This window comes from Simochromis diagramma, unplaced genomic scaffold, assembly GCF_900408965.1.
Source record: "Simochromis diagramma unplaced genomic scaffold, fSimDia1.1 OVJJ01000483.1, whole genome shotgun sequence".
NCBI classification, from domain to species: domain Eukaryota; kingdom Metazoa; phylum Chordata; class Actinopteri; order Cichliformes; family Cichlidae; genus Simochromis; species Simochromis diagramma.
In genome coordinates this window covers 1899674-1961074 of record NW_024386835.1, presented here as the reverse complement: position 1 = coordinate 1961074, position 61401 = coordinate 1899674, and the positions used below count along the sequence as shown (strand labels likewise).

Here is a 61401-nt window from a genome sequence, read left to right as displayed (position 1 = left end):
ATAGCCATATGCATCATCTGCATGCATAAGGAGTTTCTATGTAGATGATCATTCTCTCTTCCATCTCTGCAGGCTCAATTTAACATCCGCCTGTTCTCCAGCCTATGAATCCCACTGGTGGATCATCACAGTGTGTGTATGTGTGCATGCGTGTGCTGGAAAAAGAACAGAATAACAGGGTTTCTTGAGCTTTGAGGGTGCCTCAGTGAGAGTCAGAAGAGTCGGTGAGCATTGAAGTCTTTAGTGCACACACCTAGTCTGCAGACTTCCTGTGTCTACCATGAGTCAGAATCTGCTTGTTATGTAAATCCACAGAGAAGTGAGGGGGACACCGGTACACCTGTGCCCTGCCAGCCTGCTCCTGTCCAGGTTTTTTTTCCTTCCCTTTTGACACAGAGCAGCAATTACTTATTGCTCCCAGTCACTGAACTATGACTCATCCTGGAGGAATTAGGCCCTCAATCAGCCAGTATGTTCTATAGCTGCCTCTAATCAGATGACGATGAATACCAAGTTGGGCTTAACCCCCCCTTACTTGTGCTGACATACAATTATTTAGATCTATGTGTGCATGTGTGGGGGTGAACACAGGCATGAAACAAATAAAGAGTGTGGATAATCTGGAGTGCCTGTTTAGAACAAGAAAAGATCCTTCTTGGTACCGGAGCCAAATCTGCCACCTCCTCACCAGCAAAACCTAGCGCAAACCTCAAAACTACCCCCGCAGCCTACAGTCCCAGCCACGTGACCCCACCCCCTGCCACACAAACACTTCACGTGGAAAAAAAAAGACTCTTCCCCCACATACTGTAATCTAGGGCATACTCACCAGCAATGCGGATCTTTATGCACAGTTATAATGTGTTGGGTCGCTTTTTCATATTTATAACTCATATAGCCTCATATATGATCAACAGGTCTGCTGTGACGAACACGCCCGTTAACTTCAAACAGGCTTACATGTCAAGTGACACGCGTGACTGAAAAGTGATAGACTGTGTGTGTATTTGCCTGCATCTGTGCTGTGTTTGTGTGTGTTAAGGGAATACTCCCACCCCTGAGGGGGGAGAAAAAAAGAAAAAAAGTATTATGGTAAGTGGCACGGCCCTAAATTCAATGAGGGCAGCTAAGTGTACAGTGCCCCGCCACCGCTTCACAGACTACCCCGTGTGAGTCTGTGTGTCTGAAAGAGAGAGAGAGGGGGGGAGTGAGTGTGTGTGTCTGTGTGTGTGTTTGTGTGCATACCAGGTAAACGTCACAGCTTGCAAAGAAAGCCCCTGCGCTGCGAGCGCGCGCCACACTTCCTCAATCGACGGAATCACAGAGAGAAAAAAAACACTAGAGGAAGAAAAAGAGCAACTTTCGTCGAGAACAACCGCCTGGTTTGCAGGACAAGGTGAGTCTGCCATTACAATCCTTTTCAGGCTTCAGTCGAGTGGGTTTTTAGTAGCAAAGTACGGGTTTTACGTCTAAACTTTACAGAAAGTTACAGAAAACAGTACCGCTTCGTCTGCTTCTTTCATCCTTTGGAAAACCTCACTGTGAGGGTGAGGCGAGTAACGCTAAACCCTGGCTAACTGGTTACAGTTTTTCTTCCTCGCTGAAAGCGTTAGCTGTTGTAGCGTAGTGAAAGTTTAGCCAGACACGTTTCATTTCTATGAAAAGTCAACAAGGCAGCTGGCACTACACAGCTGTTTTGGTTAAAATAATAACCCCTGACAACTTTTCCGAGTAGCGACTGGAGCTGCTTCAGTGAAACAGTGCACAGGAATCCGTGACCCCGTCACACTTGCTGACGCTACGGGGTCACAAAAGGTACTGACAGGTGAATTATCGCGACCTACTGATCTATACCCACCACCCCTTTGGACTGGAACATCTGCAAGCATCTGCGGCCCTGTCTTAACACAGTCGGGTTGCCAGTAACTGCATGCAGTATGTCGGTAATTCTGCTTATGTGGAATCCGTTAAGTGACAGAATATCACCGGGGATGAGGAGGAATGTGAGCAGGTCTGGACATCAAGGATGGAGGAGTAAAGATAAAAAGAAGAAAAGGGAGAAAAGGGAGAAGGAACAGTTATTTACTTGTCATTAAGACAATCTGGCTGCAAGCTGCTGTCTGAGTCAGACGTGAGGTGACATCTGCGTTCAGCCAACTGACAATCGACCACATCCTTTAGAGAATAAAGAGAGAATCAGATGCACTGACTGATTCTCGGTGAATGTGACCGTCAGAGTTTAGTTTTTCATTATGCGTAAGACTCAAATCTAGATAGGACCTGTGTCAACCTCAGCAATGGTTTAGGTGTTCTGCGCGATCACATGAGGCGTTCAAAAGTGTTTATGAGGGGGTAATTACATCGAGGAAGACAGGCTCTTTTTCATACCACGATGAAACACAGTCAGGCTCTCAGAATCAGGTATTATGTTACCATTTCAGTCAGTAAAAGCGATGTTAGTATTCTTCTGTGTGGAAGAAAATTAAAATTTTAATTGAACTTTAAATTAAGCAAAGGTTCAGAGGAGAGTACAGCCATCAAATTATGTTTCAGTGCTCAGGGGTTTATTTTTTGTAATGATTTTAACACATTGCCTTTGTGAATGAACAGCGTGTAATGGTTTTTGATACAATTATTAAGCAATAATAACAGAAATCAGTAATTGTGTGGTTTGTTAGGTCAGACATTAGGAAGTAGACAACATAAAGTTGAATAACAAGCTTCTAGGGGATGTTTACCAGTTACAGTATGCTGGGGAGGTAACTAGACAGGATAATTTGAAACTGCTCACAGCTGGTTGGGAAATCAATCACTATTGGCCTGAAACACACAGCATGCCTGCTGTTGATTAACTCCCAAAAGCCCTGGCATCACAGCTCCCAGCAGCAGTACGTGAGTGAAAATGGTTGCATGCTTTTTTACTTGCCTGCATCTTTTATTCCGTCTTACTTTTCTGAGTCTGAGTGTAGGCGGTTACAGTTTCAGGCTTGTGATAGCAGCTAGGCTTTCTTTGGAGCACAGCATGCATTTGGATCAGTGACATGTTGAGACTAGCTCTGACTTTGTAGTGCTAGGAAACACCTCTGGTGTTGCAGCTGCAACCTGTCAGAAACTGCACGCATAGTGATAAGGAACCAAACAAATGTGACTTTGTGCTCACATTTTAAATGTGTATCAGTGGCAATAAGAAAATAATAATTAAAGACTCCATGGGTGTAACAGTTAACAGGGGTTACCTAATGTATTGCACATACTGAAACTATTGGTGTTTGGGTTGTTATAGAGAAAAGTTGTGGCACTGTCTGCAACACTTGTGAAGTTATGCAAGCAGCAAATCATGCGTGAGGTAACAAGCACCCAGCACAAAGGGGGACATTGATCGCTCATTATGTGTCACCACTGGAATTTCACTTCTAATGCAAAAGAAATCCAGTTATTCAGGTATTTCCTCTGTAGGTAAAAAAGTGAATGATTTTTTTCTCTTCAGTTAGGAAAAATATGGAAAATATATACATGACATAAAATTCAGGTCATGTACTAAATGTGTGCGTAACTTGCTTCCAACAAGCAGTCATTTGGAGTAATAGCCAGTCCACCATAAAAAATTGAGTCAGAGTAAATCTTGCAGTGAGAGAAAGCAAAATACAAATTTGTGCTGCAGCCAGAGGCAAATTTTGCTCATTGCAGGTGTCTCGCTTAGTGACAGGAAATTCTCAAATACCAGTAAAAAGACCGCTTATCTTATCTTCTGTCTTTTTTTTTTGTTTGGGGTCAAAATGCTCAGATAGAACTTAGCACTATTGCTTGACATTTTGCAATATTTTGAGACAATGCAATGATGCACTTTAACAGTAATAAAAATGTGGTTGTTCTTGTCTGAGAACAGGCGATCCTGGTACTTGTCACCATGGCTCCTTTCTTGAGGATTGCCTTTAACTCGTACGACCTGGGTATCCTGCCTCCTCTGACTGACCCACCCTTCTGTGCTATCAAGATGAAGGAAGCCTTGACAACTGGTGAGATCATTTTTTTGTCTTTTGCAGAAGTCTCTACTTCTGCTTAAACAACAAACACAAATTATGTTATCTTATTTTGTTTAAATTGAAAACATGCCAAAAATATTTTTTCTACTTCCTCTATCTGCCCATCTGCTTCTCAGAAAGAGGGAAGACCCTGGTTCAGCGTAAACCCACCATGTACCCAGCCTGGAAGTCCACTTTTGATGCACACATCTATGAAGGTCGTGTGCTCGAGGTACTGCTGATGAAGACAGCGGAGGAGCCGCTGGCTGAAGTGTCTGTCGGTGTGTCTGTCCTTGCTGAGCGCTGCAAGAAAGCCAACGGGCGTGCTGAATTCTGGGTAAGTCATTGCACACTGTCCTTTGTCTTTAAGAGCAAAATGTCAGGATCCTGTTTAACTGTACTTATATTTTGTGTTCAGGTGGATCTCCATCCTTCAGGAAAAGTAATGATGGCAGTGCAGTATTTTCTGGAGGATGCAGATGCAGGTGAGATTAAATTACTTTATATTTTTATATTATTTATTTTTATTTTCTCTTCTATGCATTTCCTTTTATTTAAGTATGTTTTGCAGCCCCTTCAAAGACAGTTAGAAGGGTATCCCCCTCACCCACACCAGTCATCTAACTTGGTTTTCAGCTGCTAATTTAATGTAGTCCTTACACACACTTTAACGTGTGATTCCCTACTACAATCATAAGGCTATCAGTCTGTAACAAATCTGTAATATGACCTCTCTTTTTCTGTCACAGTGTTGTATATGACTGACTTGTTTTTCTCTCTTTATTTGGAAGAGAGCAAGCAGCCTGTGAAGGAGGAAGCTCCTACTCTGAACCGTAGACGCGGGGCCATAAAGCAGGCCAAAATACACTTCATCAAGAACCATGAGTTCATTGCAACTTTCTTCAGACAGCCCACTTTCTGCTCTGTGTGCAGAGAATTTGTCTGGTCAGTGCCCGTCTAAAACTTTCATCAAATTAGGAAACAGGATATTGAGAATCTAGTGTTCAGGAACTTGTGGATATTTAGTATTAGCAGACTTATTTCTGATTAAGACTGTAATTCTTTTTCTAGATCACTGTTTTGTATGTGACACTTTTAATGTGAACAGTTCCTGGAAATATGAGCTCTCTAATTAAAAAAGAAGTGAGGACAATCCCCTGACATAGTTTGGCAGAAACTCTCAATAACTATTTTTGTTTGCCAGACCATGACCCAAGACTTTGATGACCCATTTTCTTGATGTTATATATAGAATGCTCATGTTTTCCTTTGAAGACTTTAGTTGTCCAGTTATCTGATATGAAGCACATTTTGATGAAATTGGAAATTTTGTGCAAAAAGATACACAAAACTACATACTTTATTTGGAGCCACATTACAGAAATGTACTATTTTAGGCCTAATATTAGATAAGCCTAACATTATTTTCCCAAATTGATTCTACAGAAGTAAAGTCTAAATATAGGAGGCATCCTATCTTATCTGACTTCACTTTATTTTATTTCAGATTAGGAAATGATAAATATACACCCCAACATCTCGTTTAAGCCCATTATTGACCACCCGCTGGTACTTTTCCATCTTACTGAGCTCCACACATCCTTGTTACCATTAGCTTTCTCAATGATTGCTGTTGCCACGTTAGTTAAATGAAGTTCAGAAATAAAGTACTACCACTAACCCCTTCCTCACACATCTGTACTTACTCACTCTACTTGATGGAAGAGGGATTGTTAGTGTAGCTCTAAGATTACCCTAAAGGTAGGAGACTTATGCTTTTGGGAGGTTATGTTACTTGTATTATGCACTTTAATATTCTTAGGTAGAGTAGCAAATCAGGGCCTGTTCCTATGAAGTGTTTTAACCTTAATGAGACTTAATCACCATCGTTACCACACAGTTAAGATAGAATTTACAAGTTAGAAAGTGTATGCAATGCAGTACCTGTTCCTTATTGCTTTTGAGTGATAAACTGGGAAATCATTCACAAAACCTGTCTTTGTCTCACACAGGGGACTCAACAAGCAAGGCTATAAATGCAGACGTAAGTGTACTTCATTAAAAAAGTCTCAATACATTGTGTTATAGCTAAAACAGCAACATAGATGTTCAACACGTTCTCACTCCCAAAGCGTTACATTTTACGCTAGGTGACAAATCGTCTGTATATTACGCTTCCGGCACCCAACACGTCCCTATTCATTTCATTTCATTTATTTGTTCATTTTCAGGCACAACAAATACCTATATATGAACATAAAATGCACAAAACAAAAAACAAAAATTGCCTGAAAAAGGAGTGGGACGAAGAAAACTTATTAAATCCCACCCCTATACTCACTCATCAACAAAAAAAACAATAAACTTCCCGCAGCTACGCCCATCATTGCATACAGACCCATCAACAGCCCCGGGCACATACAAGCATCTAAACGGCAGCTCGCAAACAACAATTAGAGCCTTCATAACTGAATACAGAATATATAAATTATAAATTGTGAGATCGGAAAAATGAGGAAACATGAGAAAACATGAGAACCGTTTGAAATGAATCTACACATGTACGTTCATTTTACTTAAATTGCTTTAGAAAACACTATCTAATGTCATCAAAGTGCTGATTAAGGTTCGGGATAAGTTTATGGTTAGGGCTAGAATACATGGCTGGAATGTGTATTACCGGCATTCTACTGGAATTCATCTATAACCAGGCGCGCAGCAAAATACACGTTCTTATGCTTTCGCGTTCCTCAGGAATGCCTCGGGACTTAACATATCGTGAGTATATCACATCTCGGGAGTGAGAATGGCTGAGATGTTAAACATAAAAAATGTCTACTTAACCATAAAAGCAAACTGTGAAATGTGCATATTCATTTCTTTTACCGTTATGCACTCAAAAAATTGCTGATTGCTGAAATATTTCCATGTAATTTTTTTTACAAGGTAAAATGATAGATTTAAAGGAGTCTGGTCAAAAGAAATGTAGTGGACTACCATTTTCCTGCAAGATTAATTATATAAATTTTGATTTGACATATTTTCGCTGAATTTTATTCAAAATCACTGCTTTGTGTTTATGAAAGCATGTGTGTGTACAGCTTAAAAACTAGAGTATTAATCTGCTATATCGTTTCTTTTTCTCAGAATGTAATGCAGCCATCCACAAGAAATGTATAGACAAAATCATCGGCAGATGTACTGGTACTGCTGCCAACAGTCGGGATACTGTGGTGTGTAACACACATTGCTTCTGTACACCATGTACTGTTAGTGTTCGCCATATGTGTCCCAATTAGTGCGCAATAGTCAGTTTAGTGTGGGCTTTTTTTCCTCTGTGATTTACGATTTTGATGTATTCCTCCTTAGCAAATCAACAATGATTCGTTTATCAAATTAAAGTGTATAGTTCGGTCAGGGTTTAACACAAAGGCACATACCTGTTAGTTTCCACTTCCAGTGAAGCATTTTTCAGTGTCCATCAATATTAGGGGATAATCAAAGTCCAGCTAACCTAGATAGCAGTGACAGGAATGAGCACTGCACCCCCACGCATTGTGGGAATAACAGATGGGGTGTGGTCTTAGGGAAATACTTTAAATTCAACTAACAGGAACAGATCTGGCCCACAAGTTGTAATCTCTGAGAATTTTTTTTACACAGTGCTGTAGTGACTTTTGACACATTGAAGTTAGAGAGGGAAGAAGAAGACAAGGGGGAAAAAAAGGATGAGGAAGGTGCGCAGGAAAGCTAGATGTTACAGGCCTGTGAGCGTGAGTCCTTTGGTCATACATAGCAATGATGAATCTTCTCCGTGCCCAAAGTTCCAGAAGGAGCGATTTAAAATCGACATGCCGCATCGTTTCAAGATCAACAACTACATGAGTCCCACCTTCTGTGACCACTGTGGAAGCCTTCTGTGGGGTCTGGTCAAGCAAGGCCTGAAGTGTGAAGGTACAGCAGAGACATGATTGACTGGATGGTTACAGGAGCGTGTGCTTCTGTACTCTACAGACTAAAAAAATATTTACGCCTAAAATGTTGACTTTAAGCAACTTAATTATAAGTAAATTTTCTGTGTATTTTTTTACATGTAAAACATGTAAAACATTAAATTTAATGGATTTGGTCAAATTAAATTTACCGTTTTGAAATACATTTAGTTTATTCTAAGCATATTTTCCTTAATGATTATTTTAAAAAAATAACTCTTCAGTTTTATATATTTCATTTTTATTTTACTCAAAATTATTGCTTCATATTTATGGGGCCCAAGAATATTTTTTTTCAGTGTAGACTTGTTTTTTCTCTTTGCAGACTGCGCCATGAATGTCCATCACAAGTGTCAGGACAAAGTAGCCAACCTTTGTGGTATCAATCAGAAACTACTAGCCGAAGCCCTCACACAAGTCAGTCAGGTGAGTTCAGTGAGTCATTCAGTGGATTGTATCTTTTGGTATTCAAGTCCACATCAAGATGGATGACATTACAATGAGAAAGAAGTGTGACTCAGGTGTCATTCTGCTAACGCAACTTTGCTCTTGGAGATTTTGTGACTCAGAATGATAACGAATAACAAATGTAGATAAGCACTTTATTAAATTTTATATAAAAAAGATTATTTAAAAACTGGTTGTTGCTGTTCTGTTTTCTGTGTAGTGGCACTTATTTGGATGTTTTCCAGAAATATTAGTAAACATATTAGCAGCAAATTTCTTTATAACTTTATCAACTTTCTGAATAAAATGAATACTTAAGCCTTATAACTACATCTCTATATTTTATCATCATTTAAGAAATGAAATAGCATTTAAATTCTTGAAGTATTTACATTATTTATCATAATGTGTAAATGTTCGTTTTGAAAGGATAGAGAAGATTCAGATAGATCTGAAATCAAATCTAGGCACTTAGCTTGCAATGTTGCCAGTACACAGAGATGCTTGTGTTTGTTGGCTCAAACTGGTTTTAGAGATAATGGGTGTCATGATAACAGTTATCAACTTTCTTTGTTCACCCAAACTTTCCACTTCAGGCTTCTTACCTGAAGTGGAAAGATAACAAGCTGATTAATAATAACTAACTAGCAAAAAAGTATCTTATTTGTTTCACTGGAATGTGAAACTCAAAGTTACTGGTGTGTGTTGACCTAATTTTCCTGCCCTTCTGTGCTAAACGCCTGACTCATTCTGTTCTGTCTTTACAGGCCTGTCGTTCAACCCAAAATCTATTTAGTTTTGAAGACAGTTAAAGAGAGAAGAATCAAACAAGTTTTTGACTCAAATGTACCACGGCTGTTAGTTGACCATTGTTAGGAAACAGTTGTTTGAGTTCTTCATGTTTATTTTTTGTTTATGTGTTTATTTTTCTTCCTTTTTTCCATCAGAAACCATCCACTCGCCGTTCAGATCCAAATCTGCCTAATCTCCCGGATATTGGAATCTATGATGAAGTGAATAAACTTGCTGGACTTGAGATCAATGGTGAGTGAGCCTTTATTTGTTGGTGCTTTTTCCTCCAAACATTCAAGCAGAAAGTTAAAGTTCTGTACTGATAGCAAATGCTATGCAAATAAAAACTGCAGAAAATATGCAAAGGTTTGAGATAATTGTGTAAATATGTCATTTCTGTGTGTGGTAATGTATTTGTCCATTAGATGGGTCGACATACGGCAAACTTTGGGAAGGTTCCATCCCACGGGTACCGTCTCGTCTTACCCACTTAACCAAGATCAACATGGACAACTTCATCTTCCACAAAGTCTTAGGAAAAGGCAGTTTTGGAAAGGTACGGAGCAATGACGTCAGTGTGAAACGAACTGTGAGACTGCTGTCTTAAAAACTAGAGAGAAAAAGAGAGAATATAAATAAGTGAACCAACAACACTCAAGTCAACCCATATCAGCTGTCATCATTACAATGGAGGCTGTAGTTCTCTTATAGAAATTATTACATGGACCGTGGGTGTTTCATCAACCAGCGAATTAAAATACTAATACTTCTCTTCTCTTCTCTTCTCTTCTCTTCTCTTCTCTTCTCTTCTCTTCTCTTCTCTTCTCGTCTCTTCTCTTCTCTTCTCGTCTCTTTGTAGGTCCTGCTGGCAGAGCTGAAAGGGCGTGGAGAGTATTTTGCTGTGAAGGCTCTGAAGAAAGATGTAGTGCTTATGGATGATGATGTGGAGTGCACGATGGTAGAGAAAAGAGTCTTGGCTTTAGCCTGGGAAAACCCCTTCCTCACACACCTTTACTCCACCTTTCAGACCAAGGTACTTCCCCTCCATGTCATTAATGACTGTATTTTATTCTGCATCAGTAGTTACATTACATTACATCGTTGTGCCTTTAATAGTAAAAAATGAAATGTTTCTCTAGGAGCATCTGTTCTTTGTGATGGAGTATCTGAATGGAGGTGACTTGATGTTTCACATTCAGGAAAAAGGGCGCTTTGAGCTCTACAGAGCCACGTGAGTTCCACCTGTCACACAGCCATCGTGACATACTGTACGTTACTCAGTGGAAACACAATCCCTGCCATCCTTACTCAGTGCTCACATGCTTGTCTAGCTGCCCAGAGACTCACACTTACAGAAGATACTTGTAAAGATGAGCATATGTTTATTGTCTCTTTGTCACTTTTTTAGCCTGCATCTTGTTTTCTTTTATATGATGTATAAAGTCTGAAGGACTGGGGCAATGCTGGCATCTATTAGCTCCTGTTCTTTAGAAGACAGGCCTTGTAAGGAGTGAACAGCTCTTAATGTTTGTGTATGGGGAGATATCAGTTACTACACCCACTTCTCAGCACACTATGGGAATCTCTCCAGAGAAAAACAATCGCAAGCTGGTGAAATAAAGCGTCATGAATCCAAAATCTGGTGGCACCTTGACTGCCAACTAAACTTTTACTTTTTTAAATTAAATTACACTTTTACAAACCTGCTGACATTTCTTAGCAAGTGCTAAGGATTCAGAGAGATTAATATGAGAGTAATAATCATGTTATGTGGTGTTTAGAACCGATGGAATTCTTGCTTTTTAGTCAGTTATAAATTTAATTCACTGAGTGCAGAAATCTTTTGAAAAGTAATGTTTTGGCTGAAGATTTTTGACAGAATTTGGCTGTATGTAGCAGAAAAATACAAAGAGTGTACAGTCGGGCTTTAAGACTGAATGCATTCGCTGGATTTTTTTCTTATAAACCACTGAAATGCTTCATGTTCTGCTTTGTAACTGTTGTGCTTAGTCACTGATCTTACATCTCCTGTAGTTAAATCAGCGGCTGTGTCCAGTACCTTTGAGATGACAGGAGTAATTTTGTACTTTGCAAACACTGACACCTGATCCTTTGTTGGCATCCTCTAGAATTCTCCTCACTCAGTGACTGTATTCACTCTGGGTAATTTATCCTCAGTGAGTGAGAGAGAGAGTGGGCTATTTTATTTCCCTACTATTCATTCCTTTACGTGTTTGCATCTTTTTTTTATGTTAATGCTTAAAACAAACATGCCTCAACAAGACAGCAGAAATTCTGTGGTTCATAAGACCGAATTTAAGTCAATTCCAGCAAAGCAGTAAATTAATTAAACAAATTTTCTTTAATTTAAATGTATGCTTACAGTCTGTGGTGTTAACCATGCATTGTTTTTGAAGACTGAATGGTAATATCAGTAAGAGCAGCAAGCTCATGCTATGAGCTGTTGCTTCTTTATGCAGTGCACTTTATGTAAGTTAACTTTGGTAGTTTTGCCTATCTTGCTGACAAACAGCATAGCTCCACCATGACTATAACATTGCCTGTTATAGCCATGCTGGAGCAGGTTGGTTGTTTAAACTAAAAAAAAAAAATAGGATGCTTGTAGATGATGCATTTATACACATTTAAAGTGTTAAACAAATGAGGATGGATGGATTAAAATAAGGACTTTAATATTCTCTGCAGGGAAATTATTTTGTAACAGCTCTAATACTGGCGAGTTGTAAAATCCCAAAAGCCTAACACAACACAGGACTACAAGAAATCACTGGGATGCATAGTCCGTAGTCTCAATGCAAGTGTGGATGATGTCACACGGAGTTGCCAGTTTGCTGGAGAGCGCGATGTAAACAACAGCCAATCTGGCATGTGAAAAGTCTGTGGGTATATAGTGTGGAAGTAGCCCCATGTTAAATATGTGGGCTGCAGAAGCGTTCCTTCACAGTAATGTGACAAGGGTGGCACCATCTGTTGTTAATAAAAGTGGCAAATCATCCACATCTTTATTTATTACACTTGGATTTATTCCTGTTCACCCGAACTGTCTGAAAGCGGTTGATGGTAATCAAGGGATCTGAAATATACCCTGTTGCTATGTCTCTGTAAAACGTAACTGCACACTCATTAGGCTCATTTCCTTGTCAATCTCATGCCATTAACATAATTTCCTGCACTGTTAGAGGTGAGATATGGCTTTGATCCCCTCCTTTCATTTTCTTATCTATCTGTTCCTCCAGTGGCATTTCCTCTTATTTCTGTAGGAATGCTCATTATTGTTGTGAAAAAGACAAAGCAATATTCTTCCATCAACCTGCACTTCCACCGCCATGCCAGTCAGGAAGTTGTCTAGTACCTGCAATATACATAATCTTCTGGTGACTTATTTACAATAGAATAGTTTCTGTAAACTTGATGACACACAAGATTAATGTGTCTAAACTGTCGTGTTGTATATTGCTGCACAGGCTGTCACAGAATATAAGGCATGTGCTGGATCTGGTTATGCAACATTTTTCCTTTGGCAGTGACTGAACTGCAGAGTCTCAGTTAAGCTCGTTGCCACCACAAAGGCTGCTGCTAACCTGACAAAGACTAGTTTCATGCACCATTTCAACTTTCCTTCAGCTTGCATGCATATCGAGGTGTCCTCTTACAACTGTGTGTTTTTGTTTTGTTCTTCGTGATCCAGGTTGAGACGTTCTTGTACATATGCCTGCACTGTCTGACTCCTATTCTATGAGGACTGCATTTCTAATGATGTTAAGTGAGAGATATCGACAGTCTATTCAGTCCTGTTCAGCAGGTCATTTAGTGTCACTGTGCAGGAACTGGGCTGGAGAGATGGCTTTGTGTGCTCTCCGGACCTGGTTGTTTCACTCGACACAGATGACAAGAGAAGCAGGTCAGCGATAGGCTAATCATTCGGCTCGCAGCAGCTCTTGGGTTTCACATTATGAGAGTGTTATTCACCTGTCTCCTACTCCATACAAATGTCCTCTTCAATAATTCAGGTGTACACTGAAATGAGTCTGCAGTTACACCAGTGTTAAGCTGCCAGCTATGTACTGAGATAGCTCCGCACAGGCCTGTAGCTTTCCATCAGAGATGAGTGTCTGATATTTCTGTCTCTGACTCCTTTGTCTTGCCAGGTTCTACTCTGCCGAGATCATTTGTGGTCTTCAGTTTTTACATTCCAAAGGCATCATCTACAGGTCAGAGCACAGAATAGGAATTTCACATGAATATAAAATACACTTAAAAATCTGTTTTCTTTACATTATTTTGTTGTTGTTTTTTAATGCGCCAATGATTTCAGTTGCAAATGTAATGAGAAAATGAATTTGCAAAGTCTCCAATCTTGTTTAGTTAGGTAATCCCACGCATTTTTGACACTTTTTTCCCCTGAAAGTTTAATTATTATTGTGTGGCATGCATTGAGCAAGGGCTGTTATGAAAACTGTGGACTTGGATGTAGTACAAAAATGTGATTTAAAATTTTTTAAAAAGATTTTGGGAAGAGGAAAATGTAAATGTGTTTATTTGTTACACTGAGAAAACCAGACTCCTGACATTTCAGTACAAAACAAAACTAAGATAACTGTTACAAAATGTCTAGTAAATGAACATAGAAACAGTAGACCACTCAATTGGACTGCATATCTCAAAGACCTTTCATATCTCTGCATAATTTTGTTTTTTTTAATTATAGTGAAATCACCTAAAAGCATAGTAAAAATTCAATATCCTCAAAGAAACTCATATAATTACTGCATTTTACAAAACTGCTGCTTTGTGTAGCGAATAGTAGTGTGTAAAAAATCTCACAGTTCAAAGTGCAAATGCATCTGTAATCAAACATTAATCCCTTTAAAAGTTTATTTAACCTTTTATTGTAAGTTGTTATTTGTGTGGTAAATTCTGTTCTAACAAACACAAAATAGTTTTCTAAAACGTTATCATCACAATAGCTCATGTTTATATCCTAACTTGGTTCTACTTTTTATTCATTTTCAGGGATCTTAAGTTAGACAATGTGATGCTGGACTGCGATGGGCATATAAAGATTGCTGACTTTGGCATGTGCAAGGAGAATGTATTTGGCGACAATCGCGCCACAACTTTCTGCGGCACTCCTGATTACATCGCTCCAGAGGTGCAGTTTTCTTCCAAAATTCTCTCTTGTGCTGAAATAATCAAATCTGCAGTTAAAAACAAAACTTTTAAACGTCTGTCTGGTTTAATTGTTATTTATAATTTTTTGTTTAACTTTAGATTCTGCTGGGACAGAAATACTCATTCTCAGTTGACTGGTGGTCATTTGGGGTGTTGCTGTATGAGATGCTGATTGGTCAGTCACCTTTTCATGGAGATGATGAGGATGAGCTGTTTGAGTCCATTCGCATGGATACTCCCCATTATCCCCGATGGATCAGCAAGGAGTCAAAAGATCTGCTTGAGCGGGTTTGTATCATATCTTTAATACTAAATATAATAACCCCAAAAAGCGTTCAGACACGAAATGTCCATGAGTCCCAAAAAGTTGACTCTGTTCATCTGGACGTAGCGTTTTCAGTGGGAGCAATATTTTATCACTCATCCAAGTGAGTTTCATGTGTTTATTTCACAAAGTATTAGGTAAACTAGTATTTGTGTCACTGGCAACAGACTGGACATTGAACAAGTCAGAAACATGAAAAGAAGCAGCTTGCAAATGCACAGAAACAGTGGGCAAGAAACAGCAGCTTACATTTCATACCCTATATGAAATAACCATTTGAAAGGGTTTTAGGGTAACTGAGCTTAGTCCTCTGCTGGTGTGGGCTAATACTGGGATCAGCTAGTCTGCTGGTATTGTTCCAAGACTTGCCTTTGTGGCCTGCCTGAGCTAAAGCTTTGCTTGAGGTTTAGTGAAATGAAATCAGCCTCTCTTTTGAGGGAGCATCCAAAAGCCCTCCAAATATTAACAAAAAGTATTTGGACAAGTTCGAATTGTCACACTTAGTGCAACATATCCATTGTTAATATGGTCTACTCCACCTGCAGTTACTCTGCCAGTTGTAAGACCTCGCAGAGTCCTGACCTGAATAACTTAGATTGTCTGTGGAGTAGGAAATGACGGTAAAAAAGTTAGCTTGTTGATGCACTTGAGTGGAGGGAACATTAAGCACCAAGTTCAGTCCCTGGCTGGTACGGTCTGAGAACATAAGCAGTCCATTTAACTGAAAATCCTTTGTGTTTGACACATGATCACATATATTCCTTATGCAACCTTTCTGACCTTCCTTCCCTGCAGTTGTTTGAGAGAGACCCAACTCGCAGGATAGGAATTGTGGGTAATATCCGGTTACACAACTTTTTCAAGAGCATTAACTGGCAGGCGTTGGAAATGAGAGAGGTTGAGCCCCCCTTCAAACCCAAAGTGGTACGTCACACACACGTCACTGAGGATTTAAAAATTGTAGCTCTTGTGCTATGACTACATTTTGCTGAGATTTGTTTGTGGAAACTTCCAGAAAGCGCCGAATGACTGCAGCAACTTTGACCGGGAGTTCCTCAGCGAGAAGGCTCGTCTTTCCTACAGTGATAAGAACTTCATAGATTCCATGGACCAGTCGGCATTTGCTGGGTTTTCATTCATGAACCCCAAGATGGAGCATCTTTTAGAAAAATGATGTCATCCATGTCAGACTCATGTTACTCTCCTCATGTTTATGGAACAGTTTGCCTGCTTGCAGATGAGCAAGCTGTTTCACAATCAGTATTTGTTTCACCTTATTTTAAGCACAAACTATTCTTGGGTACGATCAAACAACAAACGGCCCGTGTACTGTATATATATATATGTGGATGTTTCATTTATGTGCATGCTTATTATTTGTGTAGGTTATGAAGACCTGTGTGAGTAATAATATACTGTGGGAGTGGGAGTCTGAAAAATCCTTACATTCCACTTGACGTCATTGCTACCATCTGCTGCCATCATGTTTCCCGTTCATGTTGAAAATCATCTCCACTGGGGATAGAAAATATGAAATGGAGGAAAAAGGCTACAGTAACTAATTTTACTTCATGCTTCAGATATAGGTCGTATTTGTGAATGAGGTGACTGCATGTTTAGAGATTTGAGACCAAGAAAAATCCATCAATCTTAGCATTGTGGCTTAAATATGAATGTTATAATTTCAAACATCCAACTTCTTGCCTTTGACTAAGAAGAACTTGTGGTTGTAAAGTTGACTGAACAGTGCCATGTAATGATCAAACTTTAATGCTCCAGCTGTTTTCAGCTGTACAGAAAAGTTCTGTTTTGTGGATGGAGGTGCAATGAGTGCAGCCATGGGTACAAAAAGAGTAGTGAAATGACTAATTGGTGAGCCACTTAAACGCTGTATATAATATTTATGTATATTGTTGTTAACATGTATATTGGTTTGCAAAGGATGTATTTTTTTTTACTGTCTCCATATTTCCCATATGATTAATAAAACATAAACTCCCAAGTCTGTGCTCCTTTTGTGTGATTTTGAAGTGCACGTAATAGAAAAGGTTTTAAACAAATTGACTTTCAGGAGCTGGACTGGAGGCGATCTAAAGCAATATAATCTTTATATAAATTAAATTAAAATTTTGAAGGCTTTTCACTTAAAAGCGTTTTGGATCTGATCAACAACCCATTATCCTTTGATTAAATTTGATTCATAAACAAACCAAAACAAGAATCAGTATCAGTCGACAAAATATTTTTTTTTCTATTTGTTAATAAATCTTTTTATTTGGACAGGAAATATTAGACACGTTTTCCCGTAACTTATTATTATTATTATTATTTTTTATCAGAAATGCATATATGTGTTTATATAGCGAATATATTGAGACCCTATGGATGCTTGTTTCTGCCACTAAAACATCAACAACCAAGGTTTGAGTCAGAAAGTCGAATTTGGAGATATTAACCAGTAATGCATTTTTCAGAAACACGTGGTCCACGTGGACCTGTAGTACATAATAAATTCCCGAGCATTAATTTTTGATTTCATCTATAGATTTTTCCTAAGCATTATGACGCTATCTAGTGGCACTAGGGTGAAAGCAACGTTGCGTGACGTCACTACGTAATGCGCTTGCGTAAAATGTCTACGGAAGTATTGGTGTACGATCCACAGCTTTAACTGCCGGGCACAACTGACAGCTCATAGTTGCTCTACTGGAATAATGTCTGGTGCCGCCGGTTTGTAATGCGGTCGAGATAAGAGTTCCCACACTATGGCAGCATTATGATTCTTCTTCGTAGAAAGCAGCGGACACCTGGTATACTCCACACATGACTACAGTTTTCACAGAGCCAAAGGAAGATCAAAATGAGCTCTCAGGACATACTGCAGAGTGTGTCCACTCTAGCGTCCTATAATGTGTTGCTACAGGTAAACAAACACGGTAGTTGATGTGTGTTGAGCATTTGCAGTATTTTTTTTATTTATTTATTTATTTATTCATTTATTTGTCCGGTTTTATGTCCTCAGGTAATGTTCCGTGTGCTCACCTTTCTTCTGAATGCCTTTACGCTGCGGTTTGTGTCCAAAGAGCTGATTGGGGTGGTCAATGTCAGGTAAAGTTTGCAGGAAAACAACACAATGGTTTTCGGGCTCCAGCCGCTGTAACATGTGTCCTTACGTGTGTCTTTATTATGCAGGCTTACACTGCTGTATTCCACATTAGTGTTTCTGTCCAGAGAGGCTTTCCGGAGGGCCTGTCTGAGCGGGCAATCGGGCAAAAACCACAGCTGGAGACCAGTTATCAATCTCCTATGGATGACGTGAGTTGATTAGATGATAAAATAGGCATTCTGATTTTCAGTTTTTGATGCTCACATGTTATTTTTAATTTTTCAGGGTACCCCTTGGTGTGTTATGGGCAGTACTTCTGTCATATGTGTGGCTTTGGCTCCTAGAGGTCCCAGATGCTCACACTGTCCCTTACTACAGTCCTGCTGTGGTGCTGTTTGCCTTATCTGGGGTGCAGGAGCTCCTGGCGGAACCCTTGTGGGTCTTGGCTCAAGCTCACATGTTTGTCCGATTGAAAGTGGTGGCTGAAAGCTTGGCAATGATCGCAAAGTGCAGCATAACTGTGGTGCTGGTGGTGTTTTCCCGTGAATGGGGCCTTTACATCTTTTCTGCTGCTCATGTAAGAAATCAACTGAAGTATCAGCTGCTTTATTTCTGCAGATATTTGTTTGAACTTTTCACGACTTTGTGCTGTGTTCACTTTTTCTAGTTGGTGTACACAGGGATCCTGGTGCTATGCTATGCTGTTTACTTCATTCGTTTCCTGGGTTCCAAAGAGGCAGCGAGGAATAGTTTCCCACTGCGCCGTGTTAGAGATTTGCTGCCCTGCAGACAGTATGGAGAGGTACCTGACCTTGCACGTCATTATGCATTACTCATCACTGATCCCATCAAAGTCACACTGAGTCATTGCATCTGAAATCACTGTGTGCCTTCTGCTCGACCATCTCCAAATTTGCATGCTAAATTTATGGTACAAAGTTTGGATGTATGTGATGATTGCTGTGAAATATTCGCACTGAAGATCAAATCATTCTCTCTCTCTCTCTCTCTTTCTCGATCTATCTATTGATCTATCTATCGATCTATCTTTCTGATTTATGAAATTCCTAGTCGCAAAAATTAAGAAAATGGCATTACCATTCAACTTTCATGCTGGTAGAGCAAATATGACAATTTGTACCACAAAAACAATAGCAGACAGTCTAACCTGAATAGAAGAAAACTCTATTTTGTGCAAAGTTTTCATTTTTGAGACCCACTTTTAAGGCATGCACACTGCCCTGAAGGAATCAAATCATTCAGATTAGGTTTAAAATAAATGCAACAATGTATCATTTTCATGTATATTACAATATCATAGACAGCAGCCTTCGTTGCAGCAGTCAGCATGATGATTATCTGATCCCTGCTTGCCTGTGGAAGTTCTGGCGTTAAGGTTAGGTTTGGGTTACACTGCCTCAGATGCCTCAGGGAAACAAAGGCCTGAAAGTGGGTGGATAGGCCATTAAAAAATCTAGAAAAGTATTTAGCATATAAAGCTAAACATTTATATCCAAGCTTTGTGCTATAATGTTTTAGGTAAATTAGAGACAGTCAAGCAGAAAATGTTGTAAAAATCTGATTATTTGTGATTATTAATTATATTTTGGTTACTATTCACGGCGGACATTCTTAACCTTTTTCTGTGTTTAAAGCCGTTAGTCGACAGGAATCTAGCGCGGCTCACTTGGAGCTTCTTCAAGCAATCCTTCCTGAAGCAGATCCTGACCGAGGGTGAGCGATACGTCATGACCTTTTTGAACGTCCTCAGCTTTGGAGATCAGGGTGTTTATGATATCGTCAATAATCTGGGCTCCATGGTGGCGCGCTTCATCTTCTTGCCAATTGAAGAAAGCTTCTACATATTCTTTGCCAAAGTGCTGGAGAGAGGGCGCAATGTCAAAAGTCAGAAACAGGTCTGAACTGTGGACGTTATCTCAAACAAATGTTTGTGAGCGGCTATGCTGGAATTGTTGATTTGACCTCTTTTTGCTGGTTTTTGTTATAGGAAGAAGTTGCCATTGTTGCAGAGGTCCTGGAGTGCCTGCTGAAACTGGTGCTGGTGATTGGTCTGATTATCACAGTGTTTGGTTATGCATACTCTCACCTGGCTCTGGATATTTATGGTGGCTCTCTCCTTAGTAGTGGGTCAGGTATGTGAGCTAGAATCCGGGGACAGGAGACACCAGTATATGACATTTTGCTTTGCTGGGAATTTGTAAAATGTGTTACTTTATTTTTTAGGGCCCAGTTTGCTGCAATGCTACAGCTGCTATGTCCTCCTGCTTGCTGTGAATGGTGTAACAGAGTGTTTTGTTTTTGCTGTCATGAGCCAAGAAGAGGTTGACAAGTGAGAATGCAGAAACACACACACATATATATGTACATAGACACACAGTTATTTTATAGCGTGTAAACTGTCATTTAACACGGAGTTTATGTCCTCAGGTACAACTTCATCATGCTAGCCCTGTCTGTCTCCTTCCTCGTCCTGTCATACGTACTGACAGGTTGGGCTGGCAGTGTTGGCTTCATACTGGCAAACTGCCTCAATATGGGCCTCCGTATCTTACACAGCCTGCTTTACATACACCGGTACTTCCAGTTGAGTCGGTGGAAACCTCTGCGAGGCCTGTTGCCCTCCCCTCTCATACTGCTGGCCTTGGGCGTCAGTGGAGTTGTCACAGCAGTTTCTGAGGTTTGTTTTTTCTCAAAACAGGAACTTTTAAGCTGTGCTTTTAGTAAACATACTTATTATTATTTTTATTCTGTAGAAGTCTGTGATCCTAACTGGAGCATCTGTTTTCTTGTCTCCAGGCTTTTTTCTGCTGCGACAGCGGCTTGCTTCTGAGGCTCGTCCATATCGGCGTGGGGGCAATATGTCTGCTTGGTGTGGTTGTAGCTGTTCTTCTCACAGAGACTAAGCTTGTTCAGTTTGTGAGCACTCAGCTGCTGCCTCGATTCAGAAAGAAGCGCACTTAAATTAGACGTAAAACTGTTACACCTGACTCAAAGAAGTCGTGCGTTTCCACTACAAACTGAGCCGGGGAACAACCTTTTCTTTCTAAGGACCTCACATGTGTCATGAGCGTGTGTGAATCTGTGAGTTTTATATAAAAAAAATGAATGAATTTAGTTGTGGGTTTAAAAAAGTGGATGTATTTTAATAAAACTCTTTATTGTTTTACACAATGACCATGAACACTGTATTTATATCTGTGGTGTTTTTCCAGGAATTAAATGGAAAAAAGTTTGGTTTTAAATACTGCGTTTGTGTTGCTCACCTACCTCTGTAGCTGTTTTGGTGAAACAGTTGTGCACAAACTAAGGCAGGCGCTCTCAGCGTTGACTGATTGGAGTAGAGTTGTATTTAAGAAGCAGTACAACATGTTTACTAAAATGAAATGAAATGCTTGACTTCTGCTACCTTACTTTGACCAAATATTTTGTTTATATTGTGAGAAGTAGTTACGTTCTTGAGCCTTGATTTGCACTAGTATTTTTTTCCCCCTTTTTTTTTAGAAAGAAAAGTTTGAGTTCAGTGCTTAAGTCAACTCAGCTACTTTGTAATTGTTTCCCTGTCTGATAAGACAGCCATTTAGTTGCTTTTCTTGCCCCTAAACTAATTTCCACTGAATTTGGGGTCTCCGTGGGGTTGAATAATGATGTAATTATGGAAAATGAACCTATCCCATCACCCCAGCAATTTTTTCACAAAGATGGATGGATGGGTGTGTGGGTGTGTGGGTGGGGTGACATTCTTTCACAGCAGGAAAAATTAAGTCTCCTCTTAAGAAAATCAAGTACTTATCTCTTGATTCACATCTTATAAACTTTGAGTTTAATTTGCGTGGCTTGTTTATTGTCAGCGCTGTTAGAAAGCAGCTGCCCAACCACGCTTGCAAGATTCCTACACCGCCGATTTATTCGACAAAAAGTAATGCCACAAGTGGTAGAAGTGTTTCATTTTCTAAGGAAGAAGCAGACCCTGAGAAAAATAGGAGGGAGAGATCAAGAGGAGGAGTCAGTTCCCTCATTACGTCATTTTTTATGTGTTAGGAACAGAGTTATTGCCCACTGGAGACTGACTCACTGTTAGGTTGTGTATATATATGAGAGTGTGTGTTGAGTTCGGCCTGTTGGAGAAAGAGAGCCCGCTGAAAGAATTTATTCCAGGCCATCTTCAGCTACTCAACAATCATGTCTCAAGTAAGAGCAGTGTTTGAGCTTTCAAAACAGGGCATAATTGTTGCAGACACGGGGACTGTCAGTAACCTCTATGTGTTTTACTTTCCCTTTACTGCCTTTCAGCCTAATCAGGAAGATGAGCAAATGCAGCGTCCTGAAGTGAGAGAAGAAGACCTGACTGAAGCAAAGAACAAGCTGGGTGCTGCCGGGCCTCCCAAGAGCAAGACAATGGAAGTAATGGAGGAGTGTGGTAAGGACACTAAACCAGCAGATGAGAGCGAATGAAACTATTCTGCTTTCTGTATTTGGTTAAGCTAAGACCACACTGCAGCTGTGAGTTAATGCGAGGGGCGTTTCTCATGATGCTCAAGTTTCCATTCCATATACAGAGAAGAAGAAAAAAAAAGAAAGGGGTTGTAATGATGGGAGATTCCTGTCACAGTGTTCCCTCTGACACGGAGCGGGACACAATGTACTTACAGAGCAAATATTTGTCTTACATAATCCTCTTTACTGCTGCATTTACAGTGAGATATCCTACTGCTGTTTCCTGTTCTTCACAGAGAAAATGGGTAAAGTTGCGCCCTCTGTGTTCAGCAGAGCGAGGTCAGGAGCAGAGACTGCTTTCAACACTCGCTCAGGCCAGCCAATCAGGAAATAGGAGAAAACCTGACCGTGGCTGAATCACACCTGCTCCATGTTCATGTGTTTGGATCAGCTGTTTTCTTGTCTTACTTCAACCCAAGGAAAATCTTGTTTAAAGCCCACTTTTTCTGTATTTCATTATGACAAAATTTTACACCAGATTTATATTGATAGTTCCTTGAATTTTAAGAAAGGTGCCTAACTGATGGACTCAGTTTCAGTGTTTAAAACAGATATTTGTTGATCTGTCTGATACGACTTTTTGTTACACCAGAAGTTTCAGAGTGGGAGTATAAAGTAGTGTATGCAGTACACTTCAGAAAAACCTTAATAATGATAATAATAATGAACAGAAAGACAGATTTATTCAGCAACGATGAAATTACTTTGCAATAAAATCTCTTGAAATGATGCAAATTGTCTCTTCTTGCCTGTCTGTTATTACAGTGAGATGCTAGTAAACTTTACTACTAAAATCCAAAAATAAGAGGCAAAACTAAGAAAATTTAATTTTTCCTTTTTTATTTCAAAACTTTCCATTGACAAATGGAACAAATAAAAATTCATCTGAACAAAACTACTACAGAAAGCAGAGGCAGGGACACCGGAGTGAGTTACAGCGAAGGGCAAAGATGATAAAATGCAATGAACGTTAGAGTGAAACTAGGATGGACAAATACAATGATCACAAGTTTTATTTCATAAACTTGTGATCCTGATCTTGGAGGATTTTTGCTGAAGACTTGGCGTCATAGAACAGCTCATTGATCTCTTCTACCTGCTCCCTCTCCACTGTTTCTTTTCCCTGAACGCGGCCCAACAGACTTGCCGGCGTCAGCAGCTGTACAGCGTATCTGAGACAAAACAGGAAATAGGAAAGACTCAGTACACCCACACACACATATTTATAGTAAACCTGTTTATAGCAGAAGATAGTTTAATGGGTGCAAATCCTACAAGAGCTTTACTACAGTATACAGTCTTTTATCTGTAACTTTATACATGTTGGTCTCAGTGACGTAGCTGAGCTATTCTAATCCCTTTGAACAAAGTTTTTTTTTTAAAACATCTGGCAACAGTTATGGCTAAACAAATTTATTACGGTACGTCAAAAATAGAAAGAGTACACATGAACTTTTAGATTTTGTTGAGCAAACCGTAACTGAGTTGAGGCATCTCATTATAACACACCCACACCCAGAGTGTTTGGCCGTACCTGAGGGTGGTCTTGGTGCCAATCTCTGCCAGGTGTGTAAGAGCCTCCTCGCTGATGCTGATTCCTTCGGTCTGAGCCCGAATCTTGATGATCTGCAGACCACAGCCTCGTTAGTGACGCATGCACAGACAGTTTGATGTCGCACATCACATAATCCACAGAAATTGGTTTTCAGACTTACCTGCTTCATCTCCTGTGGTGTGTACAACATGGTGCGAATGATCATGACTCTGTCCAGCAAGTCCAGAGGAATGCCGTGTGGAGAACTGATGTCCTCTGTCCCCCTGGTCAACAAAAACTTCTTAAATCCTGAAACTGTTTTGTTTTACCTTAAAAATAAACAAAAACAAAATGTGCTTCTCCCCATAAAGCACTTCTCACCTGATTAAACAGTTTCCCCTGTTAGAAGCGAATACGACAATGGGGGCGATGCTGCTTTCCAGTGCTCGATGGAGGTACGTGAAGCATTCAATGTCCAGCATGTGCACCTCATCCACGAACAGCACGCCGGGTACGAGCTCAGCTATACCTTGGTCTATGTAGCGGTTCACCACCTTGTTGATCTCAGCACGCAACTTATCTGCAGCGAGAAATTGGCAGTGGGTCAAGAACTGAAGACAACTTGAGAGATTTAGTCTGAGTTAGCTGTTACACCGTCTCTACCAGTGATTTCTGTCTTTTTGGGCTTCATCAGTTGTCCCATCATGGAGAGAATGTCCTGGCCTCCCTGAGATGAAACAATGAACCGTTTATAAAGAGTGCCAATATAAAAACAATCAACTTTAGGATGTATACAGATGTGTTTATTCCAAACCGATGCTACTTTATTATTGCAGTTATGTACCTGGGGGCGAGCATTTGCAACATCCAGGTCATGCAGTGTGACATCTTGGACAATCTCCTTCTTTTTGTGGACATCACCTTTGGGCAGCGGAACATACTCCTCTGCCTCCAGGTCAAACTCTGTTGCAAAGGTGTCACAGCGGCCTTGTCTCTGCAAAGGCACAGTAATAGAAAAGATTAATGTCTCACATTGCTGCGGTCAACAATGAAGGGAAAGGTACCACACTGCAGGAGGGAGAGCAGATGTATGACTGAACTCAGTGCCAGCCCACTGCAGGAACAAGGGCATGTGGGTGAAGGATGAAAGAGGTTCAGAAGGCAAGTCATGAGGTGGCTGTCAACAGTAACAAATGTGTCGCCCAGCCCTCCTCCTTTACCCTCTGACTAGAGCCGACCTGTGCTTCTGGCCCACCTGCACTGATTAAAAGAACCGCTCCTGCAGCCTTTCAGCACAGGCCGCAATCCCCACTGTTGGTAAAGAGGCACTGTGGGAGATGGAGAGATAAATGGAACATGAAGAGCCGCAGGAATGAGAGGCTCATTCCAGAGTACAACACAAATGCAGCAGGGTGGAGAGAGATGAAAGCATGCCACCATGAAGGGTTGAAGAGGACAAGCAAGATGGAAAAACCCTCAACTTTGACCCGACTAAGACGTTTTTTTGGAAAAAACATTTTTCATCTGTAAACTATACGCAATCTGGTAAATGAACAATCAGCCATGATCAGTTTCTCGCTTTTGCCAACAACCAAAATGTGCTGCAAATGTAACATAAAAGCATAAAAGTAAAATAGTTTACCTTCACGGCTCCGCTGTTAGCTTCAATGTAGATGACGTCTCCCACCTCCACACGCTCTTTCTGAAGACTCTCGTAAATACTGGGATCCAGCTAAGGAAACACAACAACTTTAAATGTTTTAAAGCAAAACGCTGGCCTAGCTTTGGCTGTCAGCATTATGGGGTTTTTTTTTGGCCTTTTTCAGCTTTATTGACAGACACAGTGAAGAAAGGACAGGAAAGCTGAGGGGAAAGATATCGGACTCAAGCCCGGGCCGGCAGCTCTCAGCCTGTGGTCGCCGCTCAATGCACTGAGCTAAACCGGCACCCTGCCATTAGCATTATTACATCAGACTATACTTGAAATCTAATTTCCCTCGGCAGCATTAACCTGTTTACTAAAACTATAAATCACAGTTAGAAAATAAAAACAACTGAAAGCTAAATTTGAACAGAAGTCATTAACATATTGATAATATGTAACTGTTGGTGCTTTAACATTGGTCCTTATTTGCATTACTATATGGCTTGTTCACACAACATAACTGAGTTTCCAACAGAAGGAAAACTACAAACACAAACTAAGAAAGATTAAAACTCTCAGTCTGACCTTGAGCTGCTTTGTGCCTTTGGCAGTCTTCAGACCGATGATGACGTGGCTGATGGTTTTGCCGTAGCCGCCCATGGGATTCTCGGTCTCGCATGGGGTCAGCTCTGTCACCTCCCCTTCATACACCTCCTTTGTTTCTTTGATGCGCAATCCTGAATATGGCGCAGCATTACAGTTACACATTTACACACATACAAACTTATGCACAACCTAATCTGGTCTTTATATTCCTACATGAGCTAAGCCGCAGCATCCATTGGGTCACCGAGCAACGTATTTTATTATAGAAAAGAAACATGTGTGTCCTGTGAAATGACTGGACATCGTTCAGTGTAACACGATCATGCTCTTGTTCCTGTTACATGCAGCACACAGGTGTCTAATCCTCGGTGCTGTGGGGCATAGAGCAGCTCTAAAGGCGGGGACTGTCCATCAGGGTGCTGTTATTGACAAGGTGATGACAACGTTCAAATGAAACCTGGTCTCTCTGAAGAATCTGCTCAAGGGGTGGAGTGAATGTGCTAATGACCACGTCTCCCTCCACCTTGGCTCCATTTGCCGCCCACTCAACAGGTAGCATCAGCAGTCTCAGATGCCCTTTCTGCCATTCCTTCTCACCACCTTTATAAATCTGCTTTACAGTGTTACCTTTCAGCTCATGACAACTGTGTGTGCAAGAGTTTCTTTCTCACTGCTAGTATGACCTGATCTTTTCCCACCAGTACAATAGAAGAGACGCATAAAAAAATATTATTTTTAAAAAGACAAAATTCTTTAGGTGTATATCAATATTAAATCTAATTAAACCATTAGGTCAGTTTCTTATTTTCTTACCAATTAAGCATTTGGTAATAGTAAGCTCATTTTCACTTCTACAAACTAAATGCCCAACAGGTCACAGCCCATCGAGTAAACCTGGAGAACAGAAAACTATAATCTGAGTTAAAAATCTATCCAACACTCACCAATCGCCCTCCTGAAATTCTCCATCAATACTTCTGTCTTCTTGATTTCAGATGAGTAGACCTCACTGCCGACCATGGGGCAGAATGGTACCTTGTTTCCCAGCTCCTGTGCCATAGCCAGGGCGAGGGCAGTCTGAAGGTGCGCAGGCAGGAAGAAATAAAGAGGCATGGTTAACAAATGCTTCAGAGATATCTGCTATATTAAATTAAACCTTACTGCTGAACACAGCACACTTACCTTTCCTGTTCCAGGTGGCCCTGCCAGTAAAACGGCCCTCCCTGCCATCTTTTTTGAGCGGATCAGCTCAACGATGATTCCACAAGCCTGGAGAATAAGACAAATTAGACTATTATGCACACGCGCAAGGCTTAAATGCAATACAACTAACTAGCAAAACCCCCACTCCTGAACCCAGGCGTTATACAACCATGTTGGAGAACTGTAAAGCACACGAGGCAACGCCTCTGTTGTGGCTAAAGTCACACTCTGATACAAACGTCAGTACCTTTAATGTGGCTGACAAAAACAATTCAATTCAAAGCCCACCGAGTGGAACAAGAATTTAGCAATTCACATCCGATTTAGTAGAGTGTTTAAAAGTTTAACAGCATACAACTGTCAAAAAGTACAATAATGTCATAAAATAAGATATACATGAATCTAAAATAAGGCATTAACTCTTTTACTCTGTGTTCTTGGGGACAGGGGGGCTTTCTCTCATTAGTAGGAGGCAAAAAGAGTTCCGATGGTGTTATATCTCATGGATGAGGTAGATCTGCTGTGTGTTCATGTGTGTTTTTGTGCATCTGCGTGTTTAAGTGTGCTAGTGTATCAGTGAGTGAGTCTGTCTGTAATCCCTTTAAGGTGTGTGGCGTTGCTGCAATGAAGAAAAGCGAGCAGATCGACATTCTGAATGTCGCCCTGAGCGCTGATGTAAACAAGATGTTATGATCATATAGATGCTATTAATAATGAAGTGTCCACCCTAACAGCACCAAGTCAGTGGTTTAGAGTTTTACTGGCACGTGGAGATTTTTTTAGGCCTGAAGAAAAAACTTTTATATGTTTTTTATTAGAAAACACGGTTTTTAATAAGAAACTATTTTATGTTATTAAAATCAGAAAAATACTGTTACGAAAGCCTTGAAATAAATGGCCTAATATACACCATGCTCACCTTTAGATTCACCCCTGTTTGCTGCAGGTTTGTGATTGTGATTGAAAGTGCTGCTGTTGTGTTATGAGCTTTTTGTTTAAAAACTGGGGGCTGTGTGGATTTAATGGCTTAGTTTTGTTCTATTGCATCTCTATTTTTAGTCGCAAATATGAGTGAGATGCTGGCATTTTTTTTGGGTGATGACTGAGAACAACAGAGCCGTGGGTTAAACAAAGCATAGAAGCAAAAACAATTTGCCCCAAGGATTTTTTGCTCTTTATAATTGAGTTATGCGAGTTATTCTGAATTGTAGCAGCCCTACAAGCTGTGTCAATGTAGTTATAATCTGTGCAATCCTCTGTAGCCACTCACATTAACTGTCAGAGAAATAATAATACATTGTATATTTGTATCAGAATAGCAAATAACAGCTTGCACAATTACTTAAGAAATGCTAATTGTTCTCGTTCCCGTCCTGTGACACCCTATTTGACATCTTTACCCCGGATCTCCATAAGTTCAGACTAAGATCTTTGCAATCATTTTCAGAGCTCTGCATGATCAAATGCCTGCTTTCATTAGTAAACGATTGCATCCATATACAGCAGGCAGGTGATTGAGATCTTCTGGCCAAAACCTCATTGTTCTACTCTGAAGACCGAAAATGAAAGGAAATCATGCATTAGGGATCGAGAATTTACTACAATTACATTTAAAATCCGTGGACTCCAATGAAACTTTAAAGGAGCTTATTTGCATAGACTTGCTTTTTCCTAGTGGAAATTATTGTTGTGTTTTTATATCAGCATTGTTCTTTGTTGATTGTTGTGGTAAAGCGTTTCATCTAGAAATGTGCTATATAAATATGTTTTACCTACATTCTTTACAAAAACATCAGCACTGGGTGCAGCACATGTAGCAGAGTACACACCGGAGGTGGGCAGGGTCAATGTAGGATTTTTAAGAATGAAATTAAAAAGTCAATTTTCTAATATCTGATTTTTTATCTGTCAGACATATAAAACATAAACAGATTTCCCTAACATTTGTTACTGTAGTAATTCATTAATGCTCTGGTTGTTGCTTCTGCGGAGTTCCAAATAACAGGGAAGTTGCAGAGTGCCCTCTGATGGACAAACTATGCAGTGTCAATATGTCGTTCTCTAGTCTCCTCTTTATATTTTTCCTATTTTCACTGTTAAGGCAGTATAAATGCCAATACTAACAGACCACCAAACAGCTATTAACTGTTGATAAACCTACCCTGCTGATAAATGAATCAGGCTCTAGTCTACGGGTGTCAAACATATGGCCTGGGGGCCAAAATAAACCAAGCAAAGACTCCAATCCAGCCCATTGGATGACTTTGGAAAATGTGCAAGGTGGAATAAATTATTATTTTTTAACTGTATTTTCATAAGTTTTACAGCTTTTTCCTGCTGCTAAAGACATCCCTGTTCATATTACACCAAAGCAACAGATAAGCAATTAAATAACAGAAAATTTCTTGTTTTTTTTCTTCTCCACTATTTTCTAAAAAGGATCCTTTTTTTCACAGCGATTCCCAATTAAATATAATTTTTGTGACTTAAAAAAAAAATGCTGTTTCATAGTTGCAGGCCAGTCTGAAAATGGCTTTAAATGCTGATGCTGATGCTGCTGTCCGTTAGAAAACAGTTATTATAAATTCACAATTCATACTTTTAATCCAGATTAAGTTAAAATATAGGGATGTATATACCGTCTTCTTATAAGTCAGCGTCTCTCTGTCACAAATCGGACCCGCAAACGACAGCGACCCCACTCAATGCTAATAGGATTAGCTTGTGCTGTAGTGTCTGTAAAGCGCTCAACTGTCCTCGTAAATATTCCCTTCTTACATAATATTCCTCCAAAAGAAAAAAGAAAGCAAATGACGTGAAACACGAATATTACCTCTCTTGCAGCCTCCTGGCCCACGAGTCCACATGCTGTCTGTTTAGCATTACCGGCCTCGTCTAGCCCCAGTCCTTTGACGTGACTGTGTGAAGCGATCCTCTGCGTTTTTGTTGTGCTTTTTACCTCCTCGATCTTCATAGTTGCGTTATTTGTGCAAATGTATTGTGTAAAGTCTGCCAGATGCGTTAAATACACATAAAATCTCTAATACGAAATACCGCCTCAATCGGCGCCTAAACTCAAAACACAGGAAAATCTGTTTCCATGTGGGTTACTAGGGAAAATAAGCGGAAGTGATACCTTTAAGTACCGCCCATCTAACAACTGTGGTAAACTATTGGGCTACGCCAAATATCCCCGAGCATTCATTGGATTAGAGCCTGTCAATCACAATAACACTCCAGAGCCTGCCCTTTTGTCGTTTCCCATTTCCGTTTGTGTTTCTGTTGGTTTGTCGTAGTAGAAACTGTCAGAAACTTGCAAATATATGAATTAAAATACAGTATAAATGCAGGAATAAAAAGGTAGACGGATTTTAATAATTTCAAAATTAAGATGTGATTAAAGTACTATTATGAGTGATCACTTTCCTTTTATGATTTTTGTCTGCTAATAAAAACAGTTCCCCCTTAACGTGTTGTCCCTGGGATAGAATACACTGACACTAGGGAAGACTTTCAACAGTTTCCTCGAAAGTTATGTCAGATTTATTACTAAACCACACGCTGTAAACCACAAAGTATTCGTATATTTTGTTGCTTGAGGTGTTGTGGCTTTGCTAAATAAGCGCAGTCTGTGACCATAAACTAGCCCCGCTTTTTGTCTGTTTTTGGAGCAGAGTTAAGCGTCTCTCCCAGAGTAGAGAAATATACGCGCTCCAGGTAAGAGTTCAACAACATGTCCGAATCTTCTGACACCCGCACGAAAACGTTAAATTTCAACGTCGGCGTGCTCGGACATGTCGACAGCGGGAAGACGTCGCTCGCCAGGGCGCTGAGCAGCACCGCGTCCACTGCCGCCTTCGACAAGAACCCGCAGTCCCGCGAGAGAGGCATCACTCTGGACCTCGGCTTCTCCTCCTTCACTGTGGATCTTCCCGATCACCTGCGGGACAGCGTGGGGAAGCAGCCATATGACAGCCTCCAGTTTACCCTGGTGGATTGTCCGGGGCACGCTTCTCTCATTCGAACTATCATTGGAGGTGAGCTCTGATGTAGGAGGGTCACGATTTCCCATTTTAAATACAGGATTATCAAAAGAAATGACAACAACGATTTTATCGCGATATTTACAGAAAATGTAAATATGCAGTCAGTTAAATCTACTTTGTGTGTGTATGTGACTGCATGCTGTCTTCTTGGGCAATAAAATAACTTGCAGGAATCTGGGTACAAAAAGTTTGGATGTGAGACCACAGACATAAAATACCTTCATAAACCTCAATTTCACATAATTTCCTTATTGATGCATGCTCAATCATCCAGGTAAGTAAATCCCCAAAAGTTGATTCTGTTCATCTGGGCGTAGCGTTTTCAGAAGGAGAAACGTTTCAACACTCATCCAAGTGAGGCATTTTTTAAAAAACACCACGTCTCAGTGGCTGCACCTTGGTCCACCCCAAGGATCTGTCCCCTGACACAAACAGAGAAATATAGTGTACGCTGTTAAGTGCCAGGAGGATTGGCAGGATTTATACATCGGGGAAACCAAACAACCTCTGGCTAAGCGGATGGCACAACACAGAAGAGCCACCTCGTCAGGCCAGGACTCAGCAGTCTATTCACACCTACAGGCCAGTGGACACTCTTTCAGTGATGAGGATTGACACATCCTGGACAGGGAGGAATGCTGGTTTGAGCGTTTAGTCAAGGAGCCCCTTTACGTGAAAAGGGAAAGACCATCTCTGAATTGAGGAGGGGGCCTAAGGGTACATCTCTGCCATCTTACAATGCTGTAATTGTAGCCATTCCCCAACTCCCTGTAAATGGTACTCATGGTCATTGATCAATGGGCTTTGATCAGTGGTTGTTGTCATGAGAATTTGCATATTAATTGATCAAGGAACTGACCTCCCAGCCCATTGTTCCCTCAATGGTGCTAGTTTCAATCATTATACAAATGTACTATTTATAAGATTGGGGAAACCTGCAGTCAGCTGAGACTGAAGAATTCACTTGGATGAGTGATGAAATGTTTCTCCCACTGAAAACGCTATGTCCAGATGAACAGAAAAGGCATTTATGCAGGAAAAACATTCAGAATTCACAAATTCTTTTACACATATTTGACTGACTATGACTGACTCACTGGGAAATAGCCTTTGAAACAGAGCGGACTACAGGCAGTCACAACATCACCCAAGTTTATATATAACCATCAAATGAAAATTGGAAAAACTAAGTGCTGGAACATCATAAGATTTAGTGCTGATCAGTCACGAATGAACAAGTTTGTACAAAACAAGTTTTAACAGTATGTCCATAAAAACATGTCTGGGATGCCTTCAGTAGCACAAACACTGACAGTGTTTGGTGTAAGGGTGTACAATTTCAGACTAGTATGTTTGTATCAATCACAACAGATCATTCTTTCAGATCTTTGTGAGGGCTGCAGTCAACAGGCCTTAATAGGATAGTAACTACATCCTCGCTACATTTGAGCTTCAACTTGTTGTCCAGCAGAGGGCGCCCTGTCTTTTTCAGCACGCCGCAGTGGGTCTGTGTGTGTTTTGCTTTGTTTTTTTTCAAAGCTTGTTTGAAAGTATGTTGAGTTTAAAGGTTGGAAGTATTTGGAGAAACAACTTTAGGATTTGCAGATGTTCAGAGCAAAAAAGTCCTGTTTTCTTATTTACTGAACAATAAAAGGTTGTTTTAGAAGCCCATTAAACACTAAATGCATTTGTGTTGTGTGACCAGCACTGTAAAAGAAAAAAAAATGCAAGAGCCATTTAGGTGGCACATGCTGTAGATTATGGAGGAGGAAAATTGTGTGTGGATTGGGGTCTATATTAAACTTCCCCTGTAGTCCCAAGTGGGGCGAGCACAGGAAAGAGATGGAGCCAAACAGAGGGAGAGAAAAGAGGGGAGCACAGGAAAGAGAGATTGCCAAAATCAGGAAAAGAAAGAGGGAAAGGAAAGACAACCAAGTGAGCTGCGGCTCCAGTTTCAACCCTCTAGCCTTTTATTCTCTCTTTGCCTCTGTGCACCCCCTCCCTTTATTTCTCCTCTTTTTCTCCTGTTATTTTTGGGTGTCCGTGTCCATTCCTGTTTGCATTGCTGTTGTCGGCTACATAGCCTCTAAGCATTTGCATCTTTTTATAGAGCAGGAAAGCTGAAATGCCTTTAACACAAAGCACTGCATTGTTCCCCTTCAGCTCACTACTTTTCTTTGACCTCTGTGACATCTGCCTCCTCTAGGTGCCCAAATCATCGACCTGATGATGCTGGTGGTGGATGTGGTGAAAGGGGTGCAGACTCAGACTGCAGAGTGTCTGCTGATAGGGGAGCTCACCTGCCCTCGCATGGTTGTTGTCCTGAATAAGATTGACCTACTGCCACCCAACAAGAGACAAAGTGCCATTGAGAAAATGACCAAGAGGCTCCACAAAACACTGGAAAGCACCAGGTCTGCAATTATATCTAAAATGATAATTGGGTTACACAGCTGCATAATGTAGAGCCACACATTAGTGGGGTTACGGGGATCCCAAGCACTTGCAGTAATCACAGGTCTAACCCTCATGTCAGCTCCCTCATTTATTACACTTCATATCTCTCCCTCTGTGTCCAGAGTTAGTCTGCTCAGCCTGCTTATATTTCAGTGATGCTTTAAAGAAAACAACCCCCCCCCCCCCAAAAAAAAAAAACAAAAAACGAAAACATTGAAGCATGACCTGATTCCACCTTGTTGTTTTTCTGTCGGACAGATTTAAGGATTGTCCTGTGATTGCCGTAGCAGCAAAGCCAGGGGGTCCCGAGGCTCCTGACACAGAGGAGCCACAGGGAGTGCCACAGTTAATAGAGGTAAAAGAGACTGGTTCCACTCTGTTGTTACTAGTTAGTCAATAATAAATGAGTGATCAGTAATTTACTATGATTACTTAATTGATGTGCTTAGAAATGAGTTGGTCACAGCAAGTATTTCTTTAATCACACATTCTCAAAGTACCAAATTCAGTGAGTTAACATGCGTGAAACATTTTTAGTTATTATTTAGAATGTGTCTGCTGAGTTTGGATTTATGTTGATAGGTTTTTGTTTTGTGCTGATTCATTCATTCAGTCAAGTGAGTGGAAAAGTAATACAATACAATATAACTTTATTTATAGAGAACATTTAAAAACCAACACTTCACATAAAAGACAGAAAATAAGACAAAAATATTATAACAATTAAATATTATTAAATATTATAGGACCATAACAAAGTACCAAGTATGCTAACAGGTCAGTGTCACTAATACACAGGAATAGCATAAAATGCATATCAAGTAAAACATGTTAAAAGCACAAAGCCAGAAAAGATATGTATAAAATGTAAGAGTAAATTTTACCTTTTATACATGGGAAGTAAAGCTTCCTGTGTCTCATTGAGCACAGTATATCATGAACTGTAGGGTTGAGTATCACATACTTGTGGGCCACATTAAGTGTCACCACTGGCTCACGGGATGTACATGAAAATTAAATAATCCACAAGGAGCCATAGCTAAAGAAATTCTAACTAATGTAAATAAATGCTGTCAACACTTGTCTGTAGTTCTGCCATGAGATAAAAATGTGATGATAATGTTTTAGGCTATTCTTTTTTTTATGCATATCTAACTTATAAATAGTTTTGAAGCCATTATTGTTAGTATTTTTTTTTATTTTCCTCATTGTTTTGAAGAGACAAACGTATGCAATAAGAGCAACATTTGACAGCTGGAAAAGAAGCTCAGTGCTCTCTGGTGGTCAAACTGTAATGGAAACATTACTTCAGGCACATCTGGAACGTGGAGTTTCTTTACTGCTCGCTGATTTCGATAAACAATTGGTTGATTTTACTGGTCAAACTCAGTCAAGTGTTCAATAAAGCTAAATAAAACGTAACCTAAGGATGGTACTCTGGAGAGTTTATGTACATTTTCCTGGAGTGTGAAAAACTGCTGAGTCGGATCAACTCTGTCAACATAAGAGGCCGAGCTTCAAAAACAGGATTAATGAAGACAAGATCTGGATCTCATTAATGCTCGTATGTGTCCGAAACCATAGACGTGACCTTCAGATATTTTTTCAAATCGATTAGAGTGTCTTTTTTGTATTTTATTTTGAATATGTGCTTTCTCCTTCTAGCTTTTGAAGAAACAGACATACCTACCAAAGAGAGACCCTGGAGGTGACCTCCTAATGGCTGTGGACCATTGTTTCTCTATCCGTGGTCAAGGAACAGTCATGACTGGGACCATCCTGCAGGGGTCACTGGCCATTAATGACACTGTAGAAATCCCAGTGCTAAAGGTGTGTTCCAAAAAAATGGGCACGAATTTGGAATTTCTGATATGTACAAGCACAAAACATTCCTGAGCAGTGGAAAAGCATTCGAAGGAACCGCAGAGTTTCGGAAGTTCAGAAGTTGAGTTGGCTGTGGGCAGAAAAAGGGACGGCTTGCCGGCTGGGATCAGAGGATGTGTCAGTTTAGTACGAGGGAAGGATGAGGGGACTGGGGGTGGACTGGGAGCACAGGAGTTGGGTAATTTAGACCAGATGCAAACTATGAGCATGTCTCAGTGGTCTTGTGTGCAGTCATCATGGTCACCTCTTGGAGGCAGCATATAGCTAAATTGATAGCCACTTGTTAAGGAGCCTCAAGCCAGCTTACGGGTGATTTTTGTCTGTGTAATAGGCAACAAACACAACCATGAAATTCTCAGTGTCAAGCTAGGGATCGAGAGTGTGGTGTGACATATACGTATACATAGATGCTCATCTGGACACCTTTAAATCATCCATGTGTTCACCTGTTTTTGGAGATGCGTATTTGGTGTAACAAAACAAAGCTTGGCATCTATTTTTCAATCAGTGTCTTATTTATCTTCATATATATTCAAATATGATTTTTACTCTTCAGGTCCTTTTCTCAGAAATTAGTCATGTATAATATTTTACACTTTAATGGGACTTTTTAAATATCCAAGAAGTTTAATTATTTGTCTTTGCATTTATCAAAGCTAATATGCTGACAAATAGTTCTTATCCTTTTAGAGATGAACAGTGCACTTTAAACTGTAACTTATACAAGCTTTTTGTTTACATGTGTGCATGTTTTATTGATAAAATGCCGTTAAAGGGCGTTTTTGTGTGTTTTAAATATCAGAGTACAGGAGATAATGATAACTATTATAACTGATGTTTCGTTTCTTTTTAATCTCTACATGTATTCTGGGTTTGTTTTTCAAATTTTACCTCTAAAATGAAAACATTGATAAAAATAAAAATGATAAAGGGAATATAAAACATTATTCTCTTTCAAAAGGAACCTATAGGAAGTTAAATTCTAAGCTGTAAACTTTACTGTAGAGCCCTAGTATGCTTTCTCCTTCTCAGTTTTGCAGTTGTAGCTTTGTATCTGTTACATCTCAGTCTCTTATTACGTTTACATGAGGAAACTTTATTGTTTGTATTTAAATGTGTTTTGAGCTGTGTTATTTATTTCTCTATGCTCTCTGACATCAGGTGACCAAGAAGATAAAGTCGGTGCAGATGTTTCGGAAGCCCGTGTCTGGGGCCATGCAGGGGGATCGGGTGGGTGTGTGCGTAACACAGTTTGACCCTAAACTGTTGGAGCGTGGTGTGGTGTGCACCCCTGAATCCCTGCGCACGCTCTTTGCAGCTGTCATCTCTGTAAGGAAGATAGGCTACTTCAAGGGCTCTCTGTCCACCCGTGCCAAGTTCCACATCACAGTGGGTCACGAGACAGTCATGGCAAAGGTGACCTTCTTTGGCCTGCCACCTGCGGGTGCCTCAGAGCCCCCTCCAGACTCTAAACCGCCTCCATCAGAGCCCTGCTCACTGGAAACTCCGTTCACCTTCGACAGGGAGTACTTCTACCAGGATGAATATGTAACTGGTCAGGGAGAGGGGAGTTTGGGGCCTGACCCAGAGCAGTGGGCTCTATTGGAGTTTGAGCGGCCAGTCACGTGCCCTTCGCTCTGTCTAGTAATTGGCTCAAAGCTAGATACAGACATCCACGCCAATGCATGCCGGCTGGCTTTCCAGGGCCGTCTGCTGCAGGGGTTTGAAGATAAAAACTACGCTGAGACCGATCTACCTCGTCTGCGCATTTACAAAACCAAGCACAAGGAGGGACAGGTGGAGAGGGTGAGTGCACGCTCAGCAGTTTGTCTCTCATTTAAAATGATCAGTGTTGTGACCTTTCAGCCTTCTTTGGAGTCCGCTCCTTGCATCTCTGCCCGCTCTGTCACCTTGCGCTCCTTTTGCGTGCTCTGAATCTTTGGATGTTTCTCATTGCTGGTGGCACTGGAGCGTGTCGCAGACAGAGCCCCTATTGTATATTCATAAACAGACACGTACACACAAACAAGCATGCATATGCAGCTCTGGTGAGCAATATTTGAGGCATGGGATGGGTATGCATGCCTTAGCATGTGCTGTGACAGAGGTGTGCGTGGGTGGCCGCCTGACGCCACTAGTCCTGTCTAGCTGTCAGAGGCTGGCGCTGTTTGGACACACCTGAGTAGCACACGAATATCCACATCCACTGTGAACTAGCCTAACTCTCCCTTCTGTCTGCCTGGGCGTCTTTCGCTCTCATTCTCTTCCTCTCTGTCACATACTCTCGCCACCTTTATTTTCATATTTGTGTGATTGCTTTTTCATTGTGTCCTGAATCCCGAGCCGCTCTCTCTGTGGTTTTCATCAAACATCTAACTGACTTAACTTGGATTTGTCAGTTTTTCAGAAACTTAACAAGTTATATTTAAATTTTTGTTCACACTAAGTGTGATGTTGATAATAGCTGTTGTCATTCTGTGTTACATTCTGTGTGTGCAGCTTCTCTGCATGTTTCCCTCATAGAAAGGCAGATTCAGGTCAGGGTTCAAGTGTGTGAATTAGTTTCCTGCTTTAGCACCTCAGGCTGTTGACAGCTCCACTCGCTAACTCAGGAGCAGAACAGCATGTGCACGAGGTCAGATGGTGGTCGTGTGACGTTAACGTTGTCACTCGTGTGTCTCCCAGAATGCAGCAGTTATGCTTCAAACTTAAAGAATGTCCTTTTGGTAAAAGAACACATTAGTGGCATTGTTGAGATATGACGAACTCGAACAGCCACAATTCAGACGGTCTGTCAAACGACGTATACAGCAACTGTATTTTTTTTTTATCAGCTCATCAGTCACGCTTGCGATACATCAGGGTCAAATGTTCAAGAATGAATGAGGGTTAAGCAGAAGAGAAAGGAAGAGCTGGTGATGAGGGCGAGCTGGTGATGAGGGCGAGCTGGAGACAGAGCGGTGCCCTCACATTATCAGATTAGCAGCGGGTTATATTGACTTAGTGATGGATGATAATCGAGAAATAAAAACAAATATGCCATTAAGTGCACAACCATGGAAAAGAGAGTGCGAGACAGCCAGGCTGCGGGACTCGAAGAATGCAGCTGGACGGTGCAATTGATGAGGATGTGGGACAGATCAGCTCTTTGTGAAGTCACCACAAGATGAGCAATAAATGAATTATTTGCACACTGTTTGCATCATTGTTGCTCTCTTGTGCCCAGGTAACCGATGATTACACTGTGATTGGCCGCAGCCTGTTCAAGAAGGAGACCAATCTCCAGCTCTTTGTGGGGTTAAAGGTCACCTTGTCCACAGGAGAAACTGGTGTCATTGAGGGTGGGTTTGGCCAGAGTGGGAAGTTCAAGATTCGCGTACAAGGTAAGGATTTAGTGAAACAACTACCCTGATGTTTTCTGCTGCACATAACAGTCTCTCCCCCTTCATCAGTGCTCACATCAGGAGCAAATTCTCTGTCTTTCCTTGAATTTTTGGGGCTCACCGGACAGTTTTCAGGATGTGGTAAAAGTGGTAGGCCTGACATCCCGAGCCACATTCCCAGGATTCCTCTGGGGATTGCACGTGTTCCGGGGGAAGCCTGATCAGTGTTTATTTTACCTTCTGTTGCTCAAAACCCATGACTCCACACCAGGAGGGAAGAGAAAACAAAAATATCTAGAAAGAGAGCCTCACCTACATCCTTTTTGCTGCCTTACTCCTGCATAATCAAAAGTCTTACATATACTGTCACGCACATCTTCAGGCAGGAACATAACATGAGACATTCAGGGGTATAAGACAGAGAATGATGGGTTATGATCTGTTTGAGCAGTTGTACTCCTAACCCTCAAGTGAATCCATCATATTTTGTATAAGAATACTTTTTAATGGCTTTACATACAGATTCTTACCAACATAATTAAGTGAGGTGGTCTCCTTGGCAAAGCCAAAGTCTGTGAGCTTGAGTGGGGCACCAGGGTCTCTTTCAGGAATACAGTAAGTTCTCTGGCTGCTGGGAGTATTCAGGAATCTAACAAAAATATATGATTACAACATTAGTAACTAAATCACCCTCAGTTGAAAGAAAAATAAAGTAAATTTCTTATGAATAATTATGATAAGCCAATGACAAATCGCATGTAGCTTGACATCTCTGTGGGCGATGTTGATTGCGTGTAGAAATTGGATAGCCTCACCTGTGCTCTTCATGATGTTAGTAGCCTCTGAAGTGGTGAGACTGTCTGGTCTTAAAACAGATAATAAATGATTGGACTGAAAAGCTTGTCACCATCCATGCTAAAAATTCAATTAAAATTTGCCAGTTTGTTAATCAGTTCAAGTAAATCATTGCGATAAAAATTGCCAGTAAAAACCTATTAGGAATCTACTAGGACCAGCCAGAGTCTACGAAAGGCACAGAAGGTAGGTTGCTATGGTTGCTTTTACGCTCTTTTAGTATAACTAAAAGAGAGATTAGCAGTTGATCATTTTAAACACAGGTCTAAACAGATCGTTAATGTGTTCAACAGCAAAGATGGAGGATGACAAACTCTCTTTGATGACACACCCCTTTATGGTTCAGAAACTTAACATCAGCATGCGGCATGTACAGACATACGTATGTAAAGTAATGAATCCTGGTTTTCAATATTTTTTTATGCAATGAGGAGTTTCAGCATCCCAGTTCTACTAAATCTTTTCTCAGCTTTAGAAGGGATGTATTGTCCTCATATTCTCAAAAGCAACAATTTTCCTTGATCAAACAGATTTCCTCAACCTGCTCTGGTTGCTCAGTTGTCAAACTGCACGTACTTCTGGATATCTCTGATTCTCACATGGTACACCACAAAATATTAAAGAGCAATGTTTAGAAGCTGAAAAATACAGTAAAGACAAAGCTTATAATGTTAAAAAAAAAACAACGCATATATTTCAAGGGCCATAAATAGAAACATGTTCCTTATCTAACTTCCTGTAGGGAAAAAAACCCCTGAAAAAATGTAGATTCCAACAAATTCATGATAGGAAACATTTTATTTTTAAATGTTTTAAGCTTATAACAGGAGGAAAAGACGAATATGTAGTTGTTTGGAGGTTAAAGCAGTTGTATACGCTGGAAGTCTGAAGTAGTTTCTTTCTCACTCAGTGTAAAAAAAACAAACAAAACAAAGTATTGAAATGCTTTTACTCTAATACACAAGTTAACTTGTAAATATTATGAGCTCTCCTGCGGCCAGCACAGGTCTGTTTCTAATGTGTGTGCCTGCTTTTACACAGACTTCACCCACAGATTATTTCCTGTTCAAATCAGCTGTTCATACCTGCATTATTCATAGGGCTGCAACTAATGATTATTTTTATCATTCAGCTGAGCATATAGTCTAAGATAATATTCCTATAATTGTGTGTTATGTTAGAAATAGGTAAGAGGCTTATCCACAGATTTCTTGTACAGAGTAGAAGTAGTAGTGACCGGAGTATTACTGATTGTTACTACTTTTCTAAATATACCGACACAAAACTGTCAGTATATTTGCCACTGCACATGTTCTCCAAGCATGTGTACTTTACCACTGAAAAGCCCAAAAGAACTGTGTAATACATTAGGTTGCTGTCGTTGTATTGATTCAGTCACTTCGTATCTCCACAGAAAACAAAGTGATCTTCACACCAAAGACAGTTTTTATCCGTATTTTATGCTTTTTGGTTATTAACTTTGAACCACATCTTACAAATATTTTTTAAGTAAAAATCCTCTTGCTTTGAGAGACGCTTTAAGTTTGTGTAGTACCTGTAAAGTTTAATTTTGCTGTGTGTGGAAAATGCCAAGACATTGGCAGCATTTGTGGGCAGAAAACAAAATAGCAATCCTCATGTGTCACTTGAACTCAAGTGATAGGGTGTGGGAGGGCGTGTTTTGTGGTGGCGAACGGGGCATTTTCAGCTGATCAAAGATAACAAGAAGAAATTTCTGGCTGCGCTGCAACCATAACAACCCTCACGCTGGCATAACGATAACAAGAAGAATGCTGGCGCCGCTGTACGTGAGGTCAGACAGCCAGCGTGTAAAGCAGTGAACTGAGACCATTTTTTACCTTCCGTGTGCAAGGCAGCAAGCAAACACGCATTCAGTTTGTTCCCTCGAAAAGACATACAGACAGACGACAAGATATGATAGAGAAGGACTTGCATTGCACGCCTAACTGGCATCGAACAATAAACTGAGCATTCGCATGGGTTGGTATGGCTTAGAATAAGGCCAATATGAGAGGAAAGTGATGACTGAGAAGCTAACAGATCGATGCGACACAACGTGGAACTGTGTAGATTATAACTAGGAGCAACTGCGACCTGGTTTTCTACATACTGTCGTCAGTTACATCAGGAGCACGAAGGCATCAGTTGTTTTTGAGGTCAGCACATTGTTACAACATCAACTGCACACATAACTGAAAAGATCCATATCATGTATCACATATGCCATCACAACTACTGTTCATACTGTCGGACAGTATACAGTAACGATCTTAACGTTTTCTGTGTTTCCATCAATACAGTTTTTAATACAGTTTGAGTTGACCTTGATGTTGATGTTTTTCTTTAGAGGGTCTTCGACCAGAAACCAAGCAGCTGTTTTCCTCCGCCTCTAAGAAGAAAGGGAAGAGTGGGAGCAAAGGTGGAACTGCAAATGAAGAGGAGCCCAGAACAGATTTTCAGCCTGTTAGCATTCACTTGCATTTCAAGCGATATGTCTTTGACCCCTATAAAAAGATGGTTCAGTCTTGACCTCGGCTGCGCACACTTATAGACCGACACCATTGGTGACAGAGAGTAAGATAGAGAAGCTGTTTGAGAAGTCTTGGCACAAAGAGAGGTGACTGCCAGGCTGTGTTAACTCTCATTGCCTTTCTTTTTTTCTGGAGATGGAGACAGTCTGCTGAAATGCAATGATTGTGGGACGCTAAACGCATGCAAAGCAGTGATTGTTTTATCTCAGTTTAACGAGCTGGATCTAATCCTGTTTGCTCCATCAGAAGGGTGAAAGCTGCTCAACAGATCTCAATACGTTTGATTTATCTTTGAAAGAAATCAAGGCTTTTGTTCTTCTTTATTGATAAAAACAGAATTGATTCAATCATTCTGACTAGAAACTAACTTTTGTCTTTGTTGTGTATGTGTGTGTGTTTAGTTTTTTTATTTTAAATTTCATCTGAGAACTTGTTGGCATAAAGACTTTAGCACTGTAGAAATACTAAACTCACGTTCACTCAGGTCTTCTTTGCTCAGTGACTGGGTTTGGCTGCATCTTTAACTAATCGGTGATCATTGACAGTTTGTATGATATTTGATTTCTGTTCAATATTGATGATCTCAGAGAATTAAAACAAAACTCCTGTTAAGACTGTTTTTTTTTTTTTTCGGGAGGGGGGAGTATTTATGCATAAAGTAGTACACTGGGGGTTCAATACGAGCCCTGCTGTACTGTTTATATACTGATAATGCTCCAGCAGAGTGTAAGTTACAGAAATGACATTAGTTTTGCTAAATTTATAGTCAATAAAATATATAATGCACACTATATATCGTCAAATAATAATGCAAGCAATCAGAATTGCTGTTTGAGTTGAAAAGAAGGAAGTCTTGTGCATTCTGACTCTCCAGACACAAGAAGAAAAATGGTTGCACTAATGTGCAAAAATGGTTTGCACATTAGTCTCTCTTCTTTAAACCCTAAAAAAAGGGACATCAGTGTTGCTGCTAATCAGCAGTTATCGAGAAGTTGCTGTTCAGCCACGGTCACGTCTCTGTGCCTGAGTATGTGTGTATGTACGTGTCCATCCTGTCAGTGTTATTGGGCGGGGCTGTGAGAATGCAGGACGCTCGATATGTAGCGGATGATGTCAGCAAACTGTTCCTGCGAACAGCGACTCTATCTCAGCAGGAATCTGTGGAAATTGGAGAGAGAGGGGAGGGAGGGGGGTAAGGAGGGAGGAGGAGCAGCAGGAGCAAGAGGGGACACTGGAAGGATTGTTCCTCTGAGTGACAGTCCTTTTAGTCTTATCTCCTCTCGTTCCTCTTATAGAAAACCAGACAGAAAAAAAAATCTGTCGCTTTTTACTCCTGGTCTCTCCAATTTCTCTTTCTTGCTCCACCTCCCCCTCTTTCATTCTGGTTTTTATAGAACCCCCTCCCCTTTTTCTCTATTACTGGCTTCGTTATGAGGCTGTCATGGAAATTAGCTTTTTGGATCCTAAATATTTCCCCAGTGTTACAATTAAACCAGCATACCATGACAGCGCACATATTTGCGTCATTGCCCAAGTTTAAGATCTTAAACGTAACAAAACAATAGTGTGCATGTTTGGTTTGTTTCCATATGTCATAATCTCCATTACTATAAGAATGTCTTTAAACAAAAAAAGCATTAAAATCAAAACATGGTGGATAAAAGATAATAGATCGTGATTACCTTGATAAAGATCTTGTGTTTCATTAATACAGATGTGATAGCGAGCACACTGAACACCCCCCCCCCCCCTTTTTTTTTAAAACATGCATGCTAATCCTGTTGTGCATGGATGAGACAGAGGGGTTACACTTATTCCTGCAACATTGTGGCCTACATGTCCTCATATTCTCTTTTCCCACACATCCTGTAATGTGCTCTCTTTAACCCCCCCCCCCCTTTTCTGTTTTCCTCCAAAGAGATGAAATACAGCAATGACCATTTTCCCTTCAACACCCCTTTCCTTTTTACTGGTGACCTCCAGGTCAGACAGGAGTCGAGGGTCAACGTCTGAGCGTCTGATTGTTTATAGATGGAAAACATTCGCTGATGAGCGCTGATAACAAGCTGGGTAGGAGAAAGAAAAGAAGGAAGAGTAGATTATTGGCAAGGCAGAGGAGGAGGGCCGCAGAGAAGCATTTCAAGACAAGAGGAGCTTGAAAAGACTAATTAGCAACTATTTGATTGGTAAACGGCTGTATCATCAATTAACAATTAATCCAGGGAGGCTAGGGTAAATTACTAATTCTTCTGCATTGTTTTATATCTTATTTTCCTTGCAAGCAATTCCAGATATTCTTTGTGTTTGTTTGTTTTTTACATTTGTATTTTATTTATTTATTTTTACCATGCAAATGAGCCTAAAATAGCTTTTTAAAGAATCTTTACCATCAGACAGCTGCACCATACTAATGAGACACAGACAGATAGAATCACCCTCGGCCTCATCACTCCTCTGAACCGTCACATGCAAATATAATTAGCTATGATTAAAATGAGCGGCGTTTAATTAATACCTCCGCGGCCTCTTTCTGTCGACTTTTCCATTTCCTGCGCCGCTTATCTCAGATCCTCCCATCAGCTGTGTAAGTCTTTCTAGGTGTTTTGTTCTTGACACGTGCTTTTGTAAAATATGGATGTGATCAGAGAAGCACATTAGACCTATATAAAGTCACAAGGTTTATTTCACTTCCAAAACAGTTTGAAGCACGTCTGCAGTAACCAGATGAGCACAATGTGAAAATGCAATTCCAAGTCATTTTTAAAATGTTTCTGACTTCACCAATGCCAAAGTCAGAACCACAAATATGCACATCTGACTATCTGACTTTATTTGATGTTCATGTACTCTTGCACAAGTGTTAATTTAACATGACTGAAATTCACTTAAATTACCAAAATGGTTGTGGCCACTTAATCTCACTTAATCTTTAGTTGTGGTTATGGAGGGTCTTCAATTTATGGGCAAAAGAGATATTTAAATGATGCAAACTGTGGACATATAATAATGGCTTATTTATTTATTTACTTTTAGCACATGTGATATATTGAATGCTATTTCAATAAATAAAAAGTAAAAATGTAAGGGTTAGAAGCCAGAAACAGTAAGTGCTAGGATTTGGGACACTCTGCAAAAAAGAACTTTTGGGATGTGTCCACTTAGAAAAGGAACATTTTTTATTTGTCGGAAAAAATTCCAGAACTCAAAAAACAACAAAACAAACATAAAACTAATACTAATACAGATAAATTATATATAATATAATAATAATTATAATAATACAGATAAAACGTAAATATTCCCTGAAGACTCCCTTCTTTAGATATGAGGAGCAGCAGGCACCAGCAGTGGTGAGTGCAGACTGCCTCTTTCATTTCAGTCATAAATCTGCTGGCGCTGTGAGCTGCTGCTCAAGAGTTATTTTCAATTTTCATAAAAGTTGGGCATCCCTGTTTTGTTTGTTTTTTTCACTTTTCCTCTTTCGCGTCTGTTTTATTCATTTTAGTATTATTAGTCTCAGGAGTCAAGGGGAGGTAAAATACAGACTTCTGCATATGTGTTATCATAATATAAACATGTAGAGAGATTACACTTCTGGTATTGTATAATATAAAAGCATTCTTTTCTTATGGACAACCTTCCTCATGGATTTGCAGTGATGTTCATTAATAGTTTGTAGTGTTGAGTTTGTTTTGTTTTGTTTGTTTTGTTTTTTTACCAGAGAAGTTTGTTTCACATAATTTGTTTTTAACAGTCATTATAGTTATTAATTGTGTCAGCAAGTTTTAGAAAAAGGCTTTTTTTCATGTAACCAGCTTCTAAAACCAAATTCTTTATATCCTTTGCACATTAAAGAGCCCCATTAGCTGATTTATCCACAAAACTTTTTTAAAGCCTAAGCAGAACACCATAATGAAAGAAAAGCTTTTAAAACCACCATTGTTTTCCCATCATCACTGAGTTGTTTGCATATCTCTTCCTCTCTCATTTACACAGACAGAAAAAACATGCAAATTAGTGCTGGCACCTCAATAAAGCAATCTATTGATGTACTGTTTCCACACCCTGGCGTACACACATGCACACACAGTCTGTTTTTACCGCTGCTGTCATCGTCTCATCTCCTTCCTCATCTCACCTCAGGATGAGGGGACGGTCAGTGAAAGGCAGAGGCTGATGGCTGAAGAATAACAGTCGATCATTATAGCTGAGCTCAGCAGAGTCCAGCAGTCCAGGTCAGAGACCATCTGAAGCATCACCTTGGTAAAAAAAACAAAAAACCCAAAGAACCTTTCTGTGTGTCAGTAGATGTCAATGCACCTTCACACATACAGTGGAATGAGAGGAGACAAATATACACAAACACCTGCAGCTTTGATTGAGATTACTGTGAAGAGCAGTGGCAGTGTCTGTAGCTCTGTTTATTTATTTTTTGTTAGCGTAGCATGGATGCATAGAATTATTGCTAGACTAATAAATTGCCCTATCCAGTACAATGGCCGGTATTAGCTTAATGATAATGCATGCGTGTAAATAAGGGTCATGTAACAAGAAATTCAGAAATGCCTCAGGTAATTTTTAAGCAGTTAACAAACAGCATTGTCATTATGTAGTTTATTAATTAAGGATTTCTGTAAAGTTTATGTTTGGAAACATTAAGTGTGATGTGATTCCTGCTCCAAAAACGCTAAATCTGATTTGAAATACTGCTATCCCTTTCAGTGTTGTTGCATTTTCTTTTTCTTATCCAATTCAGGGTCACATGTGTGCTGGCACAGAGTGAGAGGCAGGGTGTACATCTTGGACAGGTTGCCAATCTTCCACAATGCTAACACAGAGAGACAGACAAACATTCAGGCTCACATTCACACGCATGGTCAGTTTAGAATCACCAATTAACCTAAAATGCATGACTTTGGTCTGTGGATGGAAGCCAGAGTAACAAGAAAGAACCCACACAGACACAGGGAGAATATGCAAGCTCCACATAGAAAGGCCCCAGACTGGCTTCAAAGTGGTAACCACCACAGCACCTTCCTGTGGGCTGTTATTTTATGATGTATATCTAGAAGTCCACTGCTGACGAGCTGCCAAGTGCTGGAGCTCTTCCACTGTGTCAAAAAGGGAGACCATTCAACTTTAAATGTGACTTTATGGATAACAATGTCAAAAGAACCAAACATGAACAAGAGGGTGCACAGTGGCAAAATGGCACATGCCACAATTTAAATTGCTAAATTTCCTCTCTTACTGATCCTGCTGGTCACACCTCTGACCTGATCCACCAACTCAGAAGTTCTTCAATTGAAAATAGCAGTTCAGTAAATTTGATTTTTCTGGGCATTTGCTATTTTTTTTAACAGCACCTCACACGTTTGGCTGATTGATCTTTGTAAACAAAAATCTAAAGGTTGTCTTTAAATATGGAAAAATGACATTTGTAACAATATCATTACAATTTCTTTTATTTCATAAATATCACTGATCATACATTTCTCTCTTAACCCTCCGTTTTTAAAAATGTATTCTAACATAAAACATATAATTGTCATCAGTGATGCCGTTAGCTCTGTTTACAGCCTTAGCTATCACAACTATTGGCAGGACTTTACTTTGAGATCCTGTGTAGGTTTCCAGTAATTATGTTAAAGCAACATAGTAATGAATCTGAAGGAAAAGCCTGAAGCTGTTCCCATTCTAGCATTCTGTTACTGCCGAGGGGACTTTGGTCTGCAGGGAGGAGGGTTTAAAACTCGGGGTCCAGCAGTAAAATTGCTGCTGGTGGGGTCATGTGATGCGCAGGGTCATGTGAAAAGTCACTTGCACTCTGCATAACCTTGTAAAAACGTAAAAGACATGTCAGCTATTCTTGGATCTTCATGCTTGTTTTACAATTGAATGAAATGTCTTCAGGGAAGTTTAGGGGAGTCCATCTGGCCTGATGTAACTCAGAGGTAGATGTTATGCTTCGATTAGTCACCAAACATGATAGTCCCAAGCAGAAGAAGCCAGTCCTAACTCATTCCTCATGTGTCACGCAATTTATGTTTGTTTCAGAAATCACTGAGCCTAAAATATCTTGAACTAATTTATTCATTAGTGAATGGCAAGCAGTATCTTGTTCATGTTCAGGGATCTAAAATCAAAGTATCTGGTAAGCAAATAAATACATTTGCATATATGGAACAACATAAAGTACTGTGCAAGAGTCTTGAGTCATGTCTAATGTCTTCACATTTGCTAGGAAAATACAAAGCAGATGCAGAAACGTGCAGACATGGAAATAAAGTATATGAGGCAAAAATAAGTTTGTACAGTTTTAACCTGCTGGAACATCAGTATCTGGTCATCTTCATTTTTCAACACGCACTGAACTCTCAGGCAAGATCTTGTAATTTCTTTAAGTGGTCTTCAGGAAAAGTTCTTCAGGCTTCTTGAAGGACATTCAAAGCTCTTCTTTGTATGTTTCTTCCTTTTGTCCTGTTTCCTGTTGAGATGATCCCACGTTGCTTCAATAATGTTGAGGTCCGGGCTCTAGGGAGGCCAATTCATGACTGATAGTGCAGCATTATGTTTCTTTTTCTATACTGGTATGCTTTTAATATTGGTAGTGGTTGGGAACATTGTCATGCTGATCATTGATTAACTGTGAAAAGATCTCCAACACCACCAGCTGAAATACAGCTCAAAACCATGACAGACCCTCCACCATGTTTTGCAGATGATTGTCGACACTCACTGTTGTACCTCTCCTGACATCCTCCATACATATTGATGATAATTTGGCAAAAGTTTCAAATTTGGATTCACCACTCCAGCACATCTGTTGCCACTGATTTTCAGCTCAGTTTTTGAGTAATGTAGCATACCTCAGCCTTTTCTCTCTGTCTGCCATATTTAAAAATGGCTTTTTGACAGCTACCTTTCGACTGAGACTAATTCTGATGAGGCTTTGGCAAAGAGTGGATGGCTAAAAAAAAGAAACTGAAAAAGAAAACCCTCTTAGCTGCCTGTTAGCTAGGAACGTCTTCTTCTTCTGTTTTTTGATGAGTACAGTCTCTGGCTTCATGTGAAAATTATTTTTGATTTGTTATACTTTGTAGCAGCTTTAATTACTCTTTACAAAATCTTTATTGAGAGAAAGTGTTCCAACAACAGCAGCGGGGAGAGTTGTACTGGACTGCTGTACTTGCTACTGTGGATAAAGCAAATATAAAATGTTTTTATATTTAAATTGTCCATTTGAATGCATTTGAATTTGACTTTTGCTGCACTGTCATTATGTGGGATTTGGAGGCAATGGAAAACCAGTAGCACACTTAAGAACCTCAGGATCTAAATTTGAGGAAACCACAAATCATTATTTAACTGCCAGTGAAAAGCTGTTTACAGATTTAGTGGTTTGTCATAGAGTAATACATTAACATTACTTTAAACCCACAAAAAAAAAAAAAAAAAAAACCTCTAAAAGACTTTCTTTCTTGGGCAAACACAAAGTTATCAGATTAAATAATATTTATTGTGCTTTTCGGCCTACACTGTGTGTACTATAATGGACCAGTTTGTATATAGACTTAATCCAGGACTGACTCTGGGTTTCTGATGGGCTAGAGGGTTTTGTATCTTCGGGGGGACCCAGACATGGCTCTGGTTCTGTCTGGGACCCATCTGAAAGTACACTGTCAGGCTGGCCCAAACACTGGCTGATGGGGCTTTTAGAAGAGCAGAGTGAGTGACAGAAGTTTAGAGGAGATCTGACACTGCAGCCTGTGGTGCTGCTGTTTATGTATGTATGCTAGCCCTCCAAAACCAGTGTTTATGAAAACAGTGGCTCTCTGCCCATCAGATACAAGCTCTATGCCTGGGACAGGGTCGGCTCCTCCGAGAGCACAGAAAAGACAGAAAGACAGAAAAAGATAGAAATGTTCAAGAAGACAAGAAAAATGGACAGTAACACAAATGGAAAATCTAAAAATCAGACAGGGGGGTTCATTTAATGCAAATGTGGTCAGAAATGACTCCCCAATGCTCTCATTGTCTGTCTTTATTACCTCCTCTGTCAGTTTTTCTCATTCCCTCTCTTTCCAAATGTTTTTGCTAAACTCTAGAAAAAGTACTTTGCCTTTCTCACTAATCCTCTCCTGCCTTTAATTTGATTTCTTCCCTCTGTTATGCCCCTTCGGTTGTCTTCCTCCTTAATTAGCTCATATCCCTCTGGTTTGCCAGATTGGGGTCGTTAACGTGCACACGGCACAGCCCCAAATCAAACACATGCAGCCCTCCCGCTCCCGAGCATCACATGCACAAACTTTTTTTTTGCTTCTTCGTCTTCTTTCAAGGAGAAATAATATCATTACATCCTGTTTTTTGGTGTTTTCCTCCAGCTGTAGCAGTTACCTGTTGTTTTCTGTTATGATGCGGTCAGGAGACGTGTCGTTTATTCAGGATCATTTGAACTGACCTTCACTCCTATTTTGTTTTACAGATGATATTCTATACAACCACTTTACTCAAAACACATTTCTTTATCCACTGTTGTTGCTTTGCAGCTATAGTATCCTCCAGTATGTATGATTTGTGTAGCTGCACACTCACACGCTGGCTCTCTAAGTTTATTTCACTCGTCCTTGATCATTTTTGTGTTATCAAAGGAAAGCCGAGAGAAAACTGCCTCTCAAAGTTCACATTTCAAATATTTTAATTGTTTTATGCAGCTTTCATTTATTTTTCTAATAATCCCCCAAGGCAGCTGGAAGACTGTTTACTGTCTTTGATTTGCAGTACTGTAGCTTTCACTCCAAGCGTTAATTAACCTTCAAATGGAGAATTTATTGTAGGCACACGTGTGTGTATGTGTGTGCATACTCAGGGAACACACAAGCACACACTCACACACACACACCATCATAAAATCAACAATGGAAGAGACTTTTTTCTGCCTTTCATCTGAGATCTGTCTCCATGCTTCTCCCTCTCTTTCTCTCTCTCTCTCTCTCACACACACACACACACACACACACACACACACACACACACACACACACACACACACACACACACACACACACACACACAAACCAGACAACATGCAAGTCGACATTTATTCACTCTCTTTCTCCTCCTCGTTCCTTTGTGCTCCAAAGTCTAACTCACATCTCAGCTTCCAGATTCTTTGAACTTCTGTCAGCATTAAAATAACATTACAGGTTCAAAGACAACAGATATCTGTTTTCTGCTAAGAACCAGTTAATCTCCCTTCCTTTCACTCTGTTTGTCTCGCTTCAGCTCTTTTTTTATTGTCCTATATGTCATCCTTGAGGTTTCTTTTTCTGCTCATTTGTTACATAGCTGGTAAAAATTTCTATTATTGTGATATAGGTTCTCATTAGCTGTTCAGTTTAATTAAATGAGCTCATTCTTATGAAAATTGGAGGCTGATAGTGATTTCCTTCCCTAGCAACTATCGCTCACCTTGCACAGCAACTCTTAATTAGAAACCAGCTTGATTGACATTGGGCAAGCACTTACGCACGTATAAACATATATATGTGATCGCCTTCTTCATTCAAAGGTACAGCTAAACCTGAAATCACGTTCCCATATATTTATCTTATCGATCAGCTTCTTACTTTTTTCATGATATTGGAAGTAAAGATGTCTGTCCTCTCATGGATATTTGACTTGTGGTACTGAAACTGTCAAAAAATATACACATAAGACTCAGCAGCAATATATCTTAATACATATATCCAAAAACCTTTTAATACAGTTTAATGTGGAACTGAAGAAGAAGAAGGAAATTTTGAGTGATCTGTCTGTAGCAGAAACCTTTGCTACCTGTGGGTTTAGGTCATCACAGACACACAGACAGGAGCTTGTCCAAACTGTAATTCAAGGAAGCTCTCCTCAGATCAGTGCAGTGCATAAAAAAAGAGAAACTTGTTAACAAATTCACAGCAGGTGTGGTAGTAACAACTAGCACTGCTCCCTGAATCACTTTGCCTCACCACCTGCAGCAGAACCAAAAGCCACACCACACAGCCATATTGTCCTTTGGAAAAACAAACAAACCACCAGTTCATTTATATAGAGCCAAATCAACAGTCACCTCAAAGAGCTTTATATTGTAAGGTAAAGATCCTACAATAATACAGAGAAAACCCAGACAATCAGATCACCCCTTGTGCGTAATGACTTTGTAGACTGGGGAAAAAGTTCCTTTTAATAAGAAGAAACCTCGGGCAGACGCCGCGACCGGTTCGGGGTAGGGGAGGATGACAGGACAAAAGACACACTGTGGAAAGAGCCAGAGATTAATAATAACTAATGATTAAATGCAGAGTGGTGAATAAACACATAATAAGAGAAAAGAGGTGAGTGAAGAAGACACAGTCAGTGTATTATGAGAAGCTTATTGTGGTTTAACTAAAATCTTTTTGGCTGGCAGAGCTGAGGTGATTTTTTGGCTTATTATCTCAAAATAATAATTTCCTCACCTAAGAGAAAGTTTTAATTTGAGAAAGTTTTAATTTTGAAAGGCTTTTTTTTCCTAGTTCAAGTTACTTGTTGCTCTAAATCTTTGAGAACTTGGCATCGTGGATTTAGGCTGCCCCAGACTCCTGTGTCTCTCTTCTTGTAATCCCCATGATACTGAGATTGAGGTTGTGTGGGATCAGGACCATCTGCTGCAGGACTCCTGGTTCACTCCAGTTATATGTTTGGCACCATTGTCACACTGCAGAATAAATTTAGGACAGATTTGACTCTTGATGGTCCCTTGATGAAACTTGATAGTATGAAAAACTGCATATAGTGGTAAATTTATTCTGACCCTTTGTTCGTTTATTTCCTGCTCACGTCTCTTCTTGTGAGAGCACTGATAGGTTAATTTATGCAGTGTTTACTGTCCCGAAAAGATTCTCATCAGGCCTTTCTCTCCTCTGTTTCTTTTTGTCCCCGTTGCTCTTTTCAATGCTTCATCGCTGCATATTAATCATCAGGTGTGTGTACATAACATCATTTCACAGTGGCGACAATGCAGACAGGGGCACAGACCATTCAAGGGTGACAGTGAGATACATATGGCAGATAATGCAGAACAAAATATCCCGTTCTTTTGTTTCTTCATCTGATTCCACGTCTGTGTCGTGAAGGATCGAATGGTCTATTTACTGTTGCAGCTCTCTAAGATATATTAGTATCAGTCTAGATTCAAGTTAGCAAGTGATCTATTGGTTGCAGATACTGTATGTATTTCCTTGCTTTTTTTTTCTTTGATTCATTAACCATTAAAACTTTCATTGATCTTTATTAAATCCCTAAGAGACGTAAGTATTAAGGAAAAGTTAGTGAGCATTACCATAGGAAATACTAGATATTTACATTAAAAAAAATAACGCAGGTGAAATAACTAAATATCTCAGGAGAATAAATACTTATATAAATATTCATTCTGATAAGTAATGAATCCTTAATTCTTATAAGTAATTAGGTAACAATCCGTGACACCTATAGCGCTCACATTGGTTGCTATAAGTGTCTATACATCGTCTATACAACTATAGTAGAATGTTGTAGTTTACAAAATGCATTTAAATGATGAATTACTAATAAAGTTTTCTTCATATGTGGAGGTTGGCCAGTCCCTGCCTGCTTTCTCAATTCAATTCTGCAATACCAACAGTAACAAGAACATAAAAAAGCTAATTATCCAGCAAAGACTTTGAATTCAGAGTGTGTATTTAATATTTTATTTAAGTTTATCACCCATTAGGGTGTAGTGTTTTAATGTTTAGCTTACATTTTTACATCCTATACATTTATACACAAATTATCTTGTTAATAATTTATGCAATAATTTTATCCTCTGTTCAGTACTATACTGCTGCTGCTGAACCCACACTTGTCCTTTTAAACAATATTAGTTCAGTGGTTTAACATTTTCGATTTGTTGCGTTTTATACTTTTTATATGCGCCACAATTTGTTTCTTGTTTAATGGTACATCTCACATGATTTTGGTATAAATATAATTTCATCTTGCTTGGTTTCCTATAAGAGGTGCTAGTGATGCTCAGCGATAGTAGATAACCAACAGCATTTTGCAGATAAAGATCACAGAATAATATAAGAATATTTAATTAATGGTTTAGGGAAAACACAATATATGTTCATGGGTATTTTTTGTAATAAATATGTATAATTTATAATAATTTATGGGCAATTAAAAATGGAAAAAGATTTTTATAAATTATTTAATTACAGATTTAAAATATACTTACAATGTAATTTAGTTGTACTGTTATACAACATTTTACCATAACTGTTACCTCTTATTTGTGAGTTTTGCATGTTTCAACGACTTAAGTTTGTGTATTCTCACAGCTGATGTGCCCATTCACACAAACAAACAAGCATGCAAACACACACAAACACACTGGTAATCATGTATTCAGCGTGTTTGGGTTGGTGGTTTTGCCTCCCCAGCCACTACCAAACTGAAAAATCAGATTAGACATGCTCCTGGCTCTTGTTCCTGTTCAGACTGGTTGTGGATGGTGAGATTTAACAAGGGTTGGGGTTGAAGTTGTGTCTTCGTGGATGTCACGCCTAAGGCTTAAGGGTAGTTTCCCATGGAAATGAGCCATTAAAACTGAAGATTTATTTATTTTTCTCCTTTCTCTTTTCCTTGTCTGCATTTGGCATGGGGTGCAAAAGTCAGGCAGGCTGTTTGGGAATGATGTGGGGGACAGGATGGAACGCCCCCAATGGAAGTCCGGCCCATGAGTTAAATTTCATAAATGGAAATGCTGCCTCGATTATCGGGTTTTATTATTTATTCAGCAAAATCTAAAAGGGGTTTGGTGTCTAAAGTGCTTCTGATTTTCTCCCAGTAATTAAAATGTGTAACTGGATGTCTTCCAGTCATAGACAGGGGTTACAGCAAAGGCATTACAGCTGATAAACCAGTCTAAGAGGGGCCTTTTCTTTTCAGCTGTAGTTTTCCACTTCCATCCCTTCTCTGCCATGTTCTTCTGCACCCCTGAAAACAAGGCCAAGGCGTGCATGCACAGGCTGGTTTTAAGGAGATGGGACGATAGTAGACAAGTGAGGGATGTGGTTGAAGTTCTGCTGTTTTATCAGCACAGCACAAGGCCAGCATCGATGCACTGTGCACAACTTTGATGTGCAGCCCAGAGACACCAAAACAAATTCGACCCTCATTCAAACAAAGCGAAAGCAAACCACAGCAAAGAGGACATGTTTTCTGCTCCTGTTCAGCAGAAACCTGCTGGAATTGCTTTATTGTTAAGCTTAGCCTAATGCAGAGAATAAAGAGATAAATCCAGTTTTAGGTACTAAGGATGCTCTGCTTTCTTAAGTATCCATTGTTTTAAACTTTTGGACTGTGGGTCGAAAACTGCTGTTCTCAAACACCACATTAATTAATAGTGCAAATATTGAGAAGTTATTCAGAAGGTATAACATACAACCCATTATATTGCAACTGGAGCTTTAAAATTGTCATTAGCATTGCCTACAGTTTTATATAAGGAATAAAAATGTTAGAGGGTGTTTGTAGGCAAAACTAAACTTTTAACACAACATGTCAAACAGTTGTAACTCTCAGTTAAATCATCTGACAATCCCTCATCCAAGTTTGTCGATGTAATAATAAAAGCTGAAGAAAAGTCCCTCATTAATGTCAAATGGTTGTTATTAACTGTATTTTCAGTAAGCACGAGCAATAAAACATGGAAACACAGCCCTCGTCTTGTATTTTAGGGATTACATTCATCCTACGCTGTACGCTTTTGTTTTTCCGTGTATGTTTTTGCAGCAGTGATACGAGCTCCCCTGAGTTCAAGTAAATACCAATACTCCCCATAACTGTGATCGTGAGTGTCTGCTCTTTCTGTGTATTAATCTCTGTAATCCCAGTGTTTGTTTAACAAAATATGCGGCTCATTTAGAACCTCTGTGGATTTAGAGGCAGGATGATATCATATGGAAAAGGTTATCTGGCTGGTTAACTCATCTGAATGCAGTTTTGACTCGGTTTTAACAAACTGTTCCTATCATTTTTGTTTCTCTCTCTTTTTATTGGTCAGGTTTTCCTTCTTCTTCTTTTTTGCTGTATATTTTAATAGTCCACTGTTGATTAGCTATAATTTAACTTACATGACAGTTGCATAACAACTGTGAGGGAAACCCACCTCTTCACAGAAGTTGTGACTGTGAAGAGGTGTCACAGATATATATATGTGTGTGTGTGTGTATATATATATATATAGCAGAGATAACATTGTAAATGGACTAAAAACAATGGAAAACTTGGGTAATGCTATTAAAAAGAAAAAACAAACCTGAACATGTCACAGCTGATTAGGAAATCTAGGAACAGGTTACTAAAATGGTTAAAAAAAAGAAAAAAAGAATCCAACAGCTGAAGAAAAGTTTTTAATGTAAAATCACATATAATTTGGGGAAAGTTCAGAGAATCCAGAGGAAACTGTACTTGAAGGACAAGGGTGAAAATGAATATTGAATGACTGCGAGCCACAGGTACTGCTTTAAAGGATGACAGGAACCTGCAGAGGAAATCAGTGAATGGGCTCTGGCTTGTTATCCACATGCAGTTGTAACAAGCAGGTTATAACATTTATTAATGGGGGTGGATTAGTGCACATGGCATGAGTAACTTGCATCTGTGAAGGTTAAAATTTAATGCTGGAAAAAATATATAAACACAATGAAACATAAACTGTAATTTTTGTGATTAGATGATGTTTTTTTGGTTTTGTTTTTTAAATTTGGAGAGAGCCTGCTTATTTCGGCAATGAGGTGCCAAACTACATTCTGAATGTATTACAAGAGAGATAAAGGTGCTTAATGGGGCTAAACCGACCTGATCTAAGCTTTCACAAAGGAGTCTGTGAACCGTTCCCTCAGTATAAAAGGGAAAACATTAGCTTTCTCAAAACTACAGCAATTGATTTCCACTTACTCAGTTCAGTGTCTTTCTGCTGCCTTATGTTACTGAGTACCATGGATGTGTTTCCCCCTTAGGGGAAAAAACCTTTCTGATGAATATGAATGAAGAAACACAATTTCATTAGTCATAATATGGAAACATTTCACTCAGGTAATTTTATGCAGTTGTGATGCCTGTGTAAACACTGCAGGCAAGGTATGAAGGGACATGAGAGTAACTGACTGTACACACATAAATCGGCATGCACGTAATTGCTAACACAGGAAAGACGGACACATGCAGACATTTACAATCAGGTTTTCTGCTACTTTGATCCATTGGCCCAGGCCTCAAGGCTTTGAAAGCCTTTCAGTATCTTGCTCTTAGTTTGGACCATATGGTTATTGTGGTTAGTCTAATGTCTAATATCAAGGATTAATGACATAACTCCCACCTGGAGAAGCAGACTTTGAACAGCCATTATTAAGCCTGCTGGACAGATAAGGCAGCCATTAGCTAAGCTAGATCATTTCATGGCTACTGCAACAGCAAGAGTGACAGCCCCTGAACGATGACTACGCCCAATGAGATGCACTGCTCCCCCCTTTTTTCCCCTCTTGGCATGTCTGCAGAAATGTGGTGGAGGGTATTGTGTGTGGGTTACAGGCCGTTTTGAATAAGCAATAAATGTTAAATCTGCCTGACGTTTTCAGTATCCATTACTGCAAAGAGCATAGTGAGGAAGGAGATGGAGATGAAAAAGCTGGAGTGAAACTGGTAGACGGAGGAGATGAGATCAATAGAGGCAGAATGGAGGATTGATTCAGGCTCTTAGATCTTTGAGATTAGTGGCTCGATTAGAGACAAATATGGAGGCTTATTCATGTGACCTTAGCAGTGACAGCCTGAACTAAGTGGCCATAGAGTAATTACATTCAAACCCCAATATCCCATTGATGCTGGAGATTTTGTAGATGACTGCTTCAATGGATTTTCTAGAATCTTACAGGACAAAAAATACTTAAATGGCCCAGTTTTAGAGGAGGCTGGTGCGCTCCGTCTCTTAATGTTTCTCTGTACACTTGATTTCACACTCTGAGGCCAAGACGTTTCTTTCAGTGGTCAGTCAGCCTAGAGGATTTTAACTTATTACACTGTAATCTTATATAGTGGAAAACTCTATAGGGTAGACTTTCTCTTTTGCAACAAAATATGTTAAGGTGTTTTACGCATTAGTTGCAAACAATGGAGGGTTCATGTGGTCTGGATGTTCCAGTATGAAAACAGGCCCCATGCAAATATAATCAAATGCACCATGTGTAAAAGTCAGTATGTTATCTGTTGGCGCTTGTCTTTAGAAACAGGTCTGACGGGTGGATTTGCAGCTTGACCGGCATATACTCTTGTCAGCCATAAAAATGTGAGATAACATTTCATACGGTCATTCTTAACGACAAAGCGCATGATAAAGACTGCAAATAGGGCAGACGGAAAAAGAAAGCACGCTGGAAAATCCAGAAATGCAAAAAATATGAACGTGAACATAGCGTGACTCCACAAATCACATGGAAACACAATCTGAAACAAAGCAGCTATATAAAGAAAAGTGCAAACACTGATATTAATATTAGATGGTAATGACAATTACATTTGCAAATCTAGGGTTGGCAATCTTTAATATCCAAAGAAAAAAAAGTCTATATGGAGCAACAAAAGCCTATTAAATATTCACTTTTATTCATTAATGTGCAAACTTCTCCTTTGGCTATTTATGATTAGTTGATGTTTAATTTAGCATTGTATTTGTTGCTTTTATGAAATGATCAGTGTTGGGCAAGTTACTTTGAAAAAGGAATTAATTATAGTTCTTCAAAAAAGTAACTGAGTCACAAGATTCTAAAAGTAATTAATTACTTGAAAAGTAACTATTGCGTTACTTTGAAAAAAAAAAAAAAAAACGTTTAACCCTCTGGGGTCCAGGGTATATTTGGCCATTTTTAACTACTTTTGGTTTTCCCTCCACATTTCACCTTTAAAAACTATTTACTTTGCCTTGTTTGGTCTCACTCTTTTCAGCACAACCTCACGTTATGTTTTCATTTTGACATACTGTATTAACACAATTGATCTAAAATCAGACAAAAAACATAAAATCCGAGTAGAAAAAGTTACATTTTTTTACTGTAACAACCACAAACATGTTTAATGAATCATATTTCATAACTTTAAATGCAAATATAAATTGTCAATTTTAAAATCTTATGCACAAGTTTTGCAAACAACAAAGTTATTTGCATCCATTTACTTTTTACCCCCTTTTTAAAATAACCATTTCAAACTATTTACATAACAATCAGCTGTTTTGCATTCAATAAGATGCCACACAAATTATTTGTGCCACTCCAAAAAAATAATTTCTGTCCACTATAAAGGAGAACATCATAGCCTGATACCTGCAGGTCTGAGAGCAGGTGTATCACTCCTGTTTCTACCTGGAGACAGCAGTCACCTTGCTACACAAGACAACACATTAACTACACACTCCAAACACGCTAAACGTCACAAATCTCTCACATCTCAAAACTTGCTCTCTCTCTCTTTTTCTGCTGTCTTTCTCTCTCTCTCTCTCTCCCTCTCTCTCTCGTCGTCACTCCTAAAACGTCCCCCTCTTCCTAAACAACCACATGTCATGTTGCTATATCATTTTTGATTGGTCGACATGGTACATTTTTCCACCAACAGGAAAGAGCTGTTTTTTGTTTTTGTTTTGTTTTGGTCATAAACAGAGAGCGCTTGCTCGCGCTGTTCTTAGACAGTAAACGTGATGAAACTATTGAGGAAAAAACGCTGTGTATATATTGTTTATCATTACGTGGCTTATCAACACAGATTACTTACAGCTACTTCCTTGCAACTGATATAAGATGCGGTAAGCTGAACACAGCTTCAACCGTCTGTTTGTTGAAAAATAGTAACGCGACCGTACCGCGTTTTCTTGTTAGTAACGGTAACGGCGTTGTAACGATAGAAATAGTAATTAGTTACATTACTTGTTACTGAAAAAAGTAACGCCGTTACTTGTAACGCCGTTATTCCCATCACTGGAAATCATACAATTAAAATTATTTACTTCTTTATTTAATTTAGCCAAATTTGATAATAAATAAAACATAAAGCACCATAACAAATTTAAAAGTTGTGAAAATGAGAGTCAGTTTCCAGCCCAGATGGAGAGTATCAGTAAACCAGCAGGACTGGCGGTGACAGTAAATCTGTCCAGGCACTGTTAAATTCTCAATGTCCCTCTGAATTTGGAATCCATAGTGAGACTCGGGGCTGCCAATTTATGTGTATACATCCATGCTAAATGCTAGTATGCTGCACAGGTTTACTTAAATGGAGAGGATAAGGAGCCATGCTATTAAATTAAAACTGTTTTTTAATATTTCAGATTACTGTCTGCACATTTTTACAGTTGGAAAAGAATCACTTAAAGCAATGATCAATAAAAATGCATGCCTAAAATAGCAGGAAAAAAGGTCAATTTACATTTTATTATTCAGAAATATTATTCTAGTTTTCTTTTTGAAGCCACTGGAGATTTACTAAACAGTCACATGTGGCTCTGGAGCTGCGTGACTGCATTTGTATTTTTAAAATGTTGCTGTTGCCTGAAAAATCCTCAATGAAAAGGAATCAAACAACATTTGTAAAATCATTATTTGCATGCACTTCACGACAAAAAGTGCTATTTTAATTTTAGTTTTTGCAAATGTAGCATTGATCATATTTCAGAACAGAGAAACATATATTGTCGTTTTGGTTTTTCTCACGGGGAAGGTGACACTGATGTGTGAAATCAAAATGAAAT

At 39.6% G+C, this 61401-nt stretch overlaps 5 protein-coding genes across 6 annotated transcripts; 4 read left to right on the top strand and 1 right to left on the bottom strand.

Moving 5' to 3' along the window:
- The first annotated feature begins 1164 nt into the window (after positions 1-1164).
- On the top strand, positions 1165-16773 carry prkcda (protein kinase C, delta a). Of its 2 annotated transcripts, none has more exons than XM_040028742.1 (18): positions 1165-1396; positions 3882-4016; positions 4160-4359; positions 4441-4507; positions 4814-4967; positions 6035-6066; positions 7170-7255; positions 7847-7976; positions 8340-8440; positions 9409-9505; positions 9679-9809; positions 10113-10286; positions 10393-10484; positions 13423-13485; positions 14288-14426; positions 14546-14734; positions 15567-15695; positions 15787-16773. In XM_040028742.1, the coding sequence occupies exons 2-18, from the start codon at positions 3908-3910 to the stop codon at positions 15943-15945; spliced, it is 2052 nt and encodes a 683-aa protein (XP_039884676.1). In that variant the 5' UTR covers positions 1165-1396; positions 3882-3907; the 3' UTR covers positions 15946-16773. The 2 variants fall into 2 exon arrangements, with proteins under 2 accessions (XP_039884676.1, XP_039884675.1); XM_040028741.1 differs by having other exon boundaries at positions 1166-1396; positions 3887-4016.
- Positions 16774-17405: 632 nt separating this feature from the next.
- rft1 (RFT1 homolog) lies at positions 17406-21072 on the top strand. Its single transcript, XM_040028744.1, has 10 exons — positions 17406-17694; positions 17794-17879; positions 17964-18086; positions 18163-18454; positions 18545-18679; positions 19533-19793; positions 19886-20030; positions 20122-20227; positions 20326-20575; positions 20695-21072. Exons 1-10 carry the CDS (start codon positions 17632-17634, stop codon positions 20857-20859), a joined length of 1626 nt encoding a protein of 541 aa, XP_039884678.1. The 5' UTR covers positions 17406-17631; the 3' UTR covers positions 20860-21072.
- An 876-nt stretch (positions 21073-21948) lies between these two features.
- Positions 21949-23127, top strand: mustn1a (musculoskeletal, embryonic nuclear protein 1a). Its single transcript, XM_040028746.1, has 3 exons — positions 21949-22086; positions 22189-22315; positions 22629-23127. The coding sequence occupies exons 1-3, from the start codon at positions 22078-22080 to the stop codon at positions 22724-22726; spliced, it is 234 nt and encodes a 77-aa protein (XP_039884680.1). The 5' UTR covers positions 21949-22077; the 3' UTR covers positions 22727-23127.
- Positions 23128-23215: 88 nt separating this feature from the next.
- ruvbl1 (RuvB-like AAA ATPase 1) lies at positions 23216-30505 on the bottom strand. The gene is made up of 11 exons (XM_040028745.1): positions 30214-30505; positions 27360-27446; positions 27122-27254; positions 26157-26308; positions 25569-25658; positions 24771-24920; positions 24590-24653; positions 24308-24506; positions 24108-24210; positions 23927-24018; positions 23216-23564 (listed from the first exon to the last, which is right to left on the bottom strand). The coding sequence occupies exons 1-11, from the start codon at positions 30352-30354 to the stop codon at positions 23405-23407; spliced, it is 1371 nt and encodes a 456-aa protein (XP_039884679.1). The 5' UTR covers positions 30355-30505; the 3' UTR covers positions 23216-23404.
- Positions 30506-30857: 352 nt separating this feature from the next.
- eefsec (eukaryotic elongation factor, selenocysteine-tRNA-specific) lies at positions 30858-43169 on the top strand. The gene is made up of 7 exons (XM_040028743.1): positions 30858-31417; positions 33633-33840; positions 34142-34238; positions 35549-35713; positions 36929-37573; positions 38994-39150; positions 42374-43169. Exons 1-7 carry the CDS (start codon positions 31114-31116, stop codon positions 42553-42555), a joined length of 1758 nt encoding a protein of 585 aa, XP_039884677.1. The 5' UTR covers positions 30858-31113; the 3' UTR covers positions 42556-43169.
- Positions 43170-61401: the final 18232 nt, after the last annotated feature.

Excerpts from the sequence above, each read along its gene's own strand:
- rft1 (XM_040028744.1), top strand. The coding sequence starts at position 17,632 with ATGAGCTCTCAGGACATACTGCAGAGTGTGTCCACTCTAGCGTCCTAT. Across the intron at positions 20,031-20,121 it reads TCTCCTTAGTAGTGGGTCAG|GGCCCAGTTTGCTGCAATGC; the intron begins GTATGTGAGCTA and ends TTTATTTTTTAG. Across the intron at positions 20,228-20,325 it reads AGCCAAGAAGAGGTTGACAA|GTACAACTTCATCATGCTAG; the intron begins GTGAGAATGCAG and ends TTATGTCCTCAG.
- prkcda (XM_040028742.1), top strand. The coding sequence starts at position 3,908 with ATGGCTCCTTTCTTGAGGATTGCCTTTAACTCGTACGACCTGGGTATC. Across the intron at positions 9,810-10,112 it reads GAAAAGGCAGTTTTGGAAAG|GTCCTGCTGGCAGAGCTGAA; the intron begins GTACGGAGCAAT and ends GTCTCTTTGTAG. Across the intron at positions 14,735-15,566 it reads CAAAAGATCTGCTTGAGCGG|TTGTTTGAGAGAGACCCAAC; the intron begins GTTTGTATCATA and ends CCTTCCCTGCAG.
- eefsec (XM_040028743.1), top strand. The coding sequence starts at position 31,114 with ATGTCCGAATCTTCTGACACCCGCACGAAAACGTTAAATTTCAACGTC. Across the intron at positions 37,574-38,993 it reads AGGAGGGACAGGTGGAGAGG|GTAACCGATGATTACACTGT; the intron begins GTGAGTGCACGC and ends TCTTGTGCCCAG. Across the intron at positions 39,151-42,373 it reads GTTCAAGATTCGCGTACAAG|AGGGTCTTCGACCAGAAACC; the intron begins GTAAGGATTTAG and ends GTTTTTCTTTAG.
- mustn1a (XM_040028746.1), top strand. Across the intron at positions 22,316-22,628 it reads GGAAGTAATGGAGGAGTGTG|AGAAAATGGGTAAAGTTGCG; the intron begins GTAAGGACACTA and ends TGTTCTTCACAG.
- ruvbl1 (XM_040028745.1), bottom strand. The coding sequence starts at position 30,354 with ATGAAGATCGAGGAGGTAAAAAGCACAACAAAAACGCAGAGGATCGCT. Across the intron at positions 25,659-26,156 it reads AAGGCACAAAGCAGCTCAAG|CTGGATCCCAGTATTTACGA; the intron begins GTCAGACTGAGA and ends GTGTTTCCTTAG. Across the intron at positions 24,654-24,770 it reads TTGCAAATGCTCGCCCCCAG|GGAGGCCAGGACATTCTCTC; the intron begins GTACATAACTGC and ends GTTTCATCTCAG.